Genomic DNA, 72,089 nt, shown 5'->3' with positions numbered 1-72,089 from the left:
ATATGAGCTGGTGCTGAGAATTGGGGCTGAATTACAGGCATGTGAGCAGAAGGAATATGCAATGATTGAACTGAGCTTGAAGGTATATAGGAACTGGATACCTGAACTGCTGAGGCTGAACTTTGAGGCCAGTGGGAGGAAGGTGCTGGGTTAGATGGCACCTGAGCTGATGAAGCTGAAGGTAATGGGCTAGCTGGTGCCTGAAGTTGCAACTCAGGACTAAATCTTATATAGGGGACTGAAGCAGGCCGTTTATGTTCACATTCTGCATAAGGAGAGGGCCAGTGAACACAGGGAAATAGTGTTTGGGCTGACTGGGAAATTTTTACCAGGATTTAAAGCAGGTACTGGTTCAGTGAGGTTTGGTTCAGATTGAGTCTCTGATTTTGTAATGGCTGGTTGCATTCATGCTGGGCTTCTTAGGACTTTATGTCACATTATTCCTGTGATTCTGCCTTGGAGTAGCCATGTTCATAATGTTCAACCCCTTCTTTTAATTCCTGTAAAATAATAATAATAATAATAATAATAACTTTACCACCTCCTGCCTTAATAAAACTGCCTCTGAATCAACAGGTTCTCTTTCTTGTTTGGGTGGTTGGCCATAAAGTTCAGTTTGGTAGTCCTGTAAGTACCTTGGAGGCATCCTTTCTCGTTGTGGCCTTCCCCTCTGTGTTTCATCCTCATGTCAAACAGCATTCTGATCCATTTTCCAACATCAATATTCTTCCGTTTCTAAGGACCATGAAAAAACTAAATTTCTGAGGTGGTGCTGGTGCATTGAACATCATGCGTTGTGCACATTTAACACACAGGATCCAGGAATCTATTCTACAAGATTTATTTGACAGTTGTAAGGTTTACATTTACTTGGTGGATGAACTGGGTGTGGATGACTGAATCTAAACAAAAGGTTAACTGGAAATATTACAGATCAATAAGTCTCAAAAGCATCATAATAATACTAATTATAAATGAAGTTATCATTAAACTTACATCATTAATGCATCCACACTCTGGTATCAGTCTTTAAAACAAAGGTTAAACTCAGGTATATGCCTTGTGTCTTTGTCTGCCTGGAGTTGTTTGGAGGGAGAAGAGGGAGAGTGAGGCCTACAAGGAGGAGCTATATAGCCTTGGTGGGAGTGGTCAAGGCAGGAGTTGCAGGCAGAAATTTTGGCTGCTTCCCAGATCTCTTATTTGATATCTCCTCGCTCCTCGCTCGAACCGGAAGTAGTTCCGGAGCCGCCATATTGAGGATTGTCTCAAAGCTCTTATCGCTGCTCGGAGGAGCGAGGATCGAAGAGGGAGTTCTGAGGAGCGATAAGCGAGGATACACGAGAGCAGCCTTAATACAGTGCTTAGTGTACAGACACAAACAGCTGTTAAAGCAGACTGACAGCTGATCCAGCGGTGATCAGCTGACGCGATCATCACAAACGGACGTCGCAGCACGTGACGCTTCATCGGAAAGGACGTCTCATGTCTCTTAAAAAACATTCCCTCGTTTCCTCTCTCCTCTCTTGGTTTCCTTGCGTCTCTTGATTCATCTCTGGCGGGAGGGACTAAGACGCAAATGAAAGACGCAAGTGAAGGAAGCATGGATGCAATTTAAAAGAAATGAGAAGCAGCCCAAGTGATGCATTGAATCACATGCAGTGTCCGAAACCGCATACTAACGTACTGCCAACTACATACTCAAACAGTATGTACTACATACTGCCTACTAACCTGACTTTTAGGATGCCGTTGGCATCATACTCAGAGCCGTCTGATCCGTATCACGTGACTTTATCGTCTACGTATGTCCGGTCTGATCTCCGGTCCATCTCCGCCATAGTAGAAGCTGAATAGCCGCAATGCATTTTGGGGCGGTTGAGTACAACCAGTGAGCTCCCGTCTCATATTCAAATATCCGGGCCGATCTAGTATACATCCAGGCATTTCTCGCATACACAAAATTGCATACTATGAGATGGGAACGCATGACATACTTAATTTTACGTCACGGTTAGTATGATTAGTATGATAGTATGCGGTTTCGGACACACCGACAGACTTGTGATTTAACAGCCGCCCCTACAAATGGTACATTTGAATAGGATAAACTAATCAGAAGTTTTAACAGTGTGCTCGTTTTATTTATTTTTCATTCCATGGCAACTCTGTGGCTCCGTACTTTTCAGATTTTAACTGTCATAGTCTAACGTTGTGTCACAACTAAAAATATCATGTAAATGACAAGCGACAGGACCTATCTACTCACAATGGGGGTGTGGCTAAAATCACATGACAGTCCATGGACTCAAACGTACATTGTTTCAGTCGTGACATGAAATTGCAAAAATAAAACTTCATGATTTACCAAAAAAACTATAAATAATGTGTTTTTTCAGACTTCAATTTAAATATTTCAAAAACATCATTTCAAAAATAATGATGGAACTATTTGCAAAAGTTGAGTTGGAATAAGTTGAAATTTAGGAGTGGGTTCAGGACTTGAACTGGGTTGGACTGGGTTGGGTTTCATATATTTTTTGGTTATGGCACAAGATTTTGTGCACTAATTCGGGAGAATTGCCCTTATTACTTTAAAAAGCCTATGTTAGAATCATCAAAATCTTTGTGTGTGAACTTTACATGGCTCCCTAGTTTTAGCTGTACTTTAAACTCTGTGTTTAAAAGCCTGTATGATTGTTGCATCTTTGGAGTAATTCTTATGTCATACTTTTTTGTTTGTTTGGTCAGTGTGTTGGTCAGGGATAGTTCAACAGTGTCTTTTTTATTTTCAATTCTTCATATGTCTATAACATAATTTGTAGGAAGCATGTTTGCAAAAAGGCCAATAAACACAAGTGTATAGTCATTATATGTTTCTGTTTTGCCATTACATAAGCCAAGTATCTCACCTGAGTGTCTGGGATGTGTTTGCAGTTTTGGAATTGCTGATAAACAGCTACTGTTTCACCAAGCAATCTCTATTACTCTGCCATCTTTGCTGTAGACCTCTGACCACTTAAGGAGATTCAAGTGCAAGAGTTCATGTTTAAAAATTTAAAAATTACAATTTAAAATCCACAGTGGAGTCTCTTTTCAGAAACAGTGTCCCACTTACCCTGGATAATTCACAGAGCACTTTGTCAACAATTGTTACAAGGACTATTTCTTCAGTACAAACTATCCTATGTATAACCCTGCTTAAAATGTTAGCAATAACTTACCCTGTTTAATGACCAACATTTTTTCAGTTTCTGTACCTTCATCTTTAAAAAATGCAGAAAATTGTGGAATTGTAGTTAGAACTAAAAAAAATCCCTGTTCTGTGGAATCTAAGAAAGTTCTAAAGATAAATTCAGCTAATAAACAGCTTCCTATTATTTAAAGGCAGGCAGACAATTGGCTGTATATTGCACATGACTGATTTTAATGGTCTTAGTGTATAAGGTTTTTACTTAGACTTGTAATTGTATCCGTGCATTTATTTTTGATTTTATACAGTACCAGCGGTTATTTGTCGAACATTTGCAGAATTGTAAATTGCTAGTTATGCAGTCTAAGGGCCCGATCAGACAGGACGCGTTTTAGCAGCTGGGGGCGGCTTATTTGTCATTGTTTTCAATGAGAGGGACGCTTTTTGCACGCTGCTTTTGCTTTGCAGAGCGTTGCGCTTGTTTTTTTTTTTCAACTCGAGGCGCTCGGAGCGTTTCTTCAAAAACCCAAGGCGCACAGAGCGGAAAAAACTTCAACTCAAAGCAGAAAAGCACCCGACGTCATGGGCGTTTTATCTCATTGTCCAATCGGATGAAAGGAGAGGCGAGCCCCCTGTCAGTTTACAATGTAACGGTTAGCTTAATGACAGCTAATGATTCGGTAGTTGCCTTAACAACAGTAGGAAAAAAAGCCGCCCCCAGCTGCTAAAACGCGCTCTGTCTCATCGGGTACTCTCACAAAAAAGGCAGTGCGGTGCGCCTCGCGTTTTACAGCCTGCAAAGCGCGTCCTGTCTGGTCGGGCCCTAATAGAATCTTTCTTAGAATTTTTTAAAATTTCACTTAGATTACAAATTGGGCCCAGGGGAGAGTTCGCAATCATTTGCAACCATCAAATATATTAATTTTACTTTTATATTAAATTCACATTTAAAAACCACCATCACCTAAAAATATCAGTGGAAATTATAGAGTCACTGAACAGCAATATGTTATTTTATTAGGATAGAATATTTCAGCAGTCACTTTTTTAGTGAACAATAACACATGTAGGGAGTTAAACGGGGGTTATCTGATGCAGTCATTTACAGCCTTCCAGACTACCTTAAACGGAAATAAGTGACTGATGAAAGGAGGAGAATTTGGTGAGGTTGTTTTGTCCAAAGCCAAAAAGTCGTCCCCCAGAGGGCAGGGCGTATATGGGACAGGTGGTGTTGGCTGTTTTGCCTGCATACTGGGTGGGTCAGTGTACCTCTCATTCTCCACCCACAGACCATTTAACATGGAATAAAACACCTTTCCTTTCTCTTCTTTTTATGGCCCTTTAAGTAAATATCTCTCACTTAACACAAGGTTGTCAGCTTTTTCCAGTCCTTTTCTTTTCAATACATTTATCCCCATGTAGAATTCAAAGAGGAATGGAGGGGAGGTGGTTTGTGGGCTCAATGTACTTAAAATTAATTGAAAATGCTGAGGGATAGTCAAAACGGAAAAAGTCGGTCGTGAAACCTTAGACATAGGAACAGCTGGACACCCAAGTGGGCAGGGAAGTCCCACTAACATGAAAGGCTCTCATTCATCAATAAATCACTGAAACAGACATACATGCAGACCCAGAAACATGGTAATCTTGTGGCTTCAAGTTTGGGCTAGCATCAAGGTGTTAAGGGTGGTTGCAGGATGAGATTTATGCTTGCCCTAAAGATTTAATTGAAGCTGGGAATGAAATAAGAGGATGAGCGCCGTCTGGTGGTTGTTTTTAAGGCCTTAATTGCTATTTATTAATTCAGTTGATGAGAACAAGACACCACACGGGCTTTATATTTGTTATCAGGCCTTACTGCAACACTTACTGCTCAGATATGATTCCCTATTACATCATGGTGCTCAGCAATAAAACTACCACAGAGAGCAGTTTTCCAGCTTTGCATCTTCAGGGCTGTTTCTTCACTTTTAATAGGAAGAGAGAAATACATGGATTGTTGTTTCTATGTGATCCTGGAGGAGTGATGCAGCAGCCTTTTTGATTCAGTTTTCTCCTGTAAGATGTTATGCACCGATTTAAATTACACTTAAATAATTGCAATCAATAGGCCTGTGCACAGAATCCTTATTATCTGATAGACTTCAACTCTAAGCAAAGTACAGTTTGACAGCTTTGTTGTACCGAAGGCTCACAGTAAAAAGTGGCCTAATTCTACAATAGGAACCTCATTAAACAAATTGTTCGAATCCTTGTAATTCTTCTTCGATAATTAGGCAAATGACATGTTAAGATGGAGAATTAGGCCCTGCCCAGCAAGCAGGGAACGTTCCTATAACATTGGCTAACATTACCTACAAATTCTAATTATGTTTGAAAGAAAACCATTTGATCTAATATTCATATCTTACGTTTTAAGGATGTACGATTAAGTACTAGTAACTTTAAAACTTTAACTAAGACATAATGTTTTAACTGCAACATTCTGAAGATATTTTCAGGATGTTATTGAGGCCTGGGATGTCAGAACACCTTGTATAAAACATGTCCTCAATGTTACATAAAAACAAAGGTACACATGCTTACTGCAACATTCTGAGGATCTTTTCAGGATGTTAGTATGGCCTGAACTATCAGAGCGTGTTTTATAAAACGTTCCTGAAATGTGATTTAAGCATTCTCATTGCAACTTTCTGAAAACATTTTCGGAGAAAGTTCTCCTTCTTTTAAATGGAACATTCTGGGAACCAAATAAAAACTTCCCGCTCAAAACATTACCAGAACACAGCACGTAACATTCTCAGGACATTCTTAGGACAAAAAAGCTAGCTGGGTGTTCACATTTGGTATCAACAGTGTGTCCTGGGTGAGCCGATCACAAGTGAAGAGCTCTAAGCACAGCTGCTCACACCTGGCATTAACGGGCCTCTCAGAATGCGTCTTCAGTGATCACTTGTGATCAGATCTCACTGTCCTGCTCACGATTATCTGACAGTTCTGTCTTGTATCTCCTTGTCTCCTCTATGATTCGCCAATCTCCTCACTGCGCTGCATTATTATAAAATGTCAAGCTCAACTGGAATTAAAAGCCAACTCATAGAGGTGGGTCTTAAGCAAGCATTTAAAACTTTCAAGGGTCTGAGTGGTTCTGATATTGACAGGTAGACTGTTCCACAGGTTAGAGGCAGCCACCGAAAAGGCTCTGTCTCCTCTGGTTTTGAGCCTGGATCTTGGAGCATCCAAGAGCATCTGATATGTTGACCTCAGTGCTCTGACACAACAACTCAGACAAGTAGGATGGTGCCAGCCTATTTAAACTTTTTAAAACAATAAAATAGTAAACTGGATCCTAACATTGAAAGGAAGCCAGTGAAGAAAAGCCACAACACCAACATAGGTAATAAACAAGTGAATGACTCTCTCAAATTCATTTGGAGGAAGGCTTTACCTTCCGCAGAAGGCCCAGTTGAAAGAAGCTTGTCTTGATAACAGAGCTAAACTGTTTGTGAAATTTGATCAAGCTGTCAAAGATCACTCCAAGATTTTTTACAGAATGGTTAAGAACACTGTCAACATTATCCAGGATTTCAGGTTTTCCAAATATGATGATTTCAGTTTTCTTTTCATTAAGATTCAAAAAATGTAACTCCATCCATGATTTAATGTCTTTAAGATAGTTTAGCAAGGCTTGCATAGAATCATTGTTTGTATTGGCAGATAGATTTGCAAATCATCTGCAAAACAATGAAAAGAAATGTTGAGTTTTTTTTCAATTGACCCCAGGGTAAGCATATATAGGGAAAAGAGAGTGGGGCGTAGAATGGAGCCTTGAGGGACCCGTGGGGGGCCGATGACAGATATGTCAGAAACCATTTAAGGACAGTACCTGTAATGCCAACGCAAAGCTCAAGACGTGATTAAAGAATCTGGTGGTCAACAGTTTAAAGGAGATCATTTAAAACTCTTAAAGTGCTGTTTCAGTGCTGTGACGTGATTTAAAACCAGACTTTTCACAAATGACATTTAAATCCAGGTGTGACTGGAGTTACTTTAAGACTACTTTCTGTAAAATTTTAAAAAGAAAAAGAAACTCAGAACTTGGCCTGAAGTTGGAGAGAATGGATGGGTCGAGATTGTCTTTTTGGATCAGGGGCTGCAAAACAGTTTGCTTTTGTGGGCAACACTGGAAGCGTGGCGTGTGCGTGACGGCTGTGTGATGTGTTCATTTTCATTTGAAATTCATGAAAACAGAGTCTTCACAATGCTGCCGTGACATGCGCGTTTCTCGGGTGACTCACATGCTGAAAATGTAGAGAATAGGAGACTCTCCAATTTTTTAACGCAAGCGGCGCGGTTCTTGGTCAAAATGCAGTTTATTGTTCAGGTGGACACCCAGGTAAGATTTCACAATCTCAATATCCGTTCCCTGGATGTTCACTGGCGTGAGGGGAGAAAGCTTACGTTTTCTGGGTCAAAATACACAGGGAAAATCAATTGTGATGAGTCCTATTGATCTCTGCCTGTAGTAAAAGTCACAGGTGTGCAGAGTAAAGTAGGTCAGTGCTTCCGGCATGCTTTTTCAAAGTAAAAGCCCGTTCTGGAATTCTGACTCCCCTTGTTTGTACATAATGCTTTCATAAAGTGTTTCCTGGCCGTTGTTTTTTTTTTTTTTTTACTTTACTTGGCTCTGAAAGTACCATCACTCACTCACTCACTCAGTCACATACAGACCCATGTGTAGGGTTGACCCCGGTGGTCAGCCAAAAATAAGTAATGTGCATATCTCACATTATGGAGAGTTGCAGTACTCTTAACAGGAGTATTATGAGCTGGACAGAGAATCCTGGGTCAGTTCTCTGTACTCCCTGTCATCCCAATGGAGGATGAGGCCAACAATGGCAGAGTCGTCAGAGAACTTTTGCAGGTGGCAGTTTACTGTGTTGTCGGTGAAGTCTGCAGTGTAGAGGGTGAACAGGAACAAAGCCAGAACCGTTCCCTGGGGGGCCCCCGTGCTGCAGACAATAGTGTCGGACTGACACCTCCGAGCCCTCACGTACTGCGGACAGTTCCAGAATTCCAATCCAAGTCCAGAATCCAGGCCGTGAGGAGGTGATCCACTCCAGAGAGCTCCAACTTGTCCCTCAGAAGCTGTATGGTGTTGAAGGCACTGGAGAAATCAAAAAACATGATTCTCACAGTGGCCCCAGCCTCCAGGTGAGAGAGGGATCTCTGAAGTAGGTAGATGACTATCTCTCAGCGCTTCTACATGCACGTCTGAGAGCTAGGGTAGTGTCATTCAGCCACGGCTCAGTTGCAGGTTTAGGGCATCTGGTAGTGAAAAGAGCAATCAAGTCCAGGATATCAGTGCAAGTTGAGTTAAAAAGGCTTGTAATCTCCTCAGCACTGATAATGCAAGAGTCACACAGTGTGGGCAGCAGAGAGACATTAAAGGCAATGGAGAACTGTGACGCCATTGAAGGGTTAAACGCATGCAGGCGGGCACCGGGCGATGACATTAATGAACTCATGAACACTTTCACCAGGGGTCTGGATTCACAGCACACATAGATATTAAAATCACCAATAATTAAAAAATGAAGGAAGTTTAAAATAAACCATAAAGGCCGAGAAGTCCATAATAAAATCCTTATTGAAATTTGGTAGATCAAGACTGGGCTGCCGGTATTGTTGATAGATGTGGAGGAGGCATTTAGATTTGCTCTCCCAGATCATGCTTTTGCAGCATTTCTTGAGTAGCACTGGTATTAAGAAGTGACTGGCGATCATAAACAAGTAGAGCACAGACATTACGACAGCACACACAGGGAAACAAAGCTAACAATAAGCTGAGAATGCCTTACAGACTGCTAGCCATGCACATTGCTGCTGCCGTCTCGCCTGTATATTACCACCCACAAAACAAGATCTTCACATACTTGGAGTGGCATGAGAAATAAAGAAACAGAAAAAAGATTTTCATGAGGCACAGCAGAGAAATATTAAATCAGTGAAGAACGTCAAGTGAGTGGTTTCCTGTATCCAAGTGATCGTTGCCACAGATACGGGGGAGTGGGCGGATGTTAATGTGCCTCGGGACACGTGTGTACACACTCCCAGATCACCCCCTAACGTGGCCTGAATGATCAGATCTCAATGCGTTGTCAATCCGTCCTGGATGTGTGGCGGAATGGTGGAGCAAAGTCTTTCGCCTCTGAGTCGGCATCAGAGGTAGTAACAGAGGTGAAACAGCATCAATGTAAATGGCAGAGCCAGCAGGGCGGAACAGCACTGTGAAGCTTGCGCTGATTATTTACACCTTACACCTACACCTGTTGACACCGGAACACTGTGTAAACACACACTTGGGCGGTTTTACGCTGGTGTTGTGTGGTTCAACTAAAATGGCGGATTTGCTTTGTAAAAAGGGCTAAAGATAGAGATACACAGAAAGATCCTCCCCCATTACAGAGGGAGGGGCAGCCATCTGCCTGGAGGAACAACAGCAACACAATAACCAGATCAGAGGAATGCATGAGCCAGACTTTTCTGTTGTTAAAAAAAATTTAGTGCTGCCACTTGCTGTTATACAAATCACCTCTGCAGAGGCTGCTCTGTTTTTCTAAGCACAGACTCAAACATTTTGATGACTTGATTGTTTGTGCTTGCTTTTTTAGCTACACATCACAGAGGTCAACAAAGTTTTTGCTAAGGCTTAGAACTGTTGATTGTTTAACAACGTGTTTTGGCACAGTGCATTAGCATTGCTGCTAAACCCAGCTTTAAATCTTTATCTTTTTAAACCTCTCATGAATTTGATATGAGGGAAGTGCAACTTTGGTATGTGTATCAGTTTTACAAAACATCATTAGCACATTTCATGATAGCAGAAACAATCTTTCTCAACCTATTGTTAAGGTAGCCAGCAGGTGGGCATTAAATATGGTAAATCTACAGAATCATGGGGGAGGAGACAATGAGAGCCTAAAAGAAAAAAGTTAGCATGATACCATGAAGGGAAAAAGGTCAAATGCTGTGGGTGATGCATTACTCACCATTACTCTGTCAAGGGACAACAGGCAAAGTAAGGTGAGTAAGACGAAGAATAGGCTTGAACAACAGAGAGGTAGGTGAGATCCTGTTACAGGTGCAGGGTAGAGTCTGTTGCTTTATGCTTACCTTGACATTCCATGCCATTAGTGCCTGTGAATACATGCCTTGAGTAAGAATCTGTGGAATATAAGCTGCTCATGTTATGGGGCACGATTACATTTCCATGTAACACTACTAATACCATGGTATTTCCTTTGCTGCTAGCCAAGAGCCAACAAAGAAACAAGGACTTCTTCTCTGTTAATTATAGTAAATCCCTAATAAACCAGGATTCAACACTAAAGGTAGTTAATGTTTTGAGAAATATCATTATTCACTATACTGCTGAGAGAAGGATAAGAGGATGTGATTTACTGGAGCTAAACCCAGGAGGCAATAAACTTACATGTGATTATTTAGCAAACAGACACAAAAAACCCATAAAGTTTGTCATCCAACTCTAGATGAACAATTTTCCCCCAAAATAGTATTCTCAAAGTTATTAGAATACTGCAATACTAATACTGCAAATAATATATATATTAAGTATAACAATTACACAGTTGATAATAATGATTTGTTGTTGTTCTTGATAAATGAAAAGTAAATCTTATTTGATTTGTGAAAAGCACAGCTTGATGTCTTTTAAGAAATTTTATGGGAAAAAAATATTTTTAGTTTTTTTCTTTGCCTCAAATAGTGGTGATATACAGAGTTCCCTGATTGAGTTACCGCTAACCAGGTCTTCAAGACATTAAAAAAACATGTGTTGTACAATATACTATTTAATGTTGCCATACTTGTGAAAAAATAAACACATATTGAAGTGTGTTTATAAACTACATAGTAAAACATATTTGACTTTACTCTCCTTCTTCCTAACTGTTGCCATCAGATGACACTGTCAAATTAATTTCACTGACAGTTAACATGGCAAGGGACATGTACTGTGCAAGTCACAGGACACAGAGGATTAAACTACATGATGATCTCAAGTGTTCTGAAAAAGTGAATTCTCTCAGTATTTAAGACAAGTCTAATAATAATAATGTCATAAAATAATAATAATAATATATTTCATATAATAATATAATGTATATAAAAATAATATAATCATATATAATATTTTCTATTTCATATTTATATGTTCAATAATACTATATACTGCAAATGCAAAGGCTTTCATCAGTGGGCCATAGACTCAATCACCATTATGTTACCTCATTTAGCGATAGATAGAGATTAAACAGACATTTATTTACATCTTTGAGATTATCACTTTTATGAAATAAATGTTTTTATTAAATTTAACTTGGTTGTAATGTCCCCCTTTCACAGCCGAAACTTTATGATCATGTGAACATTATTTTAATGCAGACATGTTGCTGGGATTACCAGAATCATCATACTGGTGTGATTGTATGCATCAAAGAGTTAAACTGAACATACAAGAAGAGCTTTAGAGGAAATTTCAAAATAGGCTATATGGCCTTAAAATGTTGCAATATTATTTCAATGCCATATCTCCTAGCTCTAATTGAAAGGTTATATTTGTTGACATCCGATGCAAGATTGCAATCACGACATCTAGTGGCTGAAACCTTGAATTTAAATAGTTTTTGTAATAGTGTTAACAGTCAGTTTCTTTAAACTGTTAGCAAAAGTTAGCACTTTATTCCCTAATGTGATTTAATAATGTTTCTTTATTTAATTTAATACATCCATCTTTCTTGAAGGAATTTTGAGTCGAGATATGTGGCTGGGTCTTAAAAGAGCGGTTTGTTGCGGTTATGCACTACATAGTGTCTTGCCATTGAACAGCTCCCTCTGTTGAAAAGAAGGTTGTGAAGGTCTCCTGAACCCTGATGGCCCCCCCCTGCTGAGTTGTTGGCAGCAAGTCACCCCAGTGGCTCCACCTCACCAACCTGGCTGCGCCCCATCACTGCTGTTGTCTGCGCAGTCATCCGCAGAGAATTACGGAGAACACACACTTCTCTGCGACCTCTGGTTGGACCTCAATCACACGCCTGTACATCCTCCACTGGGAGGAGAGGATGCCAAAGGCATTCTCCACAACAAGCCGAGCTCGGGACAGGCGGTAATTAAAGATCTGGCGCTCTCTTGGCAGGCTGCGCCCAGGATATGGCCTCATGAGGTTTTTCCGGAGTGGAAATGCCTCATCTGCCACGAAGACGTGCAGCTGGGGTCCTCTGTGCTCAGCTCCGGGAAGTGGCAGGTCTGCTGGTAGTTGGATGGTGCCAGACCGAAGCCCCCGACCAAGAGCAGAGTTGGCCAGAATCCCACCATCACTGGTTGTACCTTAGCCTCCGACGTCGATCACCCGAAAACAATAATGGGCATCAACAACAGCAAGGAGAACCAGCGAGAATGTTCCCTTGTAATTGTAAAACTGGGATCCAGAGTTAGGAGGGGCTTTGAGGACCACATGTTTCCCATCCAGCGCTCCACAGCAGAGAGGAAAATTCTACCGCCCCTCAAACTACTCTGCAATTGACCTCCACTCCTGTAAGGTGGGCACAGACATGAAGTCCTCCACAAGGCAGTCCCAAATGGCAGTGGCAACATCTGGGACAATCTTGGCCACAGTGGAGATCCCAACACGGAAGCTGGTAGCAATGGTCCAGAATGAGTCTCCGGTGGCAAGATATCTGCAGCATAGAAAAGAATAAATTTAACTGAGTTGTAGTGAAGATACTGTAGGTGGTAACCTAAACAAAATCTATAAATAGTAACGATTTATTGATATGGTTCCAAAGCTGTTCTTTGTGATGTGCTCACTGAATGTTTATACTGCTACTATTATACTTATTTTTTGCAGTACTTTACATTGACTACAATGAAGAAAGTTCAAGTGCAAAAATCTCTTTCAAACTCAAAAAACATCGTCATTTTTATAAACAAAGATTTAAGAAATAACAGTTTCATTTGTAGTGGTTATTGTGGTTTTAACTTATGTATAGTATTCCAGGGATGAAGCCTACCTTCTGATGTGTGTGTCATCTAACTTGCTCTAAATTTTGTCCAATTTGTGCTACAGTAATCACTTAACAGTAAAGTAGCCATGATATGTTTTTGACATGAAAAAACACGCCGTTTTCTATTTGTTTCGGCATCCTTTTGATTAGTTTATTGCAACTAAATCTGAGCAAAATCTACACAGATTAATGTAATGGGGTGGCTGTGGCTCAGTGGTAGAGTCGGTTGTCTTTCAATCGGAAGGTCGGAGGTTCTATACCCAGCTCCCTCAGGCTACATGTTGAAGTGTCTTTGGGCAAGACCCTGAACCCCAAATTGCTCCCGGGGGCGCAAGTAACGCAAGGCGAATATTTGCTTTGTGTTTGGTGTGAACGCACAGTTAAGTAACTTATTTCACTTAAGGATATTCAAAGCAGCCTCTCCAGAGCATCCTGTCTCAACATCTGCTAATATATACATATGTCAAAGATAATAAAACCAGATGGAAAGTGCCTGAGGGGCTCTGGGCCCCTCTTTAATCCTATTACTCTGTCTACATTTGCCTTCACAAACTCACACAACTCAGTCTAAGGCATAAGCAGTTAGTGGACACGGCATAGAGAAGTTAACATATACAAAGCTGCCTTGAAGGTAAGGGACCCATGATGGATCAGACATTGATCTGATTTGAAGTGAATGTGAAAGCAGCTGTCTGCGCCCTTTGTCAAAGAGGTGAATCATAAATGAGCAATGGCTGTCTGGAGGGTTCAACTAGGACACTAGACCAAATTAGAAATGTCCTTCCTGCTTTGAAGTTGGGTTATCTTTCTCAGTATTTTTCTATGAAAGTCTATAAATGGTTTTTTTATAATTTCTCTCAGTTTCCAAAACAATAATTCAAACTACAACCAGTTATCCAAAGCAAATATATCACATATACGTGTGTACTGTATATTGTTTGTAACCCTATGATACAGGAAGTGATGCAGGCTTTGCACCTGCAATTTGTTTAAATAAGCAGGAACAAACTTAATCTAGAACTGATGCTTTACCAACTGCAAAATCCAGCACAAGATACCTCCCAGTACACAGGTTGACAAGACATTTATAGAGCAAAAACACCACAATAAAGGAGTCTGTGTCAGAACACTATTAGCACAGAGTGACCAGCACCTGTCCTATTTCCTGCTATAAACAACTCTGAAGCAAGGGCTTGCTAAATAACCAGCCCTCGAGTCTGAAAACCAGGAGCTGATGAAAGCACAGCAAATTCAGATGTATTATTTTCTCCACATCTTTGTTTATACAACAGCACAATAATCCTCACAGATTTTGGGCAGTGAAGGGTAGGAAGGCTATACACTTTATCAGCAGAGGGATCAACATAGAGATTTAATTTGATTAACTATAGATCCTGTTATTTTTACTGTTTAAAATGCACTGCCTGTCTGCCTTGATACGAAAATAAGTAGAAAAAATCAGCCTCCTGTCATTGGCATTATGGTATTCCCCTTTCGGAAATGACACAGAAGGATGACTACGAGTGTTCTGTTTCCATGGGTCAGTTTCATCTGAAAAGCTCAAACATTCCTGGCGATGGGAAAAAACACACGGCCAAAAAATAAGTCTACCTGCATTTGCTTAACATAAGATGAAAAATTGGCATATAATTTGAATTGCACAATATTAGGGCCCCAGCTTGATTAATTCTCCAGATGATTAACACAAGACAATGACAGAAATTGTTCCCCACAGCCCTCTGTTGTTGGAAGAGGAGTAGAAAACCCCCCAATTTGTTTTCTGTTAGCTTTAGGCAGTCATGTAGAGGGTGTCATTTTTCAGAGGCACTACAGGGGTGGTAAGTGTCCCTCAAGCCAGGGCTAATACATGCTCCTATGTTTTATTCTAGTGACACTTGCCCACCTCTCAACAGACCAAATCAGAAACATATAAGCTTTTTCACCCTTTTTTACCAAACCCAACCCAAACATTGTCTACTTTAATGATTGAAAGATTGCAGATTGAAATGAAACCGTTATGCAGATTTTTAAATAGTATAAATGATGAATAGGTCTAAGAAGCTTACAAAAAGCGTCCGTGCTTTCAGAAATAAACTAATGCTGACATGTAGTAAATTCTAGAAGTTTCTCCTTCAAGGATCTTGAAGGTAATGAGGCTGTTTGGCTTGAAAGCAGGTTTAGCCCCTTCTTGCATCCTCTGGTTAATCAACTCTAACAATCTTATCTGCTGTCATCTGACCTATTGTCCTTGTTATCTGAGAAGATCAGGTCTGAGCTGAGGCTCTGTTCGAATTGGAGTCTCCTCCACTGTCAACCCGGGCCAGGTGTAGGACCTCCCCCTGCAGAGAGCCTGAAAGAACAGTTATTGTGATCTTGTCAAATACAAATGCAGCTCAGGGATTTTCCAGCATCTGGGGGAGTAAGTAACTTTTATGAATGTATTCAGAAAGTCGTTGAAAGTCCTACTCTAGTAGGTGAGAGTTAGAGAACCTTGTTTTTCGTTTTGACAAAACCTGAAAAAGGTTCTCAATTGAGAATTTAAACTTATGTAAATGAACATTCAAATCATCAAAGCAAGGCAGTTTGCATTGCTTTTACACACATGATAGATTAACCTTTTAGAGGCACTGGAGGCTTTGCAAGGTTGAATTTATCATGGAAAAGACAAAAGTGTACAATTGCAGGTTGCTCTTTGCAGACCCAGTGGGAGTAAAATTATTGTAGTAAACTCATGCAACCATCCACCTAAATAATAAATTAATAAATAAAAGAAGATTTGTTATAGGGGGAAAAAACACAGAAAGGATCATAATAATTGCTTCTCACTATAATCTATCAGTTGGATAGTCTGTTGGATAGACAGTTGAGCCTCAACTGACTCCATATGTCTTTGCTCACCCCTTGCATTATGCATTGAATTTACTGCGGTATTGTTACCTGATTTAAGGTCAAGGAAATACTTTTTTAAATGGCCAACGAATCATGCAGCACCACAGCTAAGTAGGAAGTTCAAGAGGGTGCCTTGCATAGATAAGGTGAATGTATTGTCTTTAAAGTGGTTCTATTGTTCAATTCCCAGCTCTTGTTTGAAATACAAACATTCAGGCAAGCCAGCCGGATGCTATCACAAATATTGTTTTTTCTTTGTGAAAATACAATACAATACAAGTATTTGTCTGTACCACTTGCTGAAACTGAGGTCTTTGTTAGCACTGATAGCTTTTATATTACTCTTTGGGAGAATATATTCCCAATTTAACTATTGTGATACATTTTGCATAACAGTATCATTGTCTGGTGTAGAATTTACTCATTTAGGGTAATTAATCTTGTTTTGACAGGGGACCAACCCAAACAATGACCAGGGATAAAAAAGGATGACCAACTCTCTTCCCTGAACATAAGACTTCACAAATTTTATACACAAACTAGGGAATGATGAAAAAACAAAAGCACCATGAGCCTTGAATGAAAGATGAAGTAGTTATGCATTGCAGTGTGAATAATAAACATAACTACGCATACACATGCAAAAACATTCAGATCATCTTCACACATCAATTCACCCACCGCCAACACACAGACACACAGACACACACACACACACACACACACACACACACACACACACACACACACCTTAAACCCGCTATATACATCACGAAATAAATACACTTACTTGAGATTCTTTATTTAACGTTTTTGAAGAGGATGGTTTAAAATAACATTAAATTAAATTGCCAATGAAAAACCACTCACTCCTGTGAATATCACTCTACAATGCTTTGGCAGGAAATATTTTTTTGCATGTGTTTTGAGCTGAAATACACAAACCACTTTTCAAAGCTTAGACAATAGATTAAATGTATTTGAGTAACCTAAAACCCATTTTGTAGTTATGGGCTAAAATCTGCCTATCAGCAAAGACTGGGTGTTTTTTTGATGTGGTAAATTATATAGAAAAAAGTGAAGAGGGTTTGGAACAAAGGTATCATTATGAAAAATTACCTTGTCCTGACTTGCTGAGGGGGTTGGGATGAGTTGGAACTGGATAGCTGGTGTTGACTGAACAGCATTGCTCATTCTTGTTAGTATCTCACAGGCATTCCTCTCCCTCATTTCAATAGCCATTCTTCACTGAAGAGCCCCCTTCACTACCGTTCACACTTCTAGCGATTTGTATTCTAAGTAGCTCAGAAACCTTTTGTATTCCAGGCCAATAGGCCCTGACAGTGGGGGCTCCAGATTTCCTGCCAAAGACATAAAAGCTCTTTTTTTTTTTTTTTTACGAGGAGTAGGTCTCTTTTATTGAAATCCTAAGTAATTGTAAGCCACATGTACAAAGATTCCACATATAATGAAAGGAAAATTCAAAAAGCAGATTGATTGTGAAACCACCAAAAGTCAAATTTAATGTCCGATTTCATTGCCTGTTGCCCATCAGTACGCTCGAACCAAAGTGACAGAAAATTCCACCTAAATGAACTGTTATATCACGATATCACTTCAGTGGTTAACTGACTTATGCATTCTCAGGGAATTTATTTGAATAACTTTATTAATAGGAATAAACAACATTTGATTGATATCAACATTTTATAACATAAGAACAGATTAAATCTTATGTTTACAAATGCTGCATGATTGATCCAGTATCATGTAATTTCATGTAATAAGTCTTCACAACTCCAAATATAACTTTGAACAGCCTTGGGAAAATTGACAAAACCTTAAGTTTTCATAAGCTTATGGCTACTGCAGAAGAAACACTTGAAACATAACACAATAAAAAGTGTAAAAGACTCCCCTCAGGAGTGAAGGTGATATGGGGAATTTAAAAAATTAAATATTGTTTGTAATTCACACTACAGATCAATTCCATGTGATCTGTGTGCTAAGATAAAAAAGCAACTGTCTCTGTTTGCTGTTGATAAGACATCATATCAATACAATGGTCTTTCTCTTCCCCTTGTTCCTCTCCTCAGGAGTCCAACTGCAGCTGGACCTGAAGATGACAAACACACAGGTTAAGTCTGCATCTGTTTTCATAAGCACCTATACATGCTAACCATTGTCATTTAAACTTGACATATTATTTATGTCTGGTGAATGCTGCCTATTATTAAATAAGCCGTCCATTCATTTTATGACATTAATTTAAAAAAGTGATAAATGAGCCCCTTCTTTTTTTCTATATTTTTAGTCAGCAATCATTGATTAGATGTTTCATCAGTGAGTGACTGTGTAAGAGTTTGGAACAGAAAGCCCTTCATGATGTGACTTCAGATTGCATCACTTTTGTTTTTGAGAGGAGCAAACAAGCAAGCTCTTTCAAAACTGTAAATACAACTTTTATTTATTTATTTATTATTATTTATTTATTAGAAATTTTTACAATCTATTGTGCATTGGACACATATTTAAATTGAACAATATTGCTAATCAGTCATTTCAGGTGTCACTTAGGAAGTCCCATAGCAGAGCCATACAACAAAACGCAGTAACAGAAGAAGTTTTTTTAGATTATGCCATGAAAGGTTTTTTTTCCCTGAACCTCCTCATTTTTAACTTCCTCCCTGTTGTTTTATTTCTGAGCGTTTTTGTTGTTGTTGTTGTTGTTTTTTAAGGCAATGAGGTTATGTGGCACTGTACATTATAACTGAGTGGTTTTAGATGCTATACATTAAACATAGATATGTACAATAAAAAAAAATACATGACCTGACTTTTCTATTGGTAATATATGTTAATAAAGGTAATGTGTAGTGGGAAAGGGGCTGCTCTTTTTTCTTTGTTACCAATTTGTTGATGTCCTGATGCTTCAAACGTGTCTTTTGGCCTTCAGTTCTCATATATCAAAGAAATGATATTTGCATGCCACATGCAGGATATTCAGTTTCAGTCAACCATCAGCTCTGTCTAAGTGGAGGGTGAAGTTACTATCGGCTTAACCCTGTCATCTCTTCCTTAACTGAAATAAGAGCTGCGCGAGAACGTGGGAATTTTGACATGTAAGGCTGCTGAACTGATGATATATTATCAGAAAAGCATGTGTACTCCTAAAATGGCTACACTTTCCGACTTTTATGTTTATGTAGTGTAGCTATCTCTTATTTTACTCAAATTAAAATGCGGAAATCCCCGTTTTAGCGATTTCAAAATGGCTTCATCTGAATGGTAAAAACTGACGTTTGCATTACAGGCGTAGCTTTTGAGTTTAGCAGTAGCCATAGGTTTTATAGCCAACCATTTTTTGGAGAGGAGCGCACACTGCCGCGGCTGCTCCTCCTCCATTGGGGGGAGGGGGGGCTCACAGCACCGCGGTATATAATGAGACGCTTGCCGAAAGACATGTTACTGATCATCCTGCTTCACTTTTGAGTACACTGGTTGATCGTTACATTACCAACGCGATAAACATGGAGGAGGTGAGTTTGTTTATTAGTAGCCTACTTTATTGTACGACAGTTAGGTCTGTTGTGGCTGAAGGCGGCTAACACACTTAATTCATAGGGATTAATTTGAATTATTTCCAATCGTGCTGACAGTTGTGTAATTAACTATAGCCTCGCCTACTTAGTTATTGACTAGTTGTAAATAACTTCAGTTTATAATAAGCAGCTTAGGTAGCTTTTTGACCATTCCAACTTATGAAACAAGTTATCAGAATTTACATTTTAAGAGAAATTGACATGAATTGTTATTATTAAATGACTGCCTTCCTAGATCTCAGCTGTTTCAATCTTTTCAATCTCTCTTTCTTTCAGTATTTTTCATTTGACATGTTTGACAACAGTACTGACAATACATCAGAGGAGTCCGGAGACTTTGATATGGACTTCCAGGAGCCATGTGGCAGTGCACTCAGCAGTACCTTCAACAAAATCTTCCTGCCGACAGTTTACGGAATAATATTTATTCTTGGAATCATTGGCAATGGATTGGTCATTGTTGTCATGGGCTACCAGAAAAAGGTCAAAACAATAACAGACAAGTACCGGCTCCATCTCTCTGTTGCTGACCTAATGTTTGTCCTCACGCTGCCTTTTTGGGCCGTGGATGCAGCTAGCACCTGGTACTTTGGAGGTTTTCTCTGTGTGTCTGTGCACTCAATTTACACAGTAAACCTGTATAGCAGCGTGTTGATCCTGGCCTTCATCAGTCTAGACAGGTACTTGGCAGTTGTTCGGGCCACCAACAGCCAAGCCACAAGGAAGCTGCTTGCAAACAGAGTTATCTATGTGGGTGTGTGGCTGCCTGCAGCTGTACTGACTGTACCTGACCTGGTGTTTGCAAGGGTGCACACAGGGTCTTCAAACTTCCTCCTTGCAAAGAAGATTATCTGCCAGCGTATCTACCCACAGGAAACCAGTCTCATATGGAAAGCTGCTTTCCGTTTTCAGCACATCCTGGTGGGCTTCATACTTCCCGGCCTGGTCATCCTCGTCTGTTACTGCATCATCATTGCCAAGTTGTCTGAAGGCACCAAGGGCCAGGCCCTGAAGAAGAAAGCATTGAAGACCACTGTCATCCTCATCCTGTGTTTTTTCTCCTGCTGGCTGCCCTATTGTGTTGGCATCTTTTTGGACACTCTCATGATGCTGAATGTGGTCTTCACTTCTTGTGAACTGCAACAAGCAGTGGAGAAGTGGATATCTATCACTGAGGCGCTGGCATATTTTCACTGCTGCCTAAACCCCATCCTCTATGCTTTCCTTGGAGTAAAGTTTAAGAAATCAGCAAGGAGTGCGCTGACGGTCACCAGCAGATCAAGTCAGAAAGTGACTCTCATGACAAGAAAGAGAGGGCCAATTTCATCTGTGTCAACTGAGTCTGAGTCCTCAAGTGTTTTGTCAAGTTAACAGTTAAACTCAGAGCCTGTGACTTCATTCTCCCAAGAGATTAGAGGAAACTAAACTAAGCTTTACTTTCAAAGAACTTACTACATTCATTTGGTAATGTATAAAAAGGCGTTTTATTTTTTTATTTATTTTTTACTTTTTTGGTGTTTGCCTGATTTACTGCAGTTGTGCGGTATGTGAGTTTCTGTTGCAATTTGTGGAAGTTAAAGTTTTATGTTCCTCACAGCTGAGTGTATCCTCATGCAGTACCAAATGTCCCTTCATTCAGCTACAATCAAGATCCAATTTCCCCATTTTCACCTTTGCAATCTATGATGATGTGTAAAAGCTCATGCATACAATGCCCATTTTTGTGTTCATGGATGGTAGCTGCTCTTGTAAAATTGTACAGATAGCATTTGTGTGTTTGCACTTAAGTAGTGTGATTATCTGAAAGCTTTTATTTATTTGCAGTCATTCACACTGTAAGTTGTGTAAACGAAATAAACGGCTTTGGGCTTTAACATTTTTTTTCTAATGTAAAAATAAAAAAAATCAATGCTCTCATAATAACTGCTGTGTGCATTTTCGCCTATGACCAGCTTCTCCGTCCCTCAGGGTATGTTTGTATGTTATAGGGAGGGGGATGGGTGTCCTAACAAATGTCTCCACCTGATCTGACTAAATAGCAGAAGGAGGACTAAGCAGACAGCCCCTGTAATTGGGAGAACATCTGTTCTGTTTTACATCTTAAGCTGCCAAACAAAAGCTGAAATCCTCTGCTATAAAATGCACCCAGATGGCTCTTTAACAAAGAAAGTAGAATTTAACTTCTCCTGTGATTTCTTCTCTTTCTGTCAGTTTGCAGGTTATGCCTCCAATGTTTGGCTTGTAAATATTTGTGGCCACTGAGTAAGTTTAGCTATTTTCCAACCAACAAAACAAATCAAAGTATTTAAAGAACACATAATATATTCTGAAGAAACAATCGACAGACTAGTTAATTAATTAATGTAATATATTATTTACAACAAATCTGCTTGAATCGTATGGTGATGATGATAAGATGATGAGACAAATTACAAGTTTCAAACACACAATCACATAAATCTTTCTCTAGGCTCAAAACAAGCAAGAGATTAGATCTGGGTGGATCGGTGACTCAGTTATGTTCAAGTTGCAGACCAAAGGAAGTAGACAACAAAAGATATCTAGACCATTAAGTCGTCATATGCAATGCAAGGCAGCCATCCATTCAAGTGAATTACAGTGAAGCACATTTCCATTTTTCTTTACATGTAAAACAAAGGTGTGAAGCACCCCCATCAAGCCACGAGATTAATGGACATTTTGGGGCTCTTGCAACAAATCAGGACAAAACAAAAGGTTCCTTTTCAATTGGAAATATTTGCAAATTCTCAGAATTAGCATAAGAGCTGTGTTACCTCAGCATGTGCAGAGGTTGATCTGTGATTAACACTTAACTTGTGTCTAGATTAATCTTATTCATCTGCTTCTTTTACTGTCCACAGGAAAGGTTTCTGTTGGAATAGAGGCGTTGGGATCTTAAGATAAGATAAATAAAATAATCTTTTACTGATCCCCAGTGGGGACATTCTGGTGTTGCAACAGCACAAAGACAAATAGTAAGTTAAACCAGTATAAAATAAGAACAGATTAAATAAATAAAATAAAAAAGAGGTATATAGAGCTGTTATACAAGTAAAAGTAACTAACAAGTTAGTGACAGTTATGATACCTATCGACCAACAAATAAACAGAATGCAAACACTTGATTTGCATATTTGTGTGTTGAATTTCACTGATTTTATTAGGTGCCCTTTCAGTAATAATTATTAATAATTAATTAAGCATTTGCCTGTTTTTTTGTGATGCAGAATTTTCATTTGTTTTCACCTCTTACCATGATCTCTTGCGAAACATCAATCAACATCAATCATTTTCGTTTGCAATGTTGTACAACTCTAATCTTTTTGACATCTAATGCACTAGTTAAAATAAACTAATGTAGGCATGTTTAAGTTTCATTAGAGAAGCGCTCTTATGTGTTTTATTGGTTAAAGGCCAAGGCTGTTGAGATAGACAGGAAAAAGTTTCCACTGGTGATTCAAGTTCTAAACTGCCCAGACTTTAAGGGACCTCATTACAGTTTTCAGCTATAAAGAAAATCCATAAAGCAAATCATTAAAATCAATTCAAGATTTTGTCGATTAAAGACTATGCTTTGTACAAGGTCGTCGTGTCAAAATACACTCTCTTAATATTTCTTTACATGCATTTCTGTAAAAAAGTAGACTCCCGCACAGTCTAACTTGCAGAACTGATATTTATTTGCAACGTTTCGGTTCAAGACCTTCATCAGACAAACCAAATCAAGAAACATCATTACTTATAAAAAAAATACTGTAGCCTATCAACCTGTACACTACCATAGGCTACATTCCAATCTGCACCTTTTACCATCCATTACAGTCAATACTTGTAGTTAAATAGTTTTTTTTTAAGTTTTGAAGCTCTGTCCATTTTCTCAAATCGATTAGAAACTTTATTTGTCAAAGCAGCCTTCTTATAAACAAAAGTAATTTTAAAGTTGATAGATAATGCTGCTCGGCATAATAGGATCCAATCTTTTAGCGGTATCTATAATTATAATAATAGCAATAGGTAAATCTATGATAATGTTTAAACCGTTTTCGTATAGTTTACGCGATTTTGCTGCCCCGTGTGAAAACCCAACAAAATAATCGAGTCGGAGCTACATTTCTGTCATTTGTTTCTAGCCGGACCCAAAGCATCCGGTAGTTTTGTGCTCCGTCAAACAGGTCTTTCCTGTGCATGTCCATGCTGTGAGCAGCTGTTGTGTTGCCTCTCCCGGTGAAACATTCGGTCCTCATTCTCGAAGAAAACAGCTCGACATGACAAAAGAGACCGTCCAGGGGTAAGAATGGCGTGAAAGTTGTGGATGTCATAATCACCAGCGATCTTTTAAATTACATTTTTTGCATACGCTTCAACTGGCGTGTGCTAGCGGTGATAACTGATAGCCACTAGCGAGCATTGCCTTAACATGATGCAGATTGCATCATCTGACTGTTGATGATCTTAGTTTAGATATCATAGAGTCCCATCTGTTCACAGAATGTTTATTTATAAATATAAAGCTAAACAGAATATGAGCATGTCTAGTGGCTTGTTGCAGTCGCAAATCTCTTTATTAAATAATCGCCCACACTATGATGGCTCTGCTTAAAATGCGATTTCCACTGCTAGAAAAACATATTTTTTTAGGTTTCCCGGTGTTTCGGCTTTTTATGACTTGGTTATATGTGATAATAAATGTCAGCATATATACTTTGACCGCTCCGTAATTTCTGTTTTACATAGATTCAGAACTGGCCCCTGATGATTCCCATCTGGAATCATTATGGTCCTCCTAAACATTTTGTATTTTACTAGATATTTACTACTTAACCAACCTTTCAGTTTAAACTTGGATTTATAAACAGGAAGGGATGATTGGCTGTGTCAGATTATTTGTCTACCTTAAATTGCTTTAATTTATTGAAATAGGTACTGTTAATACAGATTACGTTAAATGTGTAGATTTGGTTAAGCTTATTTAATTTCCTTTATTCCCTTTTTTGTACTGATTTGCATAATATAAACAGTTGTTGCAAATATTTCCCCACAACATAAACAAAGAGGGAGAAATTTTAATAATAAAAAACCTATCAATAATTGTACACCACCAAAAAACACTTCTTGTAAGATTGCAGAACTGCTGCAAAGGATTCCATGGAAAGATCTGAATATCCCTGATAACACTGACCTGACTAGATGTACTTTGGATTGCTATGATTCATAGAAAGACTAAGAATTTTTCTTTTTTTGTGCAACTGTCCATGTATTGTCCTTTTATGAAAACACTCATTGGACATGTATCGTCATGACATCTGTGATTACAAAAGGTAGTTAACTGATCCTTTGCAGTTGCTTAATGGGAAGAGCTGTTTATGTTTAACTGTGCAAAATATAATCATATGTCTGTGCTTTTTTGTATACTTATTTGACAGCAGACTGTAGGTGTCTGCAGGCATCTTCTCAAGACAGTCAGACTGACCTAAATTGCAAAAAGGGGAAAGAAGTTGCTGATCCAGTTTAACAAATTCCACTTGTTAATAAAACATATCAGTCAGGGTGCACCTTTATTAATCTACTTCACGTTAAGACTCAGTTTATAACACTTGTTCATAACACAGAAAAACACAAGGTAGCCACAGGAGGCTCCTTTGAATGTCTCTTTTATTTTTTACTTAAATGCTTAGGTGATGGTCTTGTTATGAAGCAGACAAATGCATGACCTAATTTAGTTTCTGGTGTCAGTGAGAACTATTTCAGATTGGTGCATCCTAAATGGCGTTAGGTCTATGATCTACATTATTTTCCCCCCAATAAGCCTGGTATGTCATATCTATTTCTAATTAAAAAGATGTTCAGTTTCATTCTAATGGAACAACACAAAAGCTTGTCTGCAGGTTGTTAGATTAGTATGTTGCTATAGGGAAATCATAAAACCAGGTCTAAAGTCCTCCCTTGAGGTACTAGAACATTATCTGTCGGGATTTTGTATTTACTTTATTGCCATGTCTTTACGGACTTTGTCCCTTGATATTTCCTGTTAGTAAATACTAAAAGTGTCTATATTGCCCACGGCCTTCCATCAGGTCCCGACATCTGGTCATGGGTAAACCAAACAGTACTTGCCTAGTTACCTGTGATCCTAGGACACTTTTATAACACTGACAACAAATCCTATTTAGACAAATGTAAAGTTCACACTGTCTATAATATTGTCTTTGGCCAGCTGCTTTATTGCAAATGTATCTTTTAGTCAGTATACTGTATCTTTTCAGTCTTTGATCTAAAATGTTTAAATGTTCATTGTCTGACTGTATGAATGTTAGTTAGGCTAAGTACTGATTGGCGGCCTGGTACTTTGCATAGCAACCTCTGACATCTGACATGTGACATGTCATGCTTTAAGTGTTTGGATGACAAGAAAACACTATAAGTGCAGTCCATGTACCATTTTTCAGCTGCCCCTATGACACTTCTGTTAGGCTTGTAGTAGTTTTAATAGTAACTATTATTATGTATGTATGTATGAATTGTGACCTAACTGTTACATTTAGTTAAGAAATTGGTTAAGAGTGTTGTATAGTAGTGTAGTGTAGTGTAGTAATTCTGTAATGGATCAGAAAGTGGTGCTGAGACTACTTTCTTCTTGTAGCTGTATGTCTATCTAGCTAATCTTACTTTCTGACACCTCTTCTTTTTCCACTCTCCAAATAATCATTACTCCATTCACACAGGTGACAGCTGGTTTTTAGAAATGACAATAGGATTAAAGGTAGCACAGACTTAAAAGCTGAAGGTGGCAATGGTTTACAATCGATATTCCCAGGCAGTCGAAATGTCCTCCTGGGAAGCACAAGATAGAAGGTGGAAGTTGACTTAAATGTTCCCCATCCTGTTACAGAGCGAAGGACGAGGAGGAGCAGCAGGCTCAGTCAAAGAAAGGCCTAAAGAAACAGCAGAAGGAAGCGGAGAAAGCTGCAAAGAAGGCTGAGAAACAGACCAAGCTGGTCAGTGTTGTTTTTTCCCCCTCCTTTGTTGTTTCACATCTGTTGGCACCCCTTTTAGAGCTGGTAAAGCAGTAACATGCGGTTCTGGTGGGCACTATGGGTCCTAGATGGTCGGTTAGCTGAGGGGAGGGCAAAGTTTCTATTGTTCAAGTATACATGTCACTTTATCTTTATTTTAATGTATATAAGGTTATATTTTCTTCTACACCGAGTGCAAAATATACAATAAGCAGCATGGTAAACACTTTCATGAGTGTCATTTGTAGCTCAAGTTCTTATTTATCACATTCCAGCAAAAAATTAACTGCTATTGTTTACAACCCATGCACAAATAAAATGAGAGAGAAAAAAAACTGACACCTGCTTCACAGAGTTCAACTGCACTCTCCCCAAACATATAACTGCAATTGATTATTTTTTCATGACATAATTGCTTTATACTTAACAGACTTACAATACATTAATTACAGCCTGAAACACAATTCAAGTAATTCTTTGTAAAAAATATTAAAAAAAAATATCTGTTTACCACAGAAATCTGGACTGTATGATATAAACAGAGTTTTTACCTTGTTAATGAGAGATAGAGAAAGAGAGAGACCTACTTACTAACCAACCTACTTACTCACTGACTTACTTACTAGTGACAACCAATTATTTGCCGGATGTTTCTCGTGACATTCATCCCTCTTTTCTCAAGTCATATTTAACACATCCGGTTTACAAAAGAAAACAGCCGGAGACCGACAACAAGCTCTTCATCAAGAGCGCTTATTCTGATGCAGGATCACTCTAATACTCACAGAAACACACACACACACACACACACACACACACACACACACACAGTGTGCGGAAAATACCAGCTCAGACGGTACCGTCATGTCCCAGAAACAGAGATATGCAACAAAGCTTTGTCTTTTGAATTTTTTTAACTGTTAAACTGCTCGTTTCATTTTGCTCTTTTCTCAGGCTCAGCTTAGCTAACGACAACAAAACGTGTTTCCCAAATAATAAGTAATAGAGATATAAACAATAATAATATACAAGTAAAAAAAATAAATAAATAAATGAATGAATAATGAGAAAAAAAGGATCCAATACATAACCATATTAACAGCAGCAATAACCCAAATAGGTAAAAAAGACAACATTTTATTTAACTGGTAGTATTAACCCGTTAAAATTCTTAACGGTTGGTTAATGGTTAACCGTGCCTATCCCTATGCAGGATATAAATGACCTACCTACCTAACCACCCACCATGTTGCGATGTCGCATATATCAATGATTTCTGTGAGAAGCACATAACATGTAGACTTCCACACTCTAATTGTACTCTTTTCTTCACTGTATTAAGTTTTAATTCACAATCTACTTTAATATGATAATTTTGCTTTGCGTTAGTCTCCTAACACACCTGCACCTCTGCTCTGTGCAAATCTGCTGTCCCCGATGTAGGGCCTCTTTTGCCGTTAGAACACTGTGTGAGGAGTAAAATGGTCCTGCTGTTGTTTATTTGGTTCCCACGACTTCACGTATGATTGACGTCCTGTGACTCCTGTCACTGTTTCAGGGCTCTTCCTCAGCAAGAAGAGCGGGCGAATGACTATTTATTTGGAGCGGACATGTCCGTTGTTTAATTGCAACTTCAGGACAAGTTATAGAAATCTGAAGCAGCGGCTGCAATAATTTTGTATGTAGCGGAAACACTGACCCAGGATCTTTTCCAGAGAAAATGGAATTGTAACTTGCTATGAGTCAATCTCAGTGCCCTCTGGAAATCATTTGCTCAGAAGTCAGTAAAGAGATGAGGAATTGCTCCACTTACAGTATAGCTATAACAATACCTCCTGCTTTCAATGCCATTTAAACCCAAGTTGCATCTTTGTTTTTCAGGCTGCTGAACAACAAAGCATAGAGGAAGATGTAAGTATCCTCTAAGGATCACAGCACTCGTCCTCCAGTTTTCTGCCTTTTCGTCTGCTTTTGATTCATTATACCCCTGCTTTCACGACTTTGCAACACATTGTATGCAAATGCAAGCGGGCTGAGATTAGTGTTTCTGTTGACAATTTTCTCCTGACATCATTATGTGCCTCATTATCTGTGCAGTCTGAGATCTCTTATAAACACTTAAAGAGATAGCTAATGTTCATACTCTAAAGCAGTGTAATGTTTTATGTAGCAGATGAAAGAACTGATCTCAACTGCTAAGATTTCATGCTTTTATTCTTACAGGACTTTGCTAAGGACAGATATGGTGTATCGGCTATGGTCCAGTCCCAACAAAAACTGGGTTAGTATGGAAGCTAATTCTTTTACTCATCAGCCAGCCAGCCACCCAACCTATATAATAAATAAATAAATGTATATACTTGACATTTATTTATTTAAAGTTTAATTATCCATTTATTTGTCTCATTTGGGGATTTCTAGTGTTTTTTTGGAATTTCAGTTTTATGATTAATATTGAGAGCTGGAGATACAGGAAAAACAGGGGAGATAGAAAGGGTATGACATGCAGCAAAGACACAGAGGCCAGAAAGGTGGGGCGAAGTCGCTCTGCCTCTGAGCCAGCAGTGGAGGTAGTAACAGAGACAAAACGGTGTAAACGAAGTAACCGTCAGGATGGAACAGCACTGTGTATGTATGTGATGCTCCTTTGTTTACACGCCAATATAATGGGATTGTGTGGTTCAGTTTAAAAGTATAAAAGCAACATTACGCTTCGTTACGGTGCTATTGTGGAATCACTTCCTAAAAAGGACTGGTGATTAAAATGTAGTTGGTGTTCATTTCAATTGTCCTGGCCTTTTTTCAAACCATTACATTGGGGTTTTTTCATAAAAAAAAATGTGCCTGTGATCCATTTTGCCCCTCCATATTTCTGCTGTCTGCACCATGATAGCATACGGTAGTTATTCAAGGATATGAATATTATTTGTCATTAAATATTATGAACATATTTGTACAATATGATACTTACAGTATACATCCTGAAAATATAGAATGCCTTTTGGTTTGAACCACTGTCTTGTTTTATATTATACCCTGGTACCAGTGTTTTTTGCCTTTCTATTTCCTTATTTCCATTAATTTTTCATTTTTCATTTAAAAAAAAAAGTTTACTATATAGTTTACTTATGTTGTCGCGAATAGATATAGCAGCTATGGTAATTGCAGTAACTAATCGTATGCTATATCTCTCAGATGTACAAGACAGTAGACAGGCTTGTTATTGAGGCTGTACATCTTTTTTGTTGACAAGCCCTTATGAGTTTGTGGGTTGGGGTTGAGGGCTTGAGGGCTTTCATGTGGGTACATTCAGAGTTCTCAGCCAAAGAGCGGCTCTGTTTTCTCATGTGTAGCCTCATGGTCTGCTTCTATTGCTTGCTGATAATCAGAAAGCATGCTGAGTGACACAGGTGAAACTAGAGTCAATTAGTCATACAGCCCAGAGAGAATGGGTAAGTTAGACAACTTTCAGCAGGCCTTCTGTTGTGTATTGTTTATTAGGCACATCTGTGATTTAAGTGCTCAGGGGAAGAAGGAGGGGAGGGAGATGTTTTGCTTAGAGTTTGCATTTTTGTGAGCCAGACAGGGTATTGGTGCGTGTCCAAGACCTTACTCCTGAGAAAGCTGACCAACTGATCTGGATGCGGGCCCGAATCCACACCAGCAGAGCCAAAGGTGAGATCACCCCCCCTTCTTTGTGCAAAGGTCTAAAAACACCTGCCCACCTCACCAGTTGCCTGTGACAGGCTTTTTTGTTTTTCAGTGACTTAGATGACTGACATACCCTCTTCAGGTTGAAAAGAGACAGGCAGTCTTTATTGTGAAAGTACAAACCAAACATCCCCCCTATATAAACTGACTCATTTTTGGGAGGCAATGACATTGCTTCATTTGAATTCAATAAACCTTCTCAGCTTTGCCAGGTAATCCTATCTTTGTAAAAAAGAACAAGCTGTTTGCTGTGCTAAACTTGTCATTAGAAGTTAATTAAGGTCTTCTTGAATTAAGACTACTTCCACAGTGAAAAGAGTGTAGTGTAACTTCCCCTTCACTCATGTCTTCCCTCAGCCTGTGTGAGCAAAAAAACGTAATTTGTCTGGAATGTGGTGCATACTTTTGTGGGATTTTTGCATTGATGTTATCAACACTACCCAGCCCTGTCTCACAGGCAACAGGCATCAACGTACTTGGGTGGTCCGACTGCCTGCTGTCTTGAGTTTTTGTTGGCAAGCTTGTTTACTCTCTTCCTAGTTTTGTGTGTGCGTCTGTGTGCTTAGAGGGGAGTTCCCAATCTATGTCCCCAAACAACCATTTTAAACAATAGGCCTCTTTTGCAAATGCGATACTTTACCTGTACATAACGAGGACGATTTTTGCATGCTAGGGGATGCCTTCTCCATTTTGAGTTACACATACACTGTTCACATTTCTTCAGAGAGTGTAAAAAAGATCTCAATGCCTGACAGCATGTTGTTGTTTTGCTTTCAGGGAAGCAATGCTTTTTGGTTCTGCGTCAGCAGCAGTTTAACGTGCAAGCACTGGTCGCAGTGGGAGATCGTGCCAGTAAGCAGATGGTCAAGTTTGCAGCAAAGTGAGTTTCAATAATGCCCTTCCTGTCAAAGAGGGCACAAACAATGGTGGGAAAATCCGTGGCCCTTATCGTCTACAGATCTTTTTTCACACATTCTGAGTGAGGTGGAGACTGGGGGAATCCATCTTTTTTTGCTTGACAACAAAAGCTGGCTGTTAAAGGGGTGGGATACAGCAGTGTTTTAATGGTCCACTTCCTGTTATGATGGCAGATACAGAAGCTTAGATAAAGTTCATTCTGGAGGTACATGGAAGCATCTGGTTTACAGTAAGACAATTTGATAAGTCAACATTTTTGTAATGAATACGACTTATGATGAATTACTGAAATGTAACCTCCTTACATATTGATATACGTGTATATTAGGAAAAAGCAATCCCCACAATAATTGTTATGTGCAAAACAAAACTGGCAGTTATGATTGAGGATAATAAGGAACTTAAGCAATGGAGAGATTGCAGCACTATTTAGAATAAGCCTACTCTTAAGTAACAGTTATCATCGTCTTCGTGCCTGACAAATAACTGCCATTAAGACTGATGAAAGAATGTGTCTGTTTCATCCACCCAGAGATTTTAACATAAAGTTGAAAGAAAGCTGGCTGATTAAAACTAAACAGAATATTACTAAAAAGAGCAGCATCAAAGAGGGGAATATGTGAAGGATTCTTTAATGTATCAGACATTAATCTTAAACCCAGCGATGAGGCCACTGCGTATATACCATTGTGTCTTTCCCCAGCTTCTTGCTTCCCCTGATAATTTACAACTGAGCAGATAACTGACCCCACTTTTTTGAGTGTCAATATCCCTAGACCGTCACCATACTTCCCCTTACTCACTCAGGTACCCTGTTCCAGGCCATTATTGATATTCATTTTCACTCTCTCTTATAGTGCAATACTAAAGTCCATGCTTTGTAGCTTCAGAAATTGCACAGAAATTGTGGCTTCAGAAATTGCACTAAATTATCAGGTTATTTCTTTTGCAGTAGTTTCCCAATCATGTTTTGCCATTTTGTGGTTTGGCACATTTTGCAATACATTGCCATGTAACAACGTAGCAATTGAAGGTTTTGACAGAATTTGCAACACGGTCTTACATTACAACAGTGATGTCACGATGCAGCGTCAAAGCACAGGGGGCTGGGGCATTGCTGTTAGGATTTATTCAGACTAGTGATGCAACGATCAGGAGTTTTAGGGCCAATACCGATTTTTTAATAGTGAGATCTGCTGAACCGACCACCGTTCTAAATGCATTTCAACCTTTCTAAGATTATAAAAATCATACCACACAGAGAGAAATGAATACATTATGATCCTAGTGTTTATTAGCGATTGCACTTGATAACTGCACTGTTCAGAACAATTAAGTGTGCTGCACATATGTAGACCATTAATGCAAATAAACAAATTTTGCCTGAAACCTGTAGGCTCTGGAATCAAACTAAACAAGTGAATGGGGCTCTCTGTATCAACTGTGTCCACAAGACAGCTCTGAAACACTTAGCTTAACAATGTTAAGGATAACTATTGCAAAAATAGAAATTGATAATAAAACCCAAACACAGAAAAACGTGAGAGCAGAGAAGTATTCTGTGTTTATCCAGTTAAAAATGACTAGTTTGAAGAACAAATGAACTCTTTCTCTGTTAACAGTTAAACAAAAAGCAATATTCAGTCAGGTCCGTGTCACAACATGGTCAACCTTTAAGTGCAAACAAGGACGTTTAACATCTTTAACAACAGGCTCACATGTGTTAAATGCCTGCAGTGGGTGATCTCATCTAGTACTTCCTTCAATGACGGATTTATTTTTAACAACGATAGAAAAATATTAAGTCAGTAAATTGGAAAATTGAGTGTGAAATGTGGACTTCCACAATCTACTTTAATCTGATCACTTTGCTTTGCTTCAGTCCCCCCAACACACCTGCACCTCTGCTCTCCGCGCAGCTGCTTGCCCCGCCCCCCTCTTTCTGTCTGTCTGTCTCTCTGTGTGCTGTGTCTTCATCAGCAGTCTGTTTAAGTTACAAAAGTTCAATATTTTCTCTCGCAATTCAGTTCTCACAGCACGTGAGCCGCGTGTGCAAGAGGGACATTATTAAGGATGTAGCGATCAAAACGATCGATCGATAGTTACCAAATTATATCTGAACCTTTTTATAAGCTTTATAAACAGCGACAATCAATGAATTTACAGTAGGCACATACGGAGATACACAATAGGATTGTTTACATTGCGTAACAGAACTGCATATGATTGTGTGCGGACAGAGAGTGTCCGATATCGGACCCTCTTTTGCCGTTAGAACACTGTGTGAGGAGTAAACTGTTCCCGCTGTTGTTTAATTGGTTGCCATGACTTCACGTGTGATTGATCTCCTGTGACTCCTGTCACTGTTTCAGTGCTCTTTCTTAATGAGGAGAGCAGGCGAACAACTGTTCATTTCAAGCAGACATCTCTGCGGAGTCGTTTAATTGCAACTTTGGGACACATTATAGAAATATGAAGCAAAATGTATGTAGCGGAAACACTGGCAAAGTTAAAAAATAACATGCCTTTGGTGTTGTGAAAGCGGCAACCCTACAGCTACAAAACAGTCCTGCTGTGAGGAATTTTAGGGTTTGATTCACACACATGTCACTAACTTATGCTGTTATGTAGCTATGCAAGTTATTGTATTTTTGAGGAGATTTTGAGCTATCAGCCTCTGCAATCACTGAAAATCCCACCACCCATTTGAGCTGGAGCTAATGGGGACATTAGAATTTCCTTGTTTCAGACAATACATCTTTTTCCGTTAGGTCTCTTCCAATTATTTATATTATTATTAAGTATAACATAGTAAAAATGTAAGTCCAGCATTTTTAGCAATAGCTGTACCAATTTCAAGTTACATTGGACTCCTACCCCAATGTGTAATCTCGTTCACAGAGCCAGTCAATAGCCTCTTTTTCACATCCTGTTCAAGACTGGACTGTTATGCCTTTGTTACGCCTTGTCGACTGTCTAAGTCACAAGCCCTTTTTCACAACAAGCCACTCCTCTAAGGTGATTAAACATATCAACCTAAAATTGTGGTCAGGAAAACCTAAGAGTATATGTAAGATTTTACATATATTCATCAATCAAATATTATTTTTTATTGCCAATGTGTAAGGGGTTAGTAGAGGAACTGATAAATTGAGACCTTCCCCAACTTCCTCCATTGGCCCCAACAACCTGTGAGCTGATTTTTGTGTAAACACTCGGGATGTGATGGATCTGTGCATTCGCAAATACCTAGGCCGAGAGCTCATTTTATGCCACTACAGTCAACAGTGTGTCAACACGAGACAACGCAAGCTGTGAAATGAAGGATAATGCCAACAAAAGACTGGCACCAACACAAACTACACAGAAGAATAAAAAACAAAATAAATTTTTATCTAGTGAAGCCCATCTGACCAAACGGGAATTTGATCGACGTCAGGGGGAAAACTAGAGTCAACATCGGCATCGGTGTGTCAGTTATCTAGCTTGACAAACGGTGTGGATTTTGTAAATGATGTAGCAGAACAAAGCAAATGTGTATAACTACTGATTGTTTTATCTAAGCCAGTATCATTGCATTACCTGCCCAGGCTAAGGTTAGCCAGCCAGCTATAAGCTGGCAACAAGGTACCGGTAGCTTGTCTGCTATCGCAGACGATTTACCAGTTAGGCAACGCAGCAAAGCGCTGTAGAGTAAATAACAGCAGCTAACTCATGCAGACTCCCGGGGCTGATCTGGCTGGTAGTAGAGTAATTTGCCATTTGGTTACGAAGCAAAATGCCAGATCCATGCATAAGGGTGCAAGGGTCCGTTCATCGTTGCTTGCGTCTTTAATTTGGTACTAAAATTGGGACTTTATACTTCTCAAAGTGACACTGGGATGCCACCAGATGTAACATTCTGCATACAAAAAGTGAAAAGTGTCTTTTCAAAAATACAGTGGTGATGGGAATCATTTTAAGGCTCCCAGAATTTATTTTGAAGTGAGTAGAACATTGCTATAATGGTGTTTTGTGTAAAATATGATGTGTGTATACAGGGAAACCATTTGTACTCTGCTCAAATGAGGGGTAGGTGCTTGTGTTCAGCAGTTTGGCAATAGTGGTTTTGTCATGAAAGCCACATTTCTGAGATCTCAATTTTCTCCTGTTTTCAGTGAGCTAATTTCATAGCAGAAGTTTAATTATTATTATGTATTGTGATTTCTTGTTGTAACCCCACCTAACAAAATCACGCCCTCTTATCCCACATCACACGTTAACAATTAACATTCATGGTGAAAATGCTTGTATGCCCGCATTAGCCACACTTTAATAGACATCTCTTTCTCTTTTATGTTTTTTTATGTTATCTGTAGCTTTAACTCAACCCTGGTTACTGTCTCCCCCAGCATCACCAAGGAAAGCATTGTAGACGTGGAGGCATTGGTGAGGAAAGTGGAGCAGAAGATCGAGAGCTGTTCCCAGCAGGATGTGGAGCTGCACATTGAGAGGGTGGGCGTACTTTTAACTGCTGTCTGTCAGCATACGATTCTCTAAATCCAGTAAAATATCAGTGGGGTATAGGCTCAATCACCATTGTGTTACCTCATTCGGCCATAGATATAGACTTAACAAACATTTATTTAATGTGGTTTTATTCAATTTCATTTAAATTCCCACTCAAGTGTATTTTGTAATTTTTATTTATAGGTCAAAGTACATGTCATGTCAAGTTATTGGAATGTTTCCGGGGGCTGGTCCTCATTTGTAACAGTACAAAATGGTTGAGATGTCTAGAGATAAAGTTCCGTGAGTACATTACATGAGATGACAGTCAGCAGAAAGCTAGCAGAATCCACCTGCCACTCCAAGCGGGCCTAGCCCTAATAATGCCCTAAACTGTATGCCTTACTTTAACTTTAAAGGGGAGAGCAAAGTATGCAACTCCTCACACAGGCACTGCACAGGTGCCATACAGTTGATCATCTTCAATGTGGTGAATACATACGACATACTGTATTTGGGATTCAAGATGTACACTGTTACAGGTTTTTATGTTGGTATCCAGCATCTGTATGTAATTGTTTTTAATATAGAAACCTGATAGCTTCAAAACGTACAGCAGTCATTCGAACATGGATGACGTTTTACAAGATGTGTCTTTCACTTTGACTTTGAAATATGTATGTGGACTCCAGGTACTTTTCGCTTTCTGAACATCAGATGCAAACAGTAGTTTATTATTCTATAAATCTCAATGCTTTGTTTCTTGCTCCTGTCAGATTTTTGTCATCAGCCAGGCAGAGCCACGTCTCCCCCTTCAGTTGGAGGATGCTGTCAGGCCTGATGGAGAGGGGGAAGAGGTGAGGATGAATTGCGAGTTGGATGGGTATTTCACACAAGATCCTGCAGGATTAGGAAGAGCACTGAAACAGTGAAAGGAGTCACAGGACGTCAATCACACGTGAAGTCTTGGCAACCAATAAATAGCAGCGGGACCACTTTACTCCTCTCAGTTTTCCAACGGTAAAAGAGGGTCTGCTCTGCATCGCTGACATTGGACGCTCTCTGTCCACACAGAATCATACGCAGTTCTATTATGCAATGTAAACAATCCACATGCCAATATCAGCTGTGCGCTCAATATCAAACTTTCAGCTCTCTGGCGATGTCCCTCTTGCCAGCTGCCACAATAATGTAGTGAAATGAGCAGCTATTGTGTATCTAACTCCGTACGTACCTACTCATAAATTCATTGATTGTCACTGTTTATCAAGCTTATAAAAGGTACGGATGTCATTTGGTAAGGATTAATCGTTTTGAGACGCTATGTCATTGATAACGTCCCTTGTACACATGCGGCTCACTTGCTGTGAGAACTTTATTACGAGAGAAAATATTGAACTTTTGTGACTTCATTAAACAGTCAACAAAGCAGACAGAGAGACAGGCAGAAAGAGGGGGCGGGGCAAGCAGCTGTGCAGAGAGCAGAGATGCAGGTGTGTTGGGGGGACTGAAGTAAAGCAAAGTGATCAAATTAAAGTAGTTTGTGAATTAAAACTTAAAAAGGTGAAGAAGAGAGTGCAATTAAAGTGTGGAAGTAAGAGATAACTATCTAGAAAGAGTGTAATCCAGACTGAGTAAGTCTACATGTGATGTGCTTCTCACAGAAATTATTGATATATGCATTTAATTACAATCAATTAATTACAAAGCCTGTAATTAATTAGATTCATTTTTTTAATCACCTGACAGCAATAGTTTTGATATGATGTGCGCATGCGCACAAACCTGGGTGGTACGACAAAACCCTCTACCCCCGCTGCTGAAAAAAATCATAGAGGAAACACTGTCCTGACTTATGACAAGTTAATGATATTCCACTGTGCCGAATATTTTCAAGTATTTGATGACACTCTAGGCTGATCATAAGCAAGTGCAACGTTGTGTTTTGGCTGAAAGAAATGTCAGTAAGACAGCTCAGATTCTGCTGTTACCTAAAAAGCATGACTTGAAGAAAAACACCTGATGAGCTCAATAACTCAATAAATAATCTCCATTTGCTCAAATCAAAGTGTTTTACTTCAATTACCAACAATGTTTCAGTTCTTCATTGAAAAGGCCTTCATCAACAGATGGAAGCTGTTTAGTCAGAATAATCAATGGAATGGATGCCGTAAGATTTAACACACCCCGGTGGTCAAGCAGTTATATCCATCTCTAAATTTGGATCCACCGTATCCATTATCAAATGATGATAATATATTATTATATACATGTAACATAAGCAAATTGATACATGGGTCTCACCATGTCAGACAGCGAAATGGCCATCTGTGTTTTTTAGCATAGGGCTCTCAAACTTAATCCTAGAGAGGGCCAAAGGAGTGGTGGTCAAGCAGTTATATCTATCTTTAAATTTGGATCCACCATATCCATTATCAAATGATGATAATATATTATTATATACATGTAACATAAGCGAATTGATATATGGGTCTCACCATGTCAGACAGCTAAAATGCCATCTGTGTTTCTTAGCATAGAGCTCTCAAACTCAATCCCAGAGAGGGCCAAAATGACCATGTTTTTTAATTATGACAAATTATTCATACAAAAATATGAACTTAAATGTTCCCAAGACATTTTAGAGAATTCAGAACAAGTGAGGGTATCGAAAAAAAGAAACGAGAGATCACATTTAAAATAAAAGACAAATCAGCATCGTACAATTTTTTGTCTCCCTCTCTATCGGCGGTTTTTCACTGATCAATTTCTAATGAAAATGTTCATCAAAGGTAATCAAAAAGAAAACTATAAAATCTAAAATATTTCTGTTTTTTAATCAGCAACACCATCAAACAAAATAATATTTTAAATGTGATCAATCTGATGAAAATGTGCAACTATTTCAAACATAAATGGTGTACCTTGTGATTACAGGAAAAAGTGCAAAAAGAAAACATATTTAAGTGCACTCTGCTGTTAGTTTACAAGCAAGTTTACAGGAAGGTTGTTTGGGGTTAGGTGCTGAGCTGCAGAAACTCTCAACATGGAGTGAAGTTGTGCATTGAGACGACTCCTGTGTGAGGCTTTGTTCATCACAGAAAAAAAATAGCTCACACAGGTATGTGCTTTTAAACATGCAGATCATTCGAGCAGCTTGTGGGCGGAGCTGGGGAATCAGTTCGGGGATAAAGCGTGGGAACTGTACAGCGCCCAAAGTCATACTTTGCCTTGAGTTTGCCATTAAATTGGATTATGTATACCTAAGGATTATTTTTTTATTGAATAATCTAACAATTATTGATTTGATTAGTCTATTAATCTAACAATTATAATTGTGATTAGTTGATTATTTTAAGGACTTAGTTATGGATTTTTCTAAAGCAAATTTTTTATTACATCCAATAAAAAATATTAGTCTCCTCTTTCCATCACTGTTTTTTCACTTATTATTATTATTATTAATAATGGACTATTTTTCAGATGCCTAATCGGAAAAATACTGACACATTGATTAAGAACTTTCTTAAAACAAGTAGGGTTAGCTTATTAAACAACAGAATGACTACTTAAAAACATAAATCAACAATTTTTGTGAGGGTACTACAGAGGCCTACTTCTTACCCTCCTCTCAATTAAAAGATTGAGTTTGATTTTTTCCCAACTGGTCCTGAACAGGCTTGAATCTCTTCCCTCCTCTCGTAACTTGTGTCATGAAATGTGTGCATTGAGTGGGTGGTCGAGCAAGTAAGAGAGAGTGGAAGAGTGACAGTAAATATGAGCGGAGCAGAGAGAAAGTTAGGCTTATATTTAACATCGTACTGGGGCTTCACTCAAAACATTTGAGGCTCAAGTCAGCACTCCCCAGAACGTGGTGCCCTAGGAGATCGCCTACATCACCTATACCTTGAGCTAGACCCAGGTATTGCAAAACCCATAATATTCACGGGTGCGACGCGCCTGCTCCCACACTTTAGATCAGGGGTTTCAAACACATATTAGGTAGTGGGCTGCATTTGTTCAAATGAGACCTCATAGGGGCCGGACTATTACTTGCCAACATCATTAGGACTTAACACATAGATATGTGGGCTACTAGCTGTTTTATTATTTGCCGACAGACACAGTACCAATCAGTGAGCATTGCATGTTGTTGCATAAACAAGAAAAATGTAAAATTACGGTAAGGAGAGAGAACGGCAATAAGTAAGAAAGAAAGTATTTTTCAATCCAAGGGTTCTCAGTTTACACATGCGCTGCTTCACAAACTGTTGCTCGGTAAATAGCATGTGTGCTGCTGTATATCGGCATGCCAGTTATGATAATTGATACTATCTTGCGGGCCGGATATAATTGGCCTGCGGGAGTTTAGTTTTGCACTTGTGATTTAGACTTGTAGACTAGATCCTGGTAAAAATAAAAGTTATTTACAAAGCATATTGGCCCTTAAGAGAGCTCCTAAGGTGAAACAGTGAGTTTATTAAACACTACAGATTGGATTGTACAGGTATCGTGCTTATGGTAGATCTCATTAGAAATGTGCCCACACAATGCAATATTGCCGGAAATGAAAGTGATCACAACATTAAAATATTTGGAAACTGAAAAAATGCATTAGTGTAGCAGCATAACTTGAGTCTGTTGCAAATGTCAATAAGCAGGGTGATCGCACATTTACTGCGCTGTCACAGCCTCGTATTGTGAGGCACACCCTGCGAGCTCACTAAAGGGCATTCATGGGTATAGCCTGCTTCCCTGGTGTTGTGGCTGTAGCACATCTGCATTATTGTGCCATCAGAAAATGAAGTAGTGTTTGTCAACAGCAAGCTGAGCCGATTTTCCCTCGTTAATATCAGTATCAATATCAATTAGATTAAGTACTAAAGTTACCAGCATGGTAAATAACCGTGATCAAATAAACTATCTGCACAAGTGAGCATGTGTTTTCAAACATTTTGTAGACTATATACTTTTAAAAGGTTGATTTCATTGTCCTTTTATGCCTATTATCACTAAGATAAGAGTGATAAGATAAGATTATCACTAACTTTTTCTCTATCTTTTTGGTCTACCATGCCTCCTCACTAAGATGAGTTTTTTCCCTTCCTTGGTAAGAGTTGCTCTGAGTGTTCCTAAATCACTCCTGAGCTAGTTCTCCTTGCTCGAATTTTTTAAGCTAAGTAAGGAACTCTCTGAGAATATTCTCAGAATGTTTGCAAATACGGGCCAAGTGGTTTTCTGCTGCCATTCAACATTTTGTTACACTGTTGTAGCAGCACTTGCCCTCTGGAGAGCCCTGTCTAACTCACAGTCTACCCATCTAACCTTTTGTCCCTCTGCATTGGGTTGTTTCAAGCAGGATGGGGTTACACATGCTATTATCTCAGACCCTAGAGAGTCCTCAGAGGAAGTCTGACATCTATGACCCTGAAGTAGAGGTTTCACATGTCTTGAAACATGTATGCTTTAATTTGTTTTTTACTATTTTCATATCTCTGTTATTGCCCTGTTGCAGATGTTTTGTACTGCGGTTGACCCTGTAATATTTGCAGCTTGGTATAAAGGGGCCGTATTTTTAATTTTTGGTGTTTTAGATCTGTACGGTAGTTGTATAGTGGTCTGTGTTTTTACTTTCAAATTACAAACATGCTGGTCATAATGAAAATAGTTATTTTTGTGGAGTGATAGCACTTTCTTAGTTTTTAGAGCAGCAAACAGTCGATGTTTCATATCAAGGATTTTTATACAAAAATAACAGTGTTACAACAAACCTCCTGTAAAGAGAACTGAGCACTAATATTCTTGAATATGTTCATAGTTAAAGAGTTTTGGCTGATTTTGATAAAATTTTTTTTTGGCTTTCAGGAAGGCAGAGCCACAGTCAACCAGGACACTAAGCTGGACAACAGGGTGATTGATCTCAGGGTAAGATACTACAAGAGCAAGGAAGACAAGGAAAAAATACCTGAATACCTGCAAATGATTTGTCTTTGATATCTGATCTTGCAAGTTACATATTCACGGTGGTGGCTTGAGTAGCTGTGTGGTGAGATAAAAAAGATGCAAATTCAGATATTGAAGCCACATCTTTATAAGGTTGCAATAAAATATCAGCAAAGTTAAACTAATCTCTTAAATTTTACCTTGTAATATAGGAAACTAAGTAAGTTAAATGATTTTACATTAAATGGAAAGCAGCCACGGTTAGTATTGGAATTGTAAGGCAATGCAAACTAGTACACCTTTCAAGTAAAAAGTACACTTCTATGGTTTAATCGGCTGATGTAATGTATAACATTTAGTGTTGGAGAAGTCTAAATCTATGCAAGTAGCAATCGAGACTGAACCAGAGTGTCTTATTGTTTTGATCTGATCCTCCCACTTGTATGATGCAACAGACAGGAAGGCGTTAACATCACAGCACAGGGCCAAATAGCTCATAACCCTGACAACAACACCTATGTCTGTAACACATTGGACTTGGGTCCGTCATCAGTTTTGGACTTAGAACCCAGTTAAGGCATACAGTAATTCCCACACACGCAGACAGACACTCCAAAATGGGACCATAAATCTAATATTGGTCTTTCTGAACTTCAGTTGAAACTTGACCATGCTTGAACATGCAGTGTTTCACGTTAAATGGAATTCTTTTAGTTGCCAGTTTGACCTACAGGTAGCCTGATATTTTTTGTCATTCTGTTATGTTAGTAAGGAGAGCCCAAAAAAATCGGCCACAAGACAGAAAATGTTGCAACAACAGTCTAAGCCTTAGTCTGAGAGGAAAGGAAACCAATGGTCCATGTTATTAATGCAACTAACCTTTCAATTATTTTGTTGATGAATACTTTATTATTGTTTTACAAATCATGAGAACTATGAAAATACTCATCACAATTCTCTAAACCTCAAGGGGATGTCTTTAAGTTGGGTTTTTGGTTCGAACTACAGTCTAAAATCTACAAATATTAAGTTGACTATCAAATAAGAAAAAGAAAAAACTTTAATTCCCCCCATTTGAGAAGCTGGATCAAGTAAATATTTGGCATTTTTCCATAAAGCAGGTCTTGTCAATTTTTGATGAAGATGATTTTTTAGATACTTAAGTTAAGTTATCCTTTAACATAATACTGCCATTTGTCTGAACAGAAGCTTGACAATCTTTTGAACTCATGACTAAAAAGTAATATTAAGTTGAGCCCAGGAGTAAACCCAGAGAAATATTCATATGTTAAGCCAGTTTTATTTAACAATTTTGCAAAAAGGACCATTGTATTGAAAGGACCATGGTCTTGGGTTACTCTTTTCAGTTTGGACATGTTCTGTTGCCTAAATGGTTCAGTATATTGGGGCTTAGGTTCTTTTAGTAATCTCCTGATTTAGTTAAAGCAATTTCAACCGTTATATTTATGGTGATAGGTTCTTTTGTGATTTTGAATGCATGTCTTGCCCCTGTCCGCAAAAATACTTTAACCTTTATGTTTAGAGGAGCTCCATTAAAAGAAAATTGGCACTCTTGCTTTCACACATCTGTCTGATGATTCTCTATGTGTGGCTACTTGTTTGTTTTTTTGCATATCTTCGAAAAGACTACCACTAGCCAGGCCATCTTTCGCCTGCAGTCTGGAGTGTGCGAGCTCTTCAGAGACACCCTCATCAAAAAAGGCTTTGTGGAAATCCAGACCCCTAAAATCATATCAGGTACAAAGACACCCAGTCACGTTGATCCTGCCCAACAGGAAACTTAAGACTAACATGCATCAAATTACTTTAGATGAGTTATATCATCGGAGGCACACTTTGTTTCAGAATCAACACCCACTGGTGTCCTGTGAGTCATCTTGTGACAGTTATAAAGGGCGTTCCTGTCTGGGTTTTCCTTTATTTACAATTTATGAACAAAACCTTAAGATCAGTTGAAGCTAACAAAACTGTGAGTAATAAAGAGCCAAACTACAGTCATTCTTATACCCTGCTACCTTTTTCTTAACATGAAGAATGAGAAAACACTTGGTATTCTCCCTGTAAACGGTATACCTTATATAATGTTCACTGTTTAGCTGAAATGCATTCATTGTTAGAAGCCCAGAAAAGATCACCAATATACACCCAGTTTAGTCCAACTAGATGATCTCTGTCTTTCTCACAATGAGGTAAGTAAGTTAAGTCTTACACTAATTTTCAGTGCTTAGTCTCGCGCATGCCTGTCTGGCAAAACATTTTACATTCTTACTTCCTCTTTCCTTCAAGCGCCAATAACACTGGCTTAGCGTTACAGTTCTAAGTTCAAAACTGCCACTCTTTTTATTTTGGAGGAACTAGCATATCAGCTCTGTGGGCTTTTTGCAAAAACCACATCCTCTTGCCTGCCAACACCCATAGTACATGCTGTGAACAGTTTGTACTGTGTGAACCTCCACCCTTCTACTGACGATGTGAGAACATAGATGCCCTTTGACGTCTGTTTGAAATAGGGAACCACAGATGTGTTATGTAAGAGTCTCATCTTATATAATTTTAAGGCCTGTATTTATTTGTTTCTGTTGGCCTGGTTGCTGTTACATTTGATATTTTGAAGCTGCTTATTTATAGTTCCAACTGAAACATCCATTGAACAGTCTATATAAATTCAGAATTTCTGATGGTCTGGTTTTGTGAAGTGATAAAGCTAATTTTCCGTTAAAGTGGTCTCTTAGTTAGTTGCCTATGTGAAGAAGTATAAGTGAGCCTTTGATGTTAATTGCCATTTTGTGCATATTATATTTGTTTAAGTAGTCTTTGTGCTCTTCTAGCTGCCAGTGAAGGTGGAGCAAATGTCTTCACGGTGTCTTACTTTAAAACCAGCGCTTACCTGGCCCAGTCTCCCCAGCTCTACAAGCAAATGTGCATCTGTGCTGACTTTGACAAGGTCTTCTGTGTCGGCCCAGGTAAGACTGCCTCCTATCTGTCCCCTCACACGTTTCCTGTGAGTACAGCTTAGTGTGTGGGTAACACTATCGTACAGCAGTAGAAAGTCTTTAACTATTCCTAAGTTTAAAACAACACCCACCTATTTCAGTGAACACATACTGCCACCATCTGTTTGAATACATAAAGTATGCAAATAAACAATATGCAAAAATACAAAGCATCCCATACATAGCCATCCTTTTAAACGTACTACATACATGTGATTTTATGGTGATACAACATTCTCCTCCATTATAAGATAAACATTTTGGGAGAAGAATGCACATACAGTATTCTACTAGCTGCAGCCAGGTCTTTGATTGCTCCTATTTGAAACACCAGATAACACAAAGGACTTAAGACCATCACTGCTTTTAGGCACAATGTAGGGCTGCACAATTATTGCCAAAATTATAATACGATTATTTTGATCAATTTTGAGAATAATCACAATTATTAATACATTTTAGTTATACATTTACTCTATAATATATTTATTATTGTAATTTAACATTGATATAAATAGAACAACACCTTCAGTTCCATTTTGTGCTACATTTCTGCTCATGTACAAAATGTCAAACTAAGATTTGAAGGAGCTGGTTTAGCTCAGTTGGTAGAGTGGGCGCCCCATGTACAGAGGCTGTCGCACTGATCGCAGGTTCAACTCCAGGTTTGCCGATCATTTGGTGCATGTCATCCCCCATTCTCTACTCCCAACATTTCCTGTCTATCTTCAGCTGTCCTGTAAGTAAAGGCAAAAGCCACAAAAATATTCTTTTAAACAAAAAAAAAAAATACTTGGTGATAAATACACAGAATTGGCTAATGTTTATGATGATGTGGATTGGTCAATAACTTTGATATTAAGTGAAATTTCATGCGAGAGGCATCAACATACAACCTTGTTTCAGTTCACCACCTCACCATCTGCGTTGCCAATTTCCCCATGTCTTCAAAATGTTCTTACGCATAGGTCAGAGTTTGCTTACTGGTAGGCACATTCTCCCGCAAAGCTCATTTGTATAGATTACAACTTTTGTGTGAGAAGTGGCGCACTCCTCTTTAAGGCCTCGTTTTGTCCATCCCCGACCTGTTATAATTGAGACCTTGGGTCTTTTGTTTGTCTTTTCCCTAAGCCTTTCCTGGTGAAATCAAGCTGTATGATAACACATTGTCTTAGTCTATTGTCATTTTATTGGACAAGGAGACATTTAGTGGCTAGATTGTAATACTGACTCTTTTCACTGGAATATGTGTTTAACCCTGCTACTTGTCCTCAACTTCTGCCTACTTTTTTTCGGACATTGATAATAAATCTGTTTGATTTTAGTTTTCAGGGCTGAGGATTCCAACACACACCGTCACTTAACTGAGTTTGTGGGTCTGGATATTGAGATGGCTTTTAACTACCATTACCACGAGGTGGTTGACTCAATCACTGACACCATGGTGCAGATCTTCAAGGGCCTGAGAGACAAGTATGGATTTGGCTTTATATAATAAATCTCAAACTGATAGATTGGCTTTTTTCAAATGTGCTACAAATAACATGCCGTAGAGACATGTTTTGTTGCCTTACTCAACACAAGAAAGAAAGAATTAAACTGTGAAAGGATCACTTCTTCTGACTGAAATTCAGGGGATGGCAAAAAGTTAAAGTAATGTATTTGTTTGAAAAACTGTTTCAGTTATTAAATCTCTAATATGCGTTGTCACCCACTATTGTAGGATTGTTTGGAAGTCGGTGATTTCCACTCAGTCTACCAACAAGAAAATGTTATTACGTGTATTTAATGCCTCCTAGTGGTGTGCATATGTGCAGTATGTTTGAGAGCAGTTAAAGCTGAATATGTGTATGAGTAAATAATGGTGTACAGAGAGCTGTAAAAGCATGATGTGTATGTGTAAAAATGCATAAACGGATATTTATGTATTGATAACACTAGGAGGTAATTTCACAGAATTTCTAGACTGTTCCTCTTACTACTTAGTAATTGATATAAATATTTGCCTATGATAGAGACGAATTGGCCAAATCTGTGAAAGTTATTTACCCAAGTGGGCAATGGCCATTGTTAGATAATGAAGGGTAAATTTGGCATTCTGCCATTTGGTTTTGGGGTTAATATTTTGGGCTCTAGTTTGAAGATATTAATGTGTGTGTGTGTGTGTGTGTGTGTGTGTGTGTGTGTGTGTGTGTGTCTGTGTCTGTGTGTCTGTGTGTGTGTGTGTCTGTCTGTGTCTGTGTGTGTCTGTCTGTGTCTGTGTCTGTGTCTGTGTGTGTGTGTCTGTGTCTGTGCATGTCCATCAGCTTTCAGACAGAGATCCAAACTGTGAACAAGCAGTTCCCAAGTGAGTCTTTCAAATTCCTGGAGCCCACTCTAAGGTTAGAGTACACCGAGGCCTTAGCCATGCTTCGTGAGGCTGGGGTCGAGATGGGTGATGAGGAGGACCTCAGGTTAGAATACATCACACCCTCAATTTGTCTGATTTGTCAATTTGTCTACAAGTATAAATACTGTTTTGTTTTTGTTTTTTTCAACTATTTACTGCATATTTGGGAAATGCATCAGGGCTGTAACAGAACATTGTTGATCTGTAAGGATACAGATAGCCCACAACAGTTCTACATACATGTGAACCACAGATAAAATGCAATATTTGTTGCAATATTCTCTGACTTTTCACATTTGTGGTAGCGCTTTAACTTCCCTGTTAAATATAACAATGAGAAAAACTTAACAATGTTTTGGCAATTTGACAAAATAAACATTCTTATTTGTCCACCCCAAACAGCTGTTTTTTGGTGATCGGAAAAATTTTTTGATCCATGGCTCAAAATTGTATTTTGATCTGAGTTGTGAGTTTTTCTGATTAGTTGTGTGCATAAATATATATAGAAACAGTGTTTTTCTCATGCTTTTGCAGTGAAACCCCAAGAAGAAAATAAAATTACAGTACAGTTAAACATTATGAATCATTAAGATACAGTTATTTATTCTATTTAATGGCTTTTTGCTTTTTCTGTAGCACACCAAATGAAAAGCTGCTTGGCCGTCTTGTCAAGGAAAAGGTATGTTTAAATGTGCATTGTGTCAAGAAGTATACAAAAAAAATATTATTGCTTGATTGTAAACCACAGAAATGTGTGTCGGCATGTTAGAAAAACTTCACATGAGGTTTCAAAGTATAAAAGAGTCATTATTTGATGGTTGCAGCAATCATTTATCAACTTTCTGCCTTCGTCAGAGTGTTTCAGAAAACCCAAGGTGATCATTAACAATTCATAACACGAGTTAGAATTTCTAGAGTAGTCAACTTGGGGGTTTCTGTAGATAATGTTAAAAATAATACTTTATAGACAGAGGTGCACATAACTTTTTTGGTCTGGTTCTCAAGGGAGCACCTGGAGATGTTGCTTGGTACTCACCCTTTACGCGGCACAGTTATCCTACAAGCTGTCGTCATCACTACCCTCCTGGTTGCTCTCCTCATCTCCCTCCTATCGTGCTCTCTTTCAAACATGGTGGATGATGATATAGGCAACAGCTGGCTTTGGGTCAAAAGTCTCTGTTGTCATCATAGACATGTGGATGTGCATCAGGGATGAGAGGTGAGAGTCTGACAGATGGGACCTGTACTTGTTTTTTATTATATTGAGATCTGAAAATCCCCTCCAGCACATGCTCAAGGGCGGTGTAGGGGGCAACAGAATGAATCTCTGAATGTTGGAGTAACTATCTGGATTGCTTGTCTTCACTGTGTTGACCAAGTCATACACAGAGGAGGCTTCCAAACGTTTTCCTGCTTGCTTTAAATGCATCCATTCTCTTCCAGTGGAGTCTCTGTCAACAGACAAGATTGCCTCATATTTGTGAAGGATGTTACCAAGTGTTGTGTTGCCAAAACTGTGGAGGTCTTGCATTTCTTGAGGCCAAGTTGAAGGATCAAAAATTAAAAATTGGTCACATGACTTGAGGGATTGATACTTTCAAACTCCTGAATTAAACCTCTCAACACATCAACCTTGAGCCTCTTTTTCCTGTACTTGCCTTCACTGTCAAGCAGAAGTGTCAGCTGTCCAATAGCTACCATGAGCTTATCTTCGCATTCACCAATAGTCAAATTTTCTTACTTTGGCGGCTGTGGCTCAATGGTAGACTCGGTCGTCTTTCAATTGGAAGGTCAGGGGTTTGATCCCCAGCTCCCTCAGTCTACATGTCGAAGTGTCCTTGGGCAAGACCCTGAACCCCAAATTTGCTCCCGGTGGAATAGCCAACGGGTATGAATGTGATAGCTGATTAACAGTTGGGCTCTTTAGGTAGCAGCCTCTGCCATCAGTGTATGAATGTGAGTGTGAATGGGTGAATGTGATATGTTTGTGTAGTGTAAAAGCAGCTTTGAGTGGTGGCAAAGACTAGAAAAGCGCTATATATGTACAGTCCATTTAGTATTTACTGGAGCCTGAGGGAGGTGAACTGTAAAATATTCAGTGTCAAGTATGTAGCGTAAATGGGTAACAAGATTAATAATTAGTAACTAATTGATATCAAAAGGATTTAGGTTTACCTTAAATTCAGTGTTGGATGCCACCCAATTTTGATAAGGGTAAACAGGGAAAACTTATAATTAGTTAATTAATTACTTTAGGCTCATGATCTCAGGGTTGCTACGAGGTTCTTGGCCATGGTGTACAATGACTTTACCATTTCATACACACACAAATCACATTGATCAAGGTCTTCATAAATAAAAGGTTTATTAACTACTTCTAAACAGAATATTAATGAAGAAATAAACAGGGACAATGAATACAACGATGAACAATAAATGAATGACAACGGACCACAGTGTAGATGGCATCTGTGACTGGAATCTTGGATGTTTTAGAATTAAATGGGATTTAATTGGTGTGAATGCTGAAGGCACCAACACCATATGTTCTTCTATTCACAGAATTCTTTATTATTATACTTTTTATTATTATTCCGCCACGTTGCTTTCCCACCGCTTCTCCTTCCACATTTTTCAATCGATTCAAAACATTCAAACATCAAAACATTCAGCGCATTCAGGAAATTGTTGCTATGACTTTTCTCATTCATACCATTCATCGTTTCCGAGATATTCCCGTTTTTTCCCCAGACATTTTGCCCATTCAAATGAATGGTGGAATGTTCAAAAATGTTCAACCTTTTTCAGCACATTTCAACCCTTTTTCAAGACTTCACAGCTCATTCATACATTCACTCAGAAACTCCATTCCTTTTTTTTTTTTAAACATTCATACATCCTTCAGCTTTCTTCAGGTTATTTCACTTTTTCATATCAGTCATATTTTTTTCACAGTCGCCTTTCAAAGCACATCAAGTTTCAGTGAAACCAAAAATTTTACACTTTTGCCTGGAGATTCCCAACTGTCACAGAAACTTGACCAACTGCCTCATCTGCTCTAATGTTAAATATTTCTGGAGAATGGATGCCCTTTTGTATTTCACTGCCCTGGCACCGTTTTTGGCAGTAGAGACATAAAATTCAAATGACGGCTTCATCAGACCCTTGTGATGGTCACATTTAATTTTTGTGTTGATAGCATTTACTGTCTTGACACAAGCACAGAAGTGTGAGAGGGTGTTTTCACCTTAAATCTCATTAAAGTCGTGCTGAAACGGCATTTCGAGAGTATCTAGCTTCAGTATCGTGACGCATTTCCGAGTGAAACATGACGTGCACGCGGGACATATCATTGGAGGGATATGATTTGATCGTTGAGAAGTGGGCGTAGACAGACGTTCTCCACAGCGCAGTAGCTAGCTAACTGACCGAACGTCCTTGGTGCTCTGCGGCTAAATGTTGCAGATTGATTGGTTGAAATTGTTTGGTGCTAGCCTACGTAAGCACACAGGATTTTTTTTTTTACAGGAAGAAAAAATTATCGGATTTTGATATAAAAATACGAAGAAATTGATTTTCTGTATTTTTTTTGGCCTGTATTGTCAAATAGATGCATAAAATTACCGGGGATGTGATCTTAAAGGATTAAAAAATTATTTTTTTTCCATTTCACCTCGACTTTAAAATCAACTGCCAAACTAAGAAGTTACACAGCTGCTACTTATGAACCATTGACACGGCAATAGCTGAGTTCAGCAGGAGGTCACTTGAGGTCAGTTTGAGCTCCATTGACACACATACATATACACACACACACACACACACACACACACACACACACACACACACACACAGGACAGACATTTGAACACTCAAGCATTTTTCAAGGCTGGTCTTCCATTTTAAACTCCTCCATTGTCTTCATCACCTCCTCAGTCATCTTCCTCACCTCCAGTATCACTCTCATCACCTTACACATCTTTCATACTTCTAGTCATTCATCATTCAAGAGCAGCATTAGCAGATTAGTGTCAGCTCTTCAACAACGCATTCCACATCTTTCATACTTTTATTCATTAAACATTCAAGCACAGCAAGAGCAGATTAGTGTAAGCTATTCAGCAGACAGCATTCACACCGCAATTTTTTCAGAAATTGCATTTTCTAGTTCAGTTTGTCCTGCCACCTGTCAAGAGGGTGACTGGATTTCTGATCCTGGCTGTGCCTGTTGTCAATAGTCTGCATTATGTTCAGGTGCTCTTTACTCTTGTCATGCTTTTCAAAAGCTGGATGACTGAATTTTTTTGTCCCTTTATAGAAGGCGCTGCTTTTATCCGTGACATTGGGATTTTCACGGCACATTTTGTACCACATCTCTGTGCAATTGCCATCTGTTTGGAGCCAGGCTACCTCCTGCAGCCACTTTTCCGCAAAGACACGTTTTTTACTATTTTCAGGTTCAGTCTGGCCTTCCACCACCTTCAAAGAAATTCCAAAGTAATTACTTTATGTGGCTTGCTTCTTGGACATTTTGATGAATGGATGAAAAAGTGTAAACTAGTTGTAATGTAATTGCTGGAGCTAAAGGACCTTACTAACTCGGAAAAACACATCGCTTCATCAAGAAGGAAGGATAAAGTTAACATTAACACATTTTTCATACTGGCTATCTTACCAGTGATGTATGAAGAAAATCCTGATGTTCTAGTAGTAACTGTGTTCCAAAAATGCCAAAATTGTTTGTACACAAAAGCACCTCCTCTGGTATCACCTGACATGCATACTTTATTTTGACCACGCACCAGTTATGTGCACCCCTGTTTATAGAGGATGTTTATGCACAACTTTACAAGGTCTTCATAATCACTGACTAAAATGCTTGAAAAAATGAAGCAGGCAGATTTGATGGAATATGGTAATAACCTATAATTGTAACAGGTTGATTTTATATAATTATTATAATATTATAATTGTTTTTTTTTAATGAATATTAACTGTTTGCATCAACTATTTATTTTTTTCTCAGTATGACACTGACTTCTATGTGCTGGATAAGTACCCTCTGGCTGTAAGACCATTCTACACGATGCCCGATCCAAACGACCACGTAAGTTTTTAAAGAATCATGAGAAAATGCTCTACTTTTTTTTTTGTGTGTGTGTGTTTTGTCTTTGTGGCACATGTGAAGCCACATATTGCATTAGCCAAAAATAAATTAAATGAATAATGTTGATCACAATGAATACAACTCTGCTTCATGTGGCCGATGTGTACACATAACAGCTTTCTCATGATTAATGCTGTTTATTTTACAGGGGAGCCAAAGTGCTCCCATACACATAAAAAAGGTAAACTATGATGACTACGATTTCGCAATAGCCTTTTTGTAAGCATTCAAAGCTCCTTTCTGTATCAAGGAGCAAGAGAGAGAGCATTGGTAGTCAACAAGTTGGACAGTGAATGCAGTGTTAGTAACAGATAAACAAAACCTTGATTTCTTATTGTTTCGATGTGATTACTTTCTAAATCAAAAATATACAATTCAAAACATTTGAAAGTGACAGATTTTATGTTGATCCAGCCCGGGCCATGCTTTATCCTGCCTCTTTGCTCTGCTTGTATATCTCAGCCCCGCCCTGGTCAGACAGACCGAGAGCAGAGAGGACAGATAGACGGCAATGTAACCTTCTTGCTTCATGTTTTGAGGTTTTGACCTGTGTTTAAACTCTAATTCACACTATAGTTAAAGCCACAGATCATCTACATTCCTGTACACCACCAAAAAAAATGCATATGTGCTTTTAGTACCAGTGTGTACCGCTGTAGTCCTGTGTTAATCACTGCAATCAACTGCAGCGTTGTCAACTTCCAGCTCTTCTTTTAACTTTTTTTTCCCTATTCCATAAGTCTTTATGTTTTGTCCGTTGGACTTTTCTCATCTCAGAGTGGAAATTTATTTTTATTTTTTTCAGAAATACTCCAATTCATATGATATGTTCATGAGGGGTGAGGAGATCCTGTCTGGAGCTCAGAGAGTTCATGATGCTAAGCTGCTGACTGAAAGGGCAGTCCATCACCAGATTGGTAAGACCAGAGAGCATAGAGATTTCTTTGTCAAAGGGAAATTAAGCCTCTCAACCCTATAGAACCCCAGAGCCCCCCTTCTGTAGCGTCTGGGAATGCCCGTCATTTTTCAATCCTTTCCATCAAAACATGAAAAATAAAGCCCAAGCTTTGTAATGTAATGTTGATATTTTCATTTATTATCAATAACTTGAACCAGCAACATATATTATAATGCTTTTTCAATGGCTTCCACCTGGTTTCCATTGTTAATCTAAAACCGGCTTCACCAGCTATGCCTCCCTATATTTACAGAAGCCATATGTTTTAGTGTAAGGGAGATCCTAAACCCACCTTGCACCACGGAAAACAAAAAAACTGGAGAGCAGTGCAACGAAGAGTTAGTAGGGAGGACTGATTAGATTAGATTTTGTATTGTCCTTTCCAGGAAATTTGATGGCACAGTCCGTACAGTGTAGGGGTGTGCCATATATCGTTGAGATTATACCGGTATAATTTTCTTACCTGATAAAGTGTCATGTCACGATATAAGATGTAGCAGCACAATGACATGTTTGCATATTTGCATACCCGAGCGCAGCCTACGGTGTTCATGAGGATTTAGTACCCAGGAAGGGCGCTACTTCGATCGTGTGGAAGTGGTTTGGCTACAAGAGGTCGAACCTCCTACAAAGCAACATAATTTAGAAGCCCTAATCACAGATATGGAAACTTCAATGACTGTAGTGATTGTTTTTGTTACGTTTCCTCTTGCCGTTCGTCCTCCACTCTGCTAATCCGGAACTGATTGGCTGCAGAAGCCATATTTGTCAACAGAGCTGTGAATCATCATTTTGACAGCATCAAATAACAAACTAAATATAAACTTGTCAGAAAAATTAACAGCAATAATGACAGAAACCATGTTTGAGAAAAATGTATTTGGTGTGTATTTTGATTTGATAGTTTGACCCATGTCCCACCTGTTAACATGGAGGAGGCGGGCTTTATGACCTATACTGCAGCCACTCAGCAGGGGGCGCTCGAAATGTTTTGGCTTCACTTTTAGGGAGCTGTCATGTTGTCCATCTATATATACAGTCTAAACCAACTGGACTCCACTGTAGTTAAGTAAATTGTATACAATATTTTTTTTTATGATTGATATTTTGTTTAGGACAGTTTGACAGTTGTGTGTGTGTGACGCCGGTGGCTTCGTCATCACTCTGGGATTGATATCAGCCACATTTGAATGAAAACGGTATTAACAAGACATAAAATACCTATAGGGTCACAGTTTCTCCATGAGCTTATCAGTACTGTCGGTACCAACTAATGAAGTACCAGTACGAAAAAATACTGGTTCTCCATACCCATCCCAATTCATAACATAATCTAGCCAGGGTTTTTCCTGCATAGAGGAATTTTTGGCGCCCCCCAACGAGGTTTAAGCCAGCACCAAAGGAAAATCACCAGTGCCAAAATCATAAGAATTGAGAATGAAAAAAAATTTCAATGAAGGGGAAAAAAATCTAATCATCTCTGCATGTGTTTCTACAACTCTCTTCTCATTAACAAGCCGGTATTTTACACATGCGGCTGGTGCCGCATTGTTTGTAGTGAACCTGAACGCTCCACCGTTAAGCGGACTTCCTGTGATTTTTCATAAAATAAAAGCTGTTTTATTTCTGATGGAAACGTTAAAAGTGCTAAAACAGCTACAACCCCTATATACGTTTTTTTATCATGCCTGCAACTCCAGAAATTGTCCCGACCTGATTCTCCAGACATATGTACGCTAGCGAAGCTTTTTGGGAGATCGCCAGATCACCTGTGAGGTTTTTCTTCCACAGAAACCTGCCAAATAGTGAGATGGCAAGCTTTTCCTCGTCTTTTTAAATCATGATACTGCTTTCGGTTTGTTACCGATCTGGTAACTGGAGTCTGGAGTGCCGGAAGACGTGGGGCTACCTCCACACACACCTGCTTTACCTTAGGAAGATTCCTGCTCGAGCCGAGCACAGGCCAAAAACCACAGAGACCAACACAAAGCTTTTCATTATGCACGCTCATTCTGATAGACGCAGAAACAGAAGCGCGTCAGGCGGCTGTGGCTCAGTGGTAGAGTCGGTCGTCTTTCAATCAGAAGGTCGGAGGTTCGATCCCCAGCTCCCTCAGGCTACATGTCGAAGTTTCCTTGGGCAAGACACTGAACCCCAAATTGCTCCCAGTGGCATAGCCAACGGATATGAATGTGATATCTGATTGACAGTTGGGCACTTTACGTAGCAGCCTCTGCCATCAGTGTGTGAATGGGTGAATGTGACATGTAGTGTAAAAGCAGCTTTGAGTGGTCGCAAAGACTAGAAAAGAACTATATATGTACAGTCCATTTACCATTTACCATTTTACACGCAGCTAAGAGGTAAATTTATTACAATCCTCAGACATAACTACCTGTGGCACTGACAATCGTGCCCAAAAATATTAATGTCCAGTGTCTATTACACACGCACTGGAGAATATAGCCATGTCATCCAGCAGCAACAAGAAGTAAAAAAAGAAATTTTAAAGCCTACCTTTCTTTGATGTTAAGCACACAGAACTTTAATAAACACAAGATCCTGTCTGATTCTGACGGTGTGTCTGGAGATGTAAATAATTAATATTATGCTGTGCCTCATGCTTGGTCTCTCTTAATTTTTGTTTCTGCTGGGTAGTGGGATCTTCACTGGCTTCAACCCATGCTTCAACATACAGTATATTGTACAGTGACCTGTGCGTGTTCTGCCTGTGCAGGGGCACAGTGGATTGTGAGCTGTCTAACTAGCAAAAGTGGGTCGGGCACGAAATGTCCATGCGCTTAGACTGTGCGACTTTCACCGCGTAAATAGGGCCTATAAAGTAACTAATTTTATCAATGTAGTAAAAAGTTAGGCCTATTTTTCCCTCTGAAATGTTGCTGAGTAGAAGTAGGAAGTTGCATAAAATGTATAAAATAATAAGTGTGGTACTTGAGTTAATGTACTTTTCCACCACTGACTGCCTCCCTTCTCAAAGCTCTACACCTCTCGCTTTAAACTCACTTCCCTCCCATTCTTCAAATGTTGTATGTAATTTTCTTTTTTTTGTTTTGGTTTTCATTTACTCTTGTAAATTTCATTTAGGCTTACTCAAGCATAATAGTGATCAGAATTTACAAGAAAATCCATAGATTTCTGTCAAATATGGTAACACAGACATATTGCCTTTATTGTACGCAGATTGATTATGCTGTCGTGCATTGCAACCCCCCAAAGGCCCATTCTGAGCCAGCAAAAACCTTGCTAGTGTTACCCAAAGGCACCTGTTTTTTTTGAAGGCTTGGAATGTTTACTCAGGAAGAAATCTGTTGGATTCAATTAATTAAACAATGTAAAAACATTTGACAGTTTGACCTCATTAAAGCTAGTCTTTGGAAATGTTTGCTTTTAAGAAAAAAGCTATTCAGTGAGCATGTATTTTAAAATGCGCGTGTAAGTGGCGGTTCTCTGTGAACTTCAACAACATTCTGTTTTTGTCTCCCTCTATTGGTGACCAGTTTAAATTACAATAACTAAAACCTCTTTTTTTTTTTTATTTAAATACAGATCTGGAGAAGATCAAGGCATACATCGACTCCTTCCGGTATGGAGCTCCCCCACATGGAGGTGGAGGCATTGGTAAGGAAAAGCTGTCTTTTGGGTCTCCCCACACAAGACAGAAGTATTTTGGATACAAAACATATATTACCTGTTTTAAAAGAAATACTATCATAATATTCTGTCTGTTAATATGGCTCTAAGTGTCTTATAGTTTAGATAGCAAAAATTAATATTTATTTAAGTAAAACTGTGATCCCTGCCAGGCCTGGAGAGAGTCTGCATGCTTTACCTGGGCCTCCACAATGTGCGTCAAACCTCCATGTTCCCACGTGACCCTAAGCGCCTGACACCTTGATCCTTCAACCAAGCGGACAAACCCTATAATCCCTGGACTAAGAAAAAAATGGTGGTGATGGGAAACAATACTAATCCACAACACAGAAATTGACAGAGAATAGGAGCTAATGCCACCCTATGAATTGAATGTGCCACTATGATTAACCATCAAGAGAATAAAACAGTTTCAGCAGTTAATTTTACTATATTGATTGGTGTACACTTTTGTCTTACTACAACAAATAACATAAATATAACACTTCAATCTTTTATCAATCAAGTGATTGCCTAAGTTCTTTTCTATGGGGATGTTAAAAACTACACTTAATACAAATCTGAGTCCCACATATTATCAGCAAAGAATAAGGACTAATGATTGGGGTCTCCAGCAGTATATTGTATGTAAGTTAAGGACTAAACACAAATAATAAAACAACAAAAACTAAAAAGTCTTCAATCACTTGGTCTCCTTTTTTGAATGGTTTGTCTGAGCCTGTATTTCTTCTGAATTTATTTTTCATAACGTGCAACACACGTAGTTAGTTCACAAACCGACACATTCTTTTAACAAGCACAAATACCCCTTGCTTTACAAAAAGGGGGGGCGGGGCGCAAGACTTCATATTAAACAACAACCATATAGAAGGTCAGGCTAATTTCTCGCCACATTCACAGTTAAGTAAGTGAAAGACTTAACATTTATAGGTTGTCAAGAAACATACTTTGTGACGGACGTTTGTACATGTAGCTTTATGTATGATGTAAAATATCCTGCAAATTGATAAAATCAGGACAAGAGATATGTTCATGCCACGGGTTTATTCAGTAGCTGTTCCACTGACTTGAAGGATGAAGAGAAAGATGTGAACAACATCGATGTAGAGGGAGAGAGTTCCGTAGATGTATTCCTCTGGGCTGATTGCCAACTCCCGATTTCCAATAAGAAGCTGGGTGTTGTATACTAAAAACTAACAGGACAGTTAAAATAGAAAACAGGACAGTGTTCGATTATGAGAGAGAACATGGCTTTCTTTGCTTCTTTAGTCTGTGATGACTATGGGAATAAAATCACTGATTTTTGAAGATAACTGTCAAAACTACGTTTATAATCCTTTTTCAAAAATGGCATTAAAACTTTTTAAAACTCTGAATTACCCCAATGTATTTATGTTTTATGAGCGTATGCGTCCAAGAAGATGGAGGTCGGGTGGGCATCTCCTCCGCCAGCTCAGAAACTTTCATGGTTTGCAGGATTTTTTCCTTCCTCCCGAAACAACAACGGTCAAAAATTGCCTGCCCATGTTTCTGGACTTCGTTTCGAGTTAACTTTGACATGGAACAGGTTTGTATTCAAGGTCACAGCTTACGAATACCTGGTGCTGCCGTTCGGCCTGTCACTCGCGCCCCGCACCTTTTCAAAAGGTGTCGAGGCAATGTTATATCCGCTCCGGGAGAGAGGCATTCGCATTTTAGCCCATCTGGACGACCACAAATACATATTTGTTATAGTACGCTGCCAGCAGGGCAGATAGAAATAACAAATATGTATTTCTTTCTAACTTAATTCTCAGAGTTTTTAGCAAATTTACCCCTTAGTACAGACAAAATAATTACTGTAGGTGAAGATTCATGTGCATGTTGATAATGCATTGATAAACTGGGTGTCTTTCCACAAAATCCTCTTTTGTGGGCTAACTATTTAGTAACATTTGATTTCCAAATCACTGACTACACTCCAGTAAACAAAAATGTAGTCGCTAGAAGTTTGCCTGATAGGGCTGTAGTTAAATTTAAGGAAACAGCTCCAGCAGCTTTTAATTGTCTCAGTGCAAGAGAAAGCTCCTATGCTAATGTTAGTCCTTCTGAGCTTGATCAGTCTGCTGATAGTACTGCAGGTTCGCTGACATTTCCTCTAAATACGATTGCCCCTGTTAAAAAAGATTATTAAACGACAGAGGCTAGCTCCATGTCGCGAAAAATCTGAAAGAATGTGGCGATTCACCAAAACAGAAGAATCTCGTTTACTCTGGCAAAATAGTCTTAATAAATACAGGAAGGCTACGGCATGCTTGAGGTGTCTGCTACTCCTTCCTAATTGACGAAAAAAAAACAATCCAAGGTACCTTTTCAGCACTGTAGCCAGGCTGACAGAGAGACATACTCCATTGAACCATGTGTTCCTATAGCTCTCAACAGTAATGATTTCATGAGCTTCTTTAATGACAAAATCCTAATGATAGAGATAAAATTTGTAACCTCCTGCCCTTAACTGGTGCGGATTCATCTTTGGAATCAGCTCTTAAACTTGATGTACAAGAGCAACATCACCTTTTATCCTCTCCTCGTGCCTACTCTGCAGTCGTGGCTTTCGAGCCCAAACATTGAAATTGAACAAATTGGCCTAAAAACATCATTGCAAGGTTGATTTCTAGATCAACCTTTGCATCCCTGGCTGCGGTCCTGACCATATTTATCTTCTCTCTCAAGAAACTTTTTAGCGTTGAAATGCGGAAGGGACAGCCTCTGTGCCCACATAGTGTCAGCATATCAGAAGCTGTGATGTCCTAATTTTCCAAAAATCCTGGAATACTCAACCAAGATCTGTCACTCCAGGCCTGAGTATCCAAGAGATGGGAATTGGTGTTTTTTTTGTGTCAAAAACTGCAGCACAACAGAGTGACACGTTTTATACCAATGTGACAGAAGAGAGGTAAAAGTAGGTGACCCTGCAAAGATAGATTGGTGATCCTGATGCTGTGCTTAAAATTGAAGGAAGTGAAGTTTCACTGTAATTGTATTTATAGGATTACATTTAAAGAACCTGCTTGTGTCCTCCAGGTCAAGAGTAATCAATGTTACGATGTTACACTTTAATTTAGAGACGCTTTTGTCCAAAGCGACGTACATCTCAAACTGTAATTGAGACATTTCATTAAAACCTCCACAAATGTGAACCTCTTGGTGGTTAGAAAAGTTACTGATAGTTAAGGATATACCATCATTGACTGGAAAGTGGTTGACAGATCGACTAACACATCAACATTGCTACTTCTAGTGCCATTCCTTAAGCTTGGCCAAAATAGTCAAAATCTAATGTGAAAAATGTGACTAACTTTTCTGATCATGTTCTATTTCCCCACAGTATAAACCCTTTTCATTTTGGACAGTTGATGGTCTTTCCTTAAGGTGGTGATATATGTATCAACTTTTACATCAACATCAACTGACAACGTCAATGTTCAATATTGACTGTACACTTTTACATTGAAAAAGGTCAACCTCCTCTGATCTGGAAATGTTCTGAACAATGGCAGCCATCCAAGCGCAGTGGACCGAGGAGAAGGAACTTTTACTGAACCTTATTCTGGTAATTGAATGTGTGGAGAACATCTGTCAGGTAGAAACAATTGAATATAAACTAAAAAAACATTTAAGATTATTGCCGTGAAATTTGTCAGTGAGCAGATCTGTATTACATCGTTTGAGCTAGCTTAAATTGCGGTCATACTTGGAGTTGCTATGGTAATGCCATAGTTGTGACTGGAACAGAGGGATATTTTCTGAGCACTTTATTGTTCTTATGGTCATAAATTATGTTTTTATTTTAATAATCCCATGGCCTGCTTTAACATCAATAATATTATAAGTCAATAATAATATAATATTATATAGTAATAGTTGATCTAAGAAATAATACATTGCCAAGTATTTTGGGATGAGGGGACCTTTATGCTGTTTTTATTCAACAATAATTTTTAATACCAAGCCCAAATCATTCTCCTTAAATTAATGTCACTGTAGACTCACCAGGGTGTAAACAATGGCTCCAATTACAGCGTAGAGCATATGCAGCCAAGGGACCTGTTGGGTGACACAATAAGGCCTCTGAATGTTAAATTAGCCACACAGCCACACACCTTACTGAGTTGCTATTACTCATACTGAGACAAAGTAGTAGGGAGAATATGTTAAGAATTTGACCAAAGAGTCTCACATATTGAAAGGAGAGGCTGATGGCTGTAACAATTCCAATAATCATGAGCAAAATGGCAATAACACAAAGAAATCCCTCACAGGAGGTGAAGTCCATCTGTGAAGTTATTAAAAGGATAAAAGTTAAGTTAAGTTCAAGACATAAATGAAAGAGCAGTCCTGTTTTGCATCAGATATAGAAGTTAGATTTACATTTTATACCAAAATGTCATGAATATTTAAGGACACTCAGTACCCCATTGTAATGCGAGACAAAGGTGTTCTTTTACACTAACAATGGAGACATCTTTGACAAGCCACTGTCTACTAAGCTACAGGGAAGCAAAGTTTACATCTCCATTTACCTTGGTTTGAAAGCAGAATATTGTGACGGCCATACAAGTTATTGCTGTTATTCCCATGGCCAGAAGCACTGCCTTTGTTTCATAATAACTGTAAAGGGTACATAGTTATTTAAACCAAAACATAGAATATTTTACAGGGTGTATAACATCAACATTAAAATGTTTTGTATTTGTACATTGTGTTGTTTTGCGTTGAGTTGGTGCAATACCTAGAAATTGTCCCAGACATGTAAGACAAGGCGAGAGTCTGCGAGATAAAACAGAACAATGTGTCATAAATGTTTTACTCTTTTAAAGATTTTGTTCTTACTCACTGGCTGTCTTTGTTTTGTTATTCTTTTCCAGTCTTCTACTACTACTATTTCATGCCTCACAAGAAGAAAATAAGTTTCCCAAAATGTATTAAGTGACCCATACTCTAATAAACAAATACTTACAAATATTACCAGCAGCAAAAGATTCCATGGGAAACGCCTCCTAAACACAAATTGTGAATGAATATTATGATATTTTAAAATTAAGCAATATCACATGAGAGGGAACGATGTACTGAATATCAGCACTGCTGTGATTACCTTTGGCCTACGACCGAATCACAGCAGTGCTGATATTCAGTACAACATCACGACATTGAGTGAGATATTGCTTTAATACAAAAGTTATACAAGCAGCAAATAGTAGCAAAAATTAACTATCAGAACGTTATTTTTTGCTCCACCAACTCAACTACTTCCACAACTTAACTAGCTCTACAACCATAAAGAATACCTCCGAGGCTGCATAAAAGGTGTCGAGATGGCTGTGGATCAAGGGGGTGATCCGTGGGCAACACAAGCTGCTTGGACACAAGCTGGGGCTGGAGCTGGATTGCCTGGGAGAGGGTGTCTGAAGTTTAAAGACCTGAAACATCCAATGACCCCAGGTAACATCAACCAGGTAACTGCTAATGTGTCCTTATGTGCTTGCATATATAGGTACATGTATAAACCAGTTATTTCTGGCTGTGGCCAGTGACGCCCAGGAACAGACTGGGTGACTACCATGAAGAGAGTGGCGACTGTTGGAGTGACAGCAGACAGCTGGGGAGACAGTAACCGGGGCAGTGAGGGCTACCATCCCAAGCTGCAACTCCCGCAAGGGAGAACCCAAGAAAAAGCTACTGAAAGCCCTACTAAGTTATACCCCCAGGGGTGCCCAAGAGGGAGGGAGAGGGAGAGGATGACTACGAGTGCAGTCTGTGTGTGAGGCAAAGTCTGTAAAAACCAGCGTGAAGGCTGTAACAACTTGTCACTCGCTGTTTTTTCTTTTCTTTGTGAACCCCCGCTGTGTCCTCTAAACTATATGTTCTTTTTGAACTCCACCTCAGTCACAAGCACCTCAATCTGTGTCAAGAAGTTAAGTTCCTTTGTCCTCCTCCCTTTTTTTACGTATTTCACGGTAACATCACTGATGATGTGTCCAAGCTTGCATCTAAGGTGTATGTAGAAACCAAACTGGACAAACATTCTCCTGCACTCTTGCTACTTTGTTTGTGTCTAAAAGATATCAATGAGCAGCATACAGATAAATGTACATCATAAAAAAACTACTCATCTGTGATAACATATAGACACAGAGTGCAGCAGAATGTTTAGGTTGCTTGGCAACAGTCCAATTTCAGTTAAGTTGTGGAACTATTTGAGTTGGTGGAGCAAAAAAATAATAATCTGTTGTTTATCTTTGCTGCTTGTATAACTGTTGTATAAAAGCAATATCACACTCCAGGTAGTGATGATGTGCTGAATATCAGCACTGATGTGATTAGGTTGTAGGAAAGAGGATGCAGGCAGAGTGCCACAGATAATCATAAAAGCAGTGCTTATATTCAGTACATCTCTAAATCTTTTGTGATACTGCTTTAGCAACAGGGCTATTATAACTGGTTATAATTATTTAAATAAGACAGAAAATATTTTTGCTTCTGCTATTTCTATGACTTGTTCAGAGAGGCCAGAGCCATGCTTACCTTTGCTCTTTGCAGCAGATGAGAATGCAGTAAACCAAAAAATACACCACACTATGGAGAGATACATCCAAATTGTTTTTACTGTATATAACATTATGTCATTTTTATTTTTTTTTATTTACTGACTTGCACTTAAAGTATGTTGTTTTCAAGGTCACAGAGCATAACTCACAAAGATGCCCATTAGATGCCAGGGTTTGTGATGACAAACAGCCTTACTGGGTCACTATCAAAGCACAGACATAAGAGTAGTATCACCATCCCATACGATGCCAAAAGCAGTGAGATGCAATATTAGACTGGGATAAAAAATTAATAAAAACACTTACACAAATGTAAAGACAGCGACAACTGAAAAGGTGACAGCAAGTTGTGTTGCTAAAATTAGGTACACCTGCCCAAAAATATAAAACAAAGCAGTTCTGTAAGACATTTTAAAAGGCATTTTGGAGGACATTAACTGGATGGTATTCTGAACAACAGAAAAAACAGTTTAAGTCCATATGATATGATTCACGATGAAAATCCTTACCTTTCTAATGAAGGCATGTCGAATTGAAATGCTATCCCACCGAGTGCTCAGGAAATTCTCCATGTCTCCTGCAGTATTGGGAATAGCAAATAGTCATTTATACTCGTAAGCTTGGGATCTAATTATATCTGATCTGATTAAAAAGTCCATTGTCATTTTCTCAGAACCTGGGTTGGATGCAGGCACTCCAGCAGACAGAGTTGGAATTGTATTTGGCATGGAAGCACACTTCAGTCCTGTCTCCTCTTGGAGGTTTGCAAACTTGCACCTTGTAATAGGATATGCTGACTGAAACTAATACTTTGAATGACGTGTCTCAGAAAGCCAAAGACTCTTGTTGCTCAGGGGCCTACTGAAAAAAAGGGAAAAATACAATTGAAAAAACACTACTCTAGGGTGTCTGTCCTAAAAAGATTTGGTCTTATGTAACAAAACACCCCTCCTGACATTGAGTTGCTTGAAAGACCCAAATTTAATAAAATACAAAACTTAAATGAAGTCTGATTTTGAGCTATAAATCCTTCATTGTCAATCAGGAACTAGCAAATTACTGCCCGCTGTCTTTATTAAATGCAGATGTTAGATTATTTTCAAAAACAATGTCAACCTGTCTGGAGAGGTTTTGCCTAAATTGATTCCTCCAGACCAAAGTGGATTTGTCAAAAAACATCTATCAGCTGACAATATGCATCGTTTACATATTCTGGAGGCTTCTGATAACCTTGAACAAGAGTTGTTAAACACAAATCACGTAGGTGCGGGGCAATCTAAAAACAGCAGCAAGACACCAAAAACCAAAAGTATCTTAACTAAACAACATGCTGGAGACTGTGCTGGAGACTGTGTGGGGAAATAAATGTAGATCATATCTTTTGGAAATGTATGGAAATGGAAAACTAGTGGGAAGATGTATGGTGACAGTTGGAAACAATTCTGGGTTATGATTTATCAAAGAAATTTTAAGTGCTATATCTAAGTAACCTGACAAGGGAAGATGTTCAATCTGAGGACCGATATTTGGTTGGTCATGTTTGCAGCAACTAAGAAAGCAAACACCAGAAAATGGTGCTAAGAGGACCCTCCTACTTTTAGACACTGGTTAGAAATTGTTGAGGAGATATATGATATGGAAAAACTCATACATATACTGAGAATTCAACAAGCAGAGTTCACAAAGAAATGGGAAAAATGGACTGCCTACAAGGACCCACAGAGCTACAACCCCTGGATGCACAAAGGAGAAAACTTGAGTTGTATCCAACTATGTAACCCACTGACATCAACTGCGTATTTATGTATATGTGTATGAGTATATAAGGCAGGTATATGTAAATATGTATATATACCGTGTTTGTTTACTTGTATTGTTCTGGTTGAAAAATAATCAAATTTAACTTTAAAAAAAAAAAAAAACAGCAAGGAAAAGAAGAAAGGCCTGCATGGTTGCTCAATGCCACAAAAAGTGTAATGGGCTTATCAACGTTTGGACACAATGGTCTTCTTCAAGTATCTAAACATTGTGATTAGTTTTTGTGGCATTGAGCAAGTGTGTGGGCTTTCCCTGGCTTCTGTGACCTGACATCAACTATATTATCACTTGACGCAGAAAAGGCACTTAATCACGTTGAGTGGTCTTCCTAGGGTGTGTCAAAATTCAATTCACTCAGTATCACATTTTCCTACTTGCTGATGATGTCCTTTTCTTCCTTTGATATAAAGTATTCTCTTCCACACATCCTTAATACCTTTGAAAGTTTAGCTATGTCTGCTTACAAAATAAATTGGACCATGTCCTCTTTATTACCCTTGAATTTTATAAGTATAGTGAATATGCAAATTTTAATATCCCTGTGGACTCCAACTTAAAATATTTAGAAATTAATGTTTCTGCATGCCTAAAAAATAATTTCTAAGAATTATATGAGAACTCTTAACATGATTAAAAATTAAAGTTGGAAAGATGGCATTATTTACCAATATTTCTTTCAGGCAGAATCTCAATAATTAAAATTAAATGTACTTCCCTGAATCAATTTCAGTAGATACATGTTACCTCTAGCACTCCCTCCAAGATTTTGGGACAAAATACACAGTATGATTACTAGATTCTTATGTAGGGGCAGAAGACCAAAAATTAAACTGTCTAATTTACAAAAAAAGGAGGGAGTTAGGGGGGCTGTCAATACCCAATTTTAAACTATATTTTCCGGCCTTACCATTCGTCCCATTGTAAATTGGTTTAATGGCAATAATTCTACCCCTTGGATACATATTGAGAGGAATTTGGTGGCCCCAGTACCATTAAATGACATTTTCTTTATGCCCCTCTTTATTGGTAAATGTAGAATCAAGTACATGGAATATTAAGCTATGCTATTCAAAATCTGTGAAAAATAGAAAAGATATATAATTGGAAAGCTAATGGCATGCTAATACACACTTATTTTACAATAACTTGTTGAAGTCTGGGGAAAAAAAATATTTCACAGCTGTGGTATAATTCAGGAATACATTGCTTAGGAGACATAAATAATTCTTGATTAAGACGTTTTCAGGATTTGAGGGAAACATATAAACTGTAATCCAACTCCTTTTTCTATATTTACAATTACGTTCTGCTAAACATGCTGCTAACATTCCAGTTGACTGGCCACTTGTTACTTATCCATTAATCGTGTTAATTAAGAAACTCTCACAAATCACTAAAGAGCATGTTTCTCTAATTCATATCACTTTGTTAAAACAAACACAGACTCCATTAGCTACTATATCAAAATGGAATAAAGACAGCTCTGAATCATCCATAGACCGGGCCCTGGTCTGGATGAATACATCTCACTCATCACAAAATCCAAATCATAAATTAACAAATCTGTATTTCATATATCAACCTACATGTATTTCACACCTATATGATGCTTTAAGATGAATATTGCTATTTCTCCGAACTGTTGGAGAAGTATACATAGGCCAACTGACAACTGTCCACCGGTTAGAAGTTTCTGGGTGCAAATTGTCAAACTTGTGTCTGAAACATTTGGCTTGGAGATCAACTACTCTTCAGAATTGGTACTGTTGAATGATGATTCCAAAAATGCTATGGTTATCAGCATGCGCTGCAGCTAAAAAGATGTTGGCATTCTTTCTATTAATCAGTGGATAAACTCTCATGCAGTGGTTCCCAAACCTTTTCTGCAGGGCCCCCTTGTGGTAGATGAAAATATTTTTAAACCCCCCTGCCACTCACCATACTCACACAACATACATCCATATACACTAACACGCACTATCAGACACATGCTACTCCTCGATATCATTTGACATGTCATTAATGCGCCTTAAAATGGTATTGTTGACAGAGGGATAGCCTTAAGTTTGCTGGCTGTTACTTCATCAATCATAGGTGAAACCACAATAGCTGATGGTAGAATTAATGTCTCAGCTACAGTGTGCGCAAGTGTGCGTGAAGCAACTCTGTAAGCTACTTTATAAGAGTCGGGTTGAGCATTTGATGGCACAGATGCAACTTTAATAAAGGCACTCTGTTTGGCATGACAGTTGAGTATAGGGCTGAAACCATCATCGCAATTGAGATGTGCATAGTGCAATAGTCACATCGCAGGACATGTGATAGTGAAGCAAAAAAAAAAGGAAAACTCGCCATTTTCTGTTTTTTCACGTCTTATCTACATGAAAAGTCGGTCTGATATCACATTAGTGCAGCTCTTCACCAGAGCACACAGAGACCTGACTGCTGTGCAGCAGTCTGTGTCACCCGCCTGTAAACTGTAAACAATCAACCGACACACCTGCTACTATCACACACAATGTCGGCTGGATGATCAAGGCTTTCAGTTACGACAGGCAGCTTTTCAGTGAGTGTATTCCCGTTATCACCGACATGCATCCCGGTGCTGGTTAACACTGTGACCAATTAAACGGAACACTCACAGGGCGGACGTGCTGCAGAGTGTTTACCTACTTTAAGCAGCTTCACCTGCGGCACACACACGGCCAGTGTGGACGGTGAAGCAGAGGGATACATATGATTCTTCATATTTCAATTGTCTTTGTTTAAGTAGTTTTAGTAGTATAGAATTATCGTCAGCCTTATGTTTACCTGGCAGTCCTTTCACAAAATTGGCCAAGCTTTGCTAGCAGTGCAGACCTCTGTGCATTGTTTTAATTTTTTTCATCAGTTAAAATCACAACGGTATGACCATGTATTGTTACTGACAAAAGTTATTTAATGTGAACCTGCAATCCTCCTAAGGCCTTAATCTAACTTTAGAGAACTAATGAGTTTTTGTGACCAAGTAATTTAGTTATACGTTAGCAATGTTGTTGTAAAAACAAAAAACACGTTAACTGTCTTGTAATATTGGAGCCGGCCTTAAGTGGACAATTCGAGAAACTGTAGTTAATTGCAGTTCTGCATTAGCCAGAGGTTGCCGCTTTGCTAAAACATGGGGTGCTTTTCATTATGTTAATTTGCGCGTCCTTGCATCCTCTCTAGTTAAAGATGTTTGAACCATCATCTCTGAGGAATGTTTCCAGCACATTGTTGAATCTATGCGACAAAGAATTAAGGCAAAGCTGGCTTCTGAAGGCAAAAGGGGGTCCAACCTGGTACTAGCAAGGTGTACCTAATAAAGTGGCCAGTGAGTGTATATGTAAAAAATTATGTATAGATTGTATAATAATTCAGTAGAACACACATAAATCATAGAACACAACAGTAATTGATTGACATTATACTTTGAAATTTACCGAAAATTGCTGTTAATATAGTCGGTACTTCAGTGTCCTGCTGAAATTGCATGCATGTTGAAATTCAGTGTTGAGTTCAGTTGAAATTCAGAGTTTAGTTCAGAGAAGTACATTTGAATTTGCTTTAATACAATACCCTCTATTAGTTGGCTTAAAACAGGTAAAATGCTAAAAGGTCGTCTATTTGGTCCAGCAAAAGGCTCCTTGCTATTTTTTGGGAAGAGAGTTAATTTTCCACATTTGTAGATAGTTCGATAAGCTCCTCAGTTTTTCAATGTCGCGTGAAGGTCTGGGACAATACCTGTGGAATGGCAGACCGGGGTGGTGGTTCCCATTTTTAAAAAAGGGGGACCGGAGGGTGTGTTCCAACTATCAGGGTACAACACTACTCAGCCTCCCAGGTAAAGTTTATTCCAGGGTGCTTGAAAGGAGGCTCTGGCTGATTGTCGAACCTCGGATACAGGAGGAACAATGTGGATTCCGACCTGGCCGTGGAACAGTGGACCAGCTCCTTACCCTGGCAGGGCTGCTTAGGGGGGCATGGGAGTTTGCTCATCCAGTCTACATGTGCTTTGTGGACTTGGAGAAGGCCTATGATGTCCCCCGGCTGGTCCTGTGGGGGGTACTGCGGGAGTGTGGGGTACCGGGGTCGTTGACACGAGCCACCTGGTTGCTGTATAACCAAAGTGAGAGCTGTGTCCGCATCCTCGGCACAAAGTCAAACATGTTCCCGGTGCGTGTTGGCCTCCGCTAGGGCTGTCCCTTGTCACCGATTCTGTTTTTGATTTTCATGGACAGGATCTCAAGGCGCAGCTGGGGGGAGGAGGGTTTCCAGTTTGGGGACCTCAGGATTTCATTTCTGCTTTTTGCAGATGTTGTCCTGTTGGCTTCATCAAGCTGGGACCTCCAGCAGGCTTTGGGGCAGTTTGCAGCCAAGTGTAACACAGTTGGGATGAGAGTCAGCACCTCCAAGTCTGAGGCCATGGTTCTCTGCCGGAAACTGGTGGATTGCCCCCTCCGGGTGGGGAGTGAGTTTAAGTATCTCGGGGTCTTGTTCACGAGTGAGGGTAAAATGGATCGTGAGATTGACAGGCGGATCAGTGCAGCATCAGCAGTAATGCAGGCGTTGTACCGGACCGTGGTGGTGAAAGGGAGCTGATCCTGAAGGCAAAGCTTTCTGTTTACCAGCCGATCTACGTTCCAACCCTCACCTATGGTCACGAGCTTTGGGTAGTGACCGAAAGAATGAGATCGCGGATAAAACAGCCGAAATGAGTTTCCTTCGGAGGGCGTCTGGGCTCAGCCTTAGAGATAGGGTCAGGAGCTCAGGGATCCGGGGGGAGCTCAGGAGAGCCGCTTCTACTTCACGTTGAAATGAGCCAGTTGAGGTGGTTCGGGCATCTGGTTAGGATGCCTCCTTGGCACCTCCCTTTGGAGGTTTTCCGGGCACGTCCAACTGGGAGGAGTTCCCGCGCAGACAAAGAGCTCGCTGGAGGGATTATATATCTTGTCTGGCCTGGGAACGCCTCGGAATCTCCCAGGAGAAACTGGAAAATGTTGCTGGGGAGAGGGACGCCTGGGTCACCTTACTGAGTAGGCTGCCACCGTGACCCGGCCCCGGATAAGTGGAAGATAATGGATGGATGGATGGATGGACAAGAGGTATTTTTTTTTAGATTCAATTTAATAGAAATGAATCTGTTTTTGCTACTTTTGATTTTTAGACAATTAACTTATTTTTACTCAGATGTTGACTTAGAAAACAAATCAAATCTGCAGTTATTCACTGCATTTTATATATTTTATGACAAATTATGATCAATATTTCATTCTAAACGATCACAGGTTGTCAAATACTAACTCATTATACCGACGTTGTTTATAGTTAGTTTCAAGAGACGGTCCTCAATATTGCTGCTCCGGAAATACTTGCGGTTTGAGCAAGGAGCGAGGATATATCAAATAAGAGACATGAGAAGCAGCCACAGATGCTGTAGGCCTCATAAATAACATACTAAATTCACAAACTGTCAGTATTAGAAAAGTGGGATCAAAGACAGCCATCCACAGGGGCAGCTTCTAATGCTAAGGCTACCGGAAATGCAGCGGATCTTCAGAGTTGGATCGGGTGCATCAGGGAGCGGCGGCGGGTCAGAGTTAGCCTTAATGTGAACCAAACAATTAGAGATGGCAGCTATCGTTCACTTCAGTAACCCGGATCTTCGGATCTAGTTCAGCTAAAAGATTCATTCATTACAATTGTTCACCAGGTCGTTCAGTGACATTTCTGGTTTACACGTAACTCCTTCCTCACTCTCACTCGTTTGATGAACAATGATGGGTCTACTCATACAATGATCATGGTATAACAGTTATTTGGCCCAACTATATAAAAAAAAAAAAAAACGTATACAAAACAAAATAAACATTCTTGTGTTATCTCATCTTGCTGTTGTGTTTTATTTTCGAGCTATTGTAATTGTCAAGTTTTATCCTAGCTGTGCAGTTTCCTAACTTGAAAGTAATGATCAAACTGCCCAAAGACGACTGGAATCCACTCATTAAAGCACATCAGACAGGTTCTTCTTGGTTTCATATTTTATTTTCTTTGTCTTTCTTAATGCTTTTTCAAGGTAAAAAACCTAAAAAAACAGATAAATAGAACAAGTTCGATAAATTATATTCTTGATTTAAGCAGCATGCATCCTGGAAGAAAACACATTGGGCCTCATTTACGAACAGTGCGTACGCATGAATCTGTGCTTGAACTGTGCGTACGCACGTTTGACGCACGAATCTTGGATTCATCAATTTGTTCTTACCTAAATTTCTTCGTACTCTGTGAACAAATTTAGAACTCCCTCAGACCATGCGTACGCACAAATGATGAAAGAAATGTCCTAGGAAATGTTAACACACACCCTTTTAACTAAATGCATACTATATTAAAACTTAATTTATTGAAAAAAAAGGCTTTAATAGACAACAATAATTGAATTTACTAATGTATGGACCAAAGGTAAATGCCATGTCATCCTCATAATTTATTGTCATATAATTAAAATCTTCATTTATAGCATTTATATATATATAGATATATATAGATATAGTAATATACAGTTGAGTTAGTTTATTAAGTTTACAATAGAGTAGACCATAT

General features: G+C 38.9%; 2 protein-coding genes and 1 pseudogene across 2 annotated transcripts; 2 read left to right on the top strand and 1 right to left on the bottom strand.

The window, feature by feature from the left end:
- Window positions 1-19,647: 19,647 nt before the first annotated feature.
- cxcr4b (chemokine (C-X-C motif), receptor 4b) lies at window positions 19,648-21,661 on the top strand. The gene is made up of 2 exons (XM_069663020.1): window positions 19,648-19,703; window positions 20,043-21,661. The coding sequence occupies exons 1-2, from the start codon at window positions 19,695-19,697 to the stop codon at window positions 21,135-21,137; spliced, it is 1,104 nt and encodes a 367-aa protein (XP_069519121.1). The 5' UTR covers window positions 19,648-19,694; the 3' UTR covers window positions 21,138-21,661.
- Window positions 21,662-23,962: 2,301 nt separating this feature from the next.
- On the top strand, window positions 23,963-57,737 carry dars1 (aspartyl-tRNA synthetase 1). Its single transcript, XM_069663202.1, has 18 exons — window positions 23,963-24,075; window positions 26,677-26,782; window positions 28,682-28,711; window positions 29,024-29,081; window positions 30,383-30,475; window positions 31,289-31,391; window positions 35,821-35,923; window positions 36,694-36,774; window positions 41,783-41,842; window positions 43,507-43,618; window positions 44,710-44,844; window positions 46,200-46,347; window positions 47,181-47,327; window positions 47,900-47,942; window positions 52,290-52,370; window positions 53,236-53,347; window positions 56,956-57,027; window positions 57,213-57,737. The coding sequence occupies exons 1-18, from the start codon at window positions 24,053-24,055 to the stop codon at window positions 57,302-57,304; spliced, it is 1,599 nt and encodes a 532-aa protein (XP_069519303.1). The 5' UTR covers window positions 23,963-24,052; the 3' UTR covers window positions 57,305-57,737.
- A 366-nt stretch (window positions 57,738-58,103) lies between these two features.
- On the bottom strand, window positions 58,104-65,895 carry LOC138592641 (protein lifeguard 2-like; annotated as a pseudogene).
- Between the last annotated feature and the right edge of the window lie 6,194 nt (window positions 65,896-72,089).

This window comes from Semicossyphus pulcher, unplaced genomic scaffold (assembly GCF_022749685.1).
Source record: "Semicossyphus pulcher isolate SPU_LCO1_2020_fin unplaced genomic scaffold, fSemPul1.0.p SCAF_15, whole genome shotgun sequence".
In the NCBI taxonomy this organism is placed as follows: domain Eukaryota; kingdom Metazoa; phylum Chordata; class Actinopteri; order Labriformes; family Labridae; genus Semicossyphus; species Semicossyphus pulcher.
Note: the sequence above shows the minus strand (reverse complement) of the source record. Positions and strands in the feature narration are given on the sequence as shown.

Excerpts from the sequence above, each read along its gene's own strand:
- dars1 (XM_069663202.1), top strand. The coding sequence starts at position 24,053 with ATGACAAAAGAGACCGTCCAGGG. Across the intron at positions 28,712-29,023 it reads AACAAAGCATAGAGGAAGAT|GACTTTGCTAAGGACAGATA; the intron begins GTAAGTATCCTC and ends TTATTCTTACAG. Across the intron at positions 44,845-46,199 it reads GGTCTTCTGTGTCGGCCCAG|TTTTCAGGGCTGAGGATTCC; the intron begins GTAAGACTGCCT and ends GTTTGATTTTAG.